This window comes from Malania oleifera, chromosome 6 (assembly GCF_029873635.1).
Source record: "Malania oleifera isolate guangnan ecotype guangnan chromosome 6, ASM2987363v1, whole genome shotgun sequence".
In the NCBI taxonomy this organism is placed as follows: Eukaryota; Viridiplantae; Streptophyta; class Magnoliopsida; order Santalales; family Ximeniaceae; genus Malania; species Malania oleifera.
This window is the reverse complement of record NC_080422.1, coordinates 77,148,272-77,201,571: the sequence shown is the minus strand read 5'-3', so window position 1 is coordinate 77,201,571 and position 53,300 is coordinate 77,148,272. Positions and strand designations below refer to the sequence as shown.

General features: G+C 36.4%; 2 protein-coding genes across 4 annotated transcripts; both read left to right on the top strand.

The window, feature by feature from the left end:
- The first annotated feature begins 14,134 nt into the window (after positions 1-14,134).
- On the top strand, positions 14,135-49,800 carry LOC131157812 (uncharacterized). Of its 3 annotated transcripts, none has more exons than XM_058112211.1 (5): positions 14,135-14,475; positions 45,708-45,860; positions 46,018-46,193; positions 46,618-46,718; positions 47,575-47,945. In XM_058112211.1, exons 1-4 carry the CDS (start codon positions 14,341-14,343, stop codon positions 46,715-46,717), a joined length of 564 nt encoding a protein of 187 aa, XP_057968194.1. In that variant the 5' UTR covers positions 14,135-14,340; the 3' UTR covers position 46,718; positions 47,575-47,945. The 3 variants fall into 3 exon arrangements, with proteins under 3 accessions (XP_057968194.1, XP_057968193.1, XP_057968192.1); XM_058112210.1 differs by having other exon boundaries at positions 47,572-47,945; XM_058112209.1 differs by having other exon boundaries at positions 14,166-14,475; positions 47,548-49,800.
- LOC131157811 (uncharacterized) lies at positions 48,936-49,800 on the top strand. Its single transcript, XM_058112208.1, has one exon. It carries the CDS (start codon positions 48,936-48,938, stop codon positions 49,560-49,562), a length of 627 nt encoding a protein of 208 aa, XP_057968191.1. The 3' UTR covers positions 49,563-49,800.
- Positions 49,801-53,300: the final 3,500 nt, after the last annotated feature.

Below are 53,300 nucleotides of genomic sequence, written 5' to 3'. Positions count from 1 at the left end.
AAAGAATTTTAGATTCTAATTCTTTCATTGAGGCTTCATTCTTGTTTTTCAAAGAAGTATATCGCCTATTGATTTTAACAAGAAACTTATGAATCCTAATATATTCTTTTTGAAGTTCCTCGTAAGTTGGCAAGCTTCACTACCATATTCATCACATGATTCACTACTATAATTATCACAAGATTTATTGCAAAAATCAGTACATGAATCATTTAAAGAAGTAGAAGAAGAGGTATGTACCTCTTCGTTAGTTAACGCAATAAAACAACATTTTTATCCTTCTTGATCTTTTGAGCTCGAATCATTCAGAATAGTGGCCTTCTCTTTCTTGGTTTCTCCATACCTCTTATCAAGTGTTTCCCAGATTTCCTTAGCATTTTGACATGTCATGATTTCTTTAAAACCATTAGTATCTAAAGCATAATATAATATGTTCATGGCACTAGAATTTATTTGCATTAAATTTATATCATGCTCATTCATTTCATTTTCAAGTTTGGGAAACTCTACATTATGAATAATTTTCATTGGGATATAGTTCCCTTGATCGATCACTTTCTAAACCCTCCAATCAACAGTTTCAATAAAAATGATCATTTTTTTGTTTCCAAATGGTGTAATCTACACCACTAAACAATGGAGGCCTTTAGAAAGATCAACCCTCACAAAACGGAGATACACCAATGTGAGCCATACAATCTTTATACAAAAACGATTAAGCTTATTGCAACCGGGCTCTGATACCAATTTTGAGAATTGGTGTAATCCCAAGAGGGGGGGTGAATTGGATTTTTAAAAACTTTGGCTAATTATTTTGCCGATTCACAAATAATATCTCAATCAAAATTAAAGGTGTGTATGTAAATTAATGACAACAATATATGAAAAATCATATACATGCCGAAATATAAAGAGTGTAGGGTAAGAGAGAATGACATCAAGATTTTTACAAGGTTCACTTATCCCTGCCTACATCCTCACCTTGAGCAAACCACCCAAGGATTTCCACTATACGACTCCTTTAACCAGGTAGAGCCACCACTTACACCACTCCTTATAGGCAAAGCCACCTCTCTAAGCAATATCCCCTCACTCGGTATGGTACACACCATAATCCTTCCTTATAGGCAGAGAAGCCTCTCCGATCAATATACCCTTGCTTGATACAGTTCACATCGTAATCCCTCCTTCTAGGCGGAGATACCTCTGCAAGTGATATACCCTCACTTGACACGATTCACAACCTGAACCGCAAATACAAATGATTTGAAAATAAATTTGCATACAAGAGATGCTTCTTCAAAGCTGATTTGTACAATGAAAAACTTTCTAACATGCACTCTCAAATGATTTTAAATATAAAGCTCAGTAAAGTATATGTATTCCTATCAAAAATGTTTTGCAAGAATTATGAGAGTATGGAAGATGATTTTCTCAAGATTGACCTTTGAAATATTAAGAGTAAGAAGCTTTTCAAGCAAGTATATATGAATGAATATATGCTCAAAGCTTTCTTGTATAACTCACAAGATTTTTCCCAAAAGAGTTTTCAAAAAGAAAGTAGGAGAAATATGAATTTGATCTTTGAAATATTACTGGAGTAAGAAGGTTTTAAGCAATATATATGAATGTGGATATAAGCTCAAGCCTTTCAAGAAACCCTTAAAAGATTTTCTCCAAAAAGTATTTTCAAAAGAAGAATAGGAGAAGTATGATCTTTGATCTTCAAAAAGAGTATAAAATATAAGTAAAAATCAAAGAATATTCAAGTATAATTTCAATATAGATCTCTAACCTTCTCTAAGTGAAATAGCTTGGTATTTTTATGGCCATTATATGACCGTTGGGTATTATAATAATAATATATTTTAAATTTTATGACTAGTTGGAGCTCAAAGTAGCCTAACCCTGAGAGGTTCAGTCGGCTGACCCAAGGTCCGGTCGACCAGCCAAAGGGTGATTTCCCTTTTAGCGCGATTTTGTCGGCTAGGCATATGATTCGGTTTGCCGGATCATCCTTGCTTGCACACCGGTTGACCGAACTTATGATCCGGTCAACTGGCCCTTTTTTAAATATGAGTTTTGGCTAGTTATTTGATTTAAAACATTCCAAACCTTTTGTGTAAGTTTAACATTTTGAATAAAAAGGTTTTTCATGAGAATTAGAGTTCCTAAGGTCAATCTAAGGTTAGTGTAGAGTTTCAATTCAAATCAAATGAAAGGCAGGCACAATTGAAACCTAATAACAATACAATTGAAAAGAAACATAAGTCTTCAAGCTTTGCTCTTGTGATGTCCATGGAATACGCCACATGATGTATTTGATTAGGTACTTTCAAGGCTTCAATTTTGCATCAGTCATCTGTGCATTCTGAAACTTAACCTATTCAAATACTTAGCGCACAAATGAGATGTTGTGATTTGTTATTATCAAAATGGGATAGGACTCAAAAAGTTAACAGCAACCTCAACCAGTTCTTTTTATATAGATTGTTGACTAGTCATTAAGGTGCAATTTACCAGCCAGATCAAAGGCCCTTCATCAACTCTTTATTTAGACTTTGAATTTTGAGTCAATGATTGGTATAAACACTCATTAGAGTGTATAGTCAAGTATGTTGATTGATTATTTGATGATGGTTTAACAACTTTGTCCTTTAAAAGAAAACCAAAAATGTCATTTTTCAAGTATTTTTCCAAAAAAGACAAAAAAAAAATTGAAATAAATGTCCATGGTGCAACTTTTAGACATTTTTCAATGTGATTTTGATTCTATTTTCTAGTGATTTCAAAGCAGGTTTGTAGTTCTTCCACAAAAAAAACCAAAATTTCAAGTTATATTTAGAAAACATACCAATTTTTAAAGTAATCACTTATGATGTGGTTTGAGGATACAAAGGTTCTTATTTTCTAAAAATTAACATATTTCAAGACTTTGCTTCTGTGGGATGTTTTAAGATAAATCATGTTTTTCACCAAAAATATTGATTTTTTATTCAAGATTTCAAATTGTTTTCAAAAACTTCAAAACGTTTTTGTCGACTAGGATTCAGTCTGGGATGCTAATGAGAAGGAAATTGGGTCCCTATATGAGAAGGAAAGAGTTTCAATGAAAAATGGTAAGTCATATGATACGGAGTCGCCACCTTATTTTTTTTCTAATGTAGGGAAATTAAAGGAAAACCCTAAAAAAAATATCTGGAAAATTAGATTTTTGAGTTTGGGAGTACATTTGTGCATAGGGAAGGTGATTGGCCAACCACCTCAATCATGATTAACTTTTCAGCACCCATATTGGCACCCATTTGAGGATTGGTAACAGCACTTATGTGTGTGTGTGTGTCTCCAAAAAAGTTGACATTTTGTGAAACCTATATGGGGGACCGAATCCTACAAAGGCTCCACAACTCATAAAAAAAAAATGATTTTAAAAAATGAAGGAAAGGAAAAATTTAAGTTGAACCTACCCTGGTAAGCTGACTACATACCTGAGGTCTAGGATCAAGCCAATGTAAGTTAGGTTTGAAGATTTTGAAAGAAATTCCCTATAGAAAGGTTAATATTTTGGAAAGAGAAACAAGAAATTTTAAAAGGTAATGGGAATTTGAGATTTTGAAGTCAAGGTGGCCATCCCTAAAACGGGTCTTTGAAAATTGGGAAATAGGCCTTGGTTTTTCAAAAAGAAAGGGGATAATCTTATTTTTTTTTAACAATTCGAGAAAACCCAATTAGGAGAATTGAGAAAAACTTTCAAAGTCGAAAGAGTATTTTAAAACAAAAACCAATCTTAGGGATACAAAATTGGGATTTATTTTCATTAATGAGTCAAAAAATGACAATAATTTTTGAAAAATGATTTCATGGAATCCATGTAGGGAAATCAATCTCATGAGGGTCCCATTACTTCCTCGAAGAAAAATTTTGGGGAATTTCATCAGACCCATGCAAGGAAATTAATCCCAAAAGGGCCCCATTACTTCCTCAATAATAGGAAATTACTTTAAAAAATAGTACCAAATTTTCCAATTTAGAAATCAAGGAGAATGAATTTGACGGATTTTGTGGTATCCATGCAGGGATATTAATCCCACAAGGGTCCCATTACTTCCTCGAAACAACACTTGAAACCAATTGCCCTAATTTTGGATTAGCCAATACAGTTAAGGAAATATGATTTAGATTTTATTTGAAAGGCAAGTCCTGATTTCAATAGGGTTGCAAATTTTTTCAAGGAAAAATAGTTCATTTTCTAACAAAACAATCTAAAGAAAGAAACAATGTAAAAGTAAATATGAGGATTAAAATGATGCATGAATTTCATGAAACGTGAGAGCATGTGAAACCACATATCGATATCGATATGAAATCCTAATATATATATATATATATAAAAGTGCAAGTCATGCATATTGATCTTACAACACGATGAAAAATTCACATAAAAGATACATTACTTTTTCAAAACACGCCCAAAAAATGATTTTTTTTTTTTAGAAAAAAGAAACTATCTTATATGCATGATACACAGCAAAAAAGGAGAAATTTTTTATAAAAATTAAAACTTAAATTTCTATACTAATGGAAAGTATACGAGAATAGATGAAGATGTAGTTGCCAAGATGTGTCGGTTCGCCAAGATAACCTAACGGAGGAGAGGAGAGTCCTCGAGCGAGGGTGCGGGGAGGGATACGACGAAGAAGTTGGTAATGAAAAGAGAGAGAGAGTGGATGAGAGAGAGGGACTTGGTGGGGGAGAGAGAGAGAGAGAGAGAGAGAGAGAGATTTCATCAAAATCTAGGAGAGTACTCCTCAATCCCATAGCCCCTAGGAGCCTTTGTAAAAGATGGAAGAAGAGAAAAGAGGGGAGAAAATATGGGAGTGGGGAGTTAGGATATTTTTTGGTTTTTTAAAAGAATTTTTAGGGATTTTGAGAGAGTGGGGGCTAGTTGGAGAGTCTAAATAGGAAGTAAGGGGTTGGGAGGCTAAAAAAGATTTTTTGCTGGAAAAAATGGCCAAAATCTAGTCAAAATGAGTTTAGGAGGTTCAAGACAGCCCCTAAGCAAAAACGACATCATATATATAAATTTTTTTAGACTTAAAAATGATGTCGTTTAAATAAAATGGCACAGAGGCGTACCTCCATATGCGCACTCCTTCCACATTTTTTTTCTTAAACAATAAAATGGCGCCATTTTCTCCCCGTGCCTTGCGCATGCTCATACGCATGCATGTGATCAGCCATGCATGTGCACATGCAACCACGCACCTGACCCCTTTTTTTATCAAAAAGTATTATTTTTTTTCTTTTTTTCTTCTTATTTTTTTTGAAAAATAAAATAAAAATACAAAATTACTAAGAAAACCCTAAAATAAATAATAAAAATAAATAAACAAATAAATAAAATCAAAAAAGAGAGATTTTCTCTATTTTCATGCTGAAAACCCAAAATTTGTTGAGGTCATTCCTAATCCTTTCGAACTACTTCGGATCACCTGGGTTGGTCAAAATTGGTCAACGAGGAGCGAAAACACCAAAAATGAGCCAAGTCATTTTCTCGATTTTCATGCCAAAAATCTAAAATTTGTCCAAGTCGCTTCTAACCCTTTTGAACTACTCTACATCACCCAAGATAGTCAAAATTGGTCAATAAGGAGCGGAAGCACCCGAAACAAATTTGATATTTTCTCGATTTTTGTGTTGATAATCTAAAATTTGCTTAGATCATTTCTAACCCTTGCACACTACTTTGAAACACTTGGGACGGTGAAAATTTGTCAATAAGGAGTGGAAGCACCCAAAACGGGCCGGGTCATTTCCTTAGTTTTTGTACTGAAAATCTAAAATTTTCCCAAATCACTCCTAACCCTTTTGGACTGCTTCAGATCACCCGAGACGATCAAAATGATCAACGAGGAGTGGAAGCACCCAAAATGAACCTGATCATTTTCTCAGTTTTTGTTATGAAAACAAAAAATTTGTCCAAGTTGCTCCTAACCCTTTCGAAGTGCTTTGGATCACCCTAAATGGTCAAAATTGGTCAACAACGAGCGAAAGTGCACAAAATGGGCTGAGACATTTTCTCAGATTTTTTCCAAAAATCCAAAATTTGTCTTGGTCGCTTTTAACCCTCAGAGTGCTCAAGATCACCTGGAACTAATTAAATTGCTCAACAAGGAACATAAGTGCCTGAAACGAGTGGGCCATTTTCTCAATTTTGGTATCAAAAACTCAAAATTTTCTTAGGTTGCTCCTAACCCTTTTAGACTGCTCTGAATCACCTGAGATAGTCAAAATTGGATTAAAGAGGAGCGCAAACGACCACAATGGACCGGGCAATTAGGATCAATCTTTGGTAAGGGATATAGTCGCTCAGTTTTGACGGTAAAAAAAAAATGACTATGAACAGTTTTTAATTAGAAGTTGAAAATGTTTTAGGGAACTACAATTGGCTTGATCCCATTTTCTAGGGTATGTAGGCAGTTTATTCTCACATAGATGCAACCACAATTTAAAAAAAAAATTAAAAAATAAAAAACAAGACAGGGTTATTTTCTTTTGTGTTATGTTTTTTTTTTTTTTGCATTTTAGTGTTTTGTGTGATGATTTGAGAAGGCATCAAGAAGTGGAGTCTCCATGGACCTTTCACTTCTACATAGACACCGTAAAAGCCTTTTCAAAGTGTGGGTATAATTCAATGTTTTTTGAAATTAAAAATAAAATGGAGTAGGTAGCTTGTTGTAGGCTTTCGATTGTCCTTCAAGGGACAGTTAATTGGCTTTGCTCGAAAGTAAGGCAAGTTGATCGATCTCTAAAGGTGGTTTATTAGTCCATGCCCACTTCCATTTTCCACAAAATTTTTGCAAAATTTGATTTCAGTAAATGAATTTGGGAGACACACACACACAAGGTAAGAGTAGTGACCAATCTTGGAATGGGTGCTTTAGGATGCTAATCCTTTACTTATATTTGAAAAGAATTAAAGGATTACCTTCTCCATGCACAATTGAAATCCCGAACCTACAACTCTTTGAAAATTATTTTTCTTTATTTTGATTTTTCAAAAGTTAAAATAAAGTGGCAACTTTATTTTCAAATTATAAAAAGTGAGCTAGATAACGATTGATTGGTTACCTACACTTCAATTATTTTTTATAGTTATGGTGCAATCCTAAGAGGGGGGTGAATTGAATTTTAAAAATTTCTAGGTTAAGTATGTTCTATTTTTATAACCACAATCAGTATTACACAACCTACAATCTTTCTAATCAATCACAAATCCAACATAAATTTATGAGCGTACAAATATATTAAACAAGTATGACAATTTCAGTATTTTCTCAACCAATCACAAATCAGTATTCAAGCATATGTGCAGTAAACTCAACAAGTAATTATAAACATGAAAAATATGGAAATGTAAATAGTGTAGAGAAAGAATAACACCGGGTTTTTAATGAGGTTTGGCAAATCCCACATACGTCCTCGCCTTGGGCAAACCCCCCCCCCCCCCCTCCAAGGATTTCACTATCCGTCTCTTAACAGGGCAAAGCTCCCTTTACATCCGCTTCTTCATAGGGCGAAGCTACCCTTTACAAACTCCTTCAAGTAGGGTGGAGCCCCCCTCTCTAGACGATACCCCACGTCTGGTTCGCTACTTCTAGGTGCAACTGCCTCTCCTGACGATACCTCACATCTAGCTTGGTTCACAACCCGAACCGTAAATACAATGATTTGTAAAATGATTTTTGTACAAAGAAAATGCTTATTCAATAAGCAAAGATGTACAAATGAAAATCTATATGCACTCTCAAATGATTTTATATTTCAAGCTCAATAAAGTATGGGTAATGCTCTCAAAAAATATTTTTCAAGTAAATGTGAGAGTTTGGAAAATGATTTTCCTAAAAGATTGACCTTTGTAAAATCAAATACAATAAGGCATTCAAGTAAAATATATGAAAGTGTATATGTGCTCAAGCCTTTCTCAAGTAGCTTTTCAAGCAAGTATATATCAATTAAATATATGCTCAAAGCTCTTGAATAACCCAAAGAATTTCTCCAAAATGATTTTTCAAAATAAAGAGTATGGGAGAAATTGATCTTTGAAAAATATCACAAGAATAAAAGGAAAGGTCCTCAAGCAATATATGTGCAAGTAGATATAAGCTCAAGCCTTACTTGATAAAATCACAAAGTTTTCTCCAAAAAATATTTTCAAAAAGAAAGAGTAGGAGAAATAGAGATTTGATCTTCAAAGAGGAGTATAAATAGACTTGGCAAAACAGGTCCAAACCCATCGGGTCACTCGTGACCCGCCCAATTAAAACGAGTCTGGGTTTGTGAAAGTCAACCTATTTATAAACGGGTCAACCCTTGACCCGCCTGTTTATAAATGGGTCAAACTGTGACCCGCCTATTTATAAACGGGTCAACCCGTGACCCGTCTGTTTATAAACGGGTCAACCTGGGTTCGAGTCAAGTCACCCACCAGGTGACCCATTTTTTTGAATCCTATTCATATATATAAACCCTAAAACCCATTAGGCCATTATCCCCTGTTCTCCCTTAGCTCACGGCCCTCACTGACCCATTAAGGCATTAACCCACTGACCTAGGTCCCCAATTCCCATCTCCCGACTCCCATGATCCCATTCCCATCTCCCAACTCGGTGACTCCCTATTCTCAGGGACTTTCACCTGCGTAAAAATTATGTACTTGTGCATTTTTTATGTGTGTATAATATGATATGTCAGTGACGTTATCAGTGATACGTTTTCTCAGTTGTTATTGATATTATATGAGAAACAATTTATTTTGATATATAAATATTAGAACTCAGTTGTCACACACTGTTATAATTTATTCCACCCTTACTGAGAAGTGTCTCACCCTAGTGGATTAACAACTTTTTAGGTTCTTCTGGAGATCGAGCTTGAAGGCCTAGGCTGGGATTATTTTTGGTGGTTTCTTTTTGGGGTATTGTGAGATACTAGTATATATATACAGATATATTTGTATTGGGCTATGTTTTAAATACTGGTTGTGGATACGGATATCTGGATGTTGTAGTGTTCATTTTTGGGTTGTTATATAAAACTCTGGTATTTATTTGAGGTTATTTATTTATGTTTTGCTGTGTGTATGTTAATTATGGTATCAGATACAGGTGATTGGAACATGTGGCACCCGAGCCCCACTTGGGGGGTTCGGGGCGTCACATTGTGGTATCAGAGCATTAGGTTATAGATTCTGCAGACTTTAGGATTGATTAATACTAGAGTATAGGTACGAATAAGGATAAGGATAGGAATAGGTAGATTAGGATATTGATAGAAGATTTTGAGTTTTGTTTCGTAACTTAGAGGGAAAAATTCTTTGATGGACTTCTGTGAGTTTCTGAATGCGGCTAGTTTCAGAAAATTATGATAAATCCATTGATGGTAATGTTTCTGAGCAGAGAGACTAGGACTTAGAATTAGAGCTTGAGGTTAAGTTGATTTGGGGATAAACTGGTTGTTTGATGTTTTAATTGAGGGTTTAAATGTTAAACTAATTCGTTGTTCTATAATTGATTAGTGAATTTCGAGGACGAAATTCTTTTAAAGAGGGGAGAATGTAACAACCCAAAAAAAAATTAATTAAAAAAATTATTATTAATTAATTAATTTATTATTATTAAGAAAATTAATTAAATTAAGAAATTTGAGAATTGTGAGTATATATATATAAAGTTATTATATAAAAAGTGTTAAGTAAAGGATAAAGGAAAGAAAAAAAAAAACTAAGTGGCTAAGTTTTCTGGAGCAAATAGAGAAGGAAAGGAAAAAAAAAGGATTCACGCAGAACAGGAAAGAAAGGGAAAGAAAGAAAGGAAAAAAAAAAAAACCCTCTCAGCTCACACTCTCCATTCCTCCTCTCTCTACGATTTCGTGGCGGATTCTCGCCCAATTGAAAATTCGAAAATACCACCGAACTCCATTCTTCGCCACCGACATTTCTACCGAAGTGGATTTTTCGTAGGAGTAACGTAGACATATCTCCTGAGGTAGGACAAATTCTCATTCTTGCATTAATTTTTCTTAAATTTTAAGCCAAATTAACGATCGAACACCACCACAAGAATCTAGTGATGATTCTCTACAAATCTAGCGGAGCGAATTTCTCGTGGGATCGTTGTAGACATAGCCCCAAAACTAGGATAAATGGGTTATTTAAAAATTAATTGTTATTTAATTATTGTAAATTAGGAAAGGTTAAAATAATATTTTATTGAGGTTGATTTGATTGAATCGGGGTTCGGGTGAACGTCGCGGGTATAATTTTGGGAACCCTGTAGGCGTGGTTCAGGAAATCAGGTAAGGGAGACTAAAATTATATCAGTATTTTATTAAGGTGAACTGATTATTTACGAGTATATGAAATTTATTATTTATTTATATGATTTTTTTTAGAACAGCTTGAGTACTGGAAAATGATGATTTTGTTTAAAATTTATATTTGGGATAATTGCATATAATATTAAATTCGTGTGACATGGGAACAGTTTTTCCTAATGAATGAAATATGAATTACTGTAGTATTTGGATTTGCATGTGAAAATGTATTGATCTGTTGGACTACTGTGTGGGAATGTATTGATATGTTAGATACCTGTGTGGTAATGCATTGATGCGTTTGTGTGAACTAACTGGTGTGGTTATTCGTATGCATCTCAATATAACGTTGGCATGAGGAGGTTGTTATATTGCTTAGATATAAATCATGATATGACGTTGGTAGGTCGATGAGCTTGTCATGTTGTCATTTATATGGAGTAGGACATTGACAGGTCGAGGAGCTTGTTCTACTGATGTACGACGGGTAGGTCATGGGGATTGGATACTGGTGAATAGTGGTGCCTGTGTGGGCCACGTGTTGCGGAAGATGGAGTGGTGCCTGAGTGGGCCACGTTTTATCCTTTGTGGATAATGGCGCCTATGTGGGCCATGTTATGTATCCTGTGTGGATGGTGGTGCCTGTGTGGACCATGTTATGTACCCTGTGTGGGTAGTGGTGTCTGTGTGGGCCACATGTAGATAAAAAGTATGTAGGTGCCTGTGTGGGGCACGTACTGATATGTACACAGTTGCTCTGTGTGGGCCACGTACTGAGGTCATTGGAAGATGAAGTATGAGATGCATGATTCCTATGTGGATGTGTGTGTGCGCACGTGAATTTAATTAAAACATAATAATAATGGTATAACATATTGTGAATGCATGTGTATGCATGCGGCGAGGTAAACATACCACCGGGGCCTTGCTGAGAAAGACGAGTGTTCTACTAGGTAGTTTTTTGGTATCGGTGCAAAGGGATGCTACTTGTATGGGTGGGTAGACATCCCGATCCTTGGAAACCTTCGCCTTTAAAATAATAAAGATGTGTATACTGGCGGCGAGGTAATTCTTCACCCAAGGGCTTACTGAGTAAGGTAAGTGCCCTAATAGGTAATTTTTAGTACCAGAGCAGAGGGAAATTACTTGTATGGGCAGGTAATCTTCCCTATTCTTAGGGACTTTCGCCTGCATAAAAATTATGTACTTGTGCATTTGGGATGTGTGTATGATATCATATGTCAGTGACATTATCAGTGATACATTTTCTCAGTTGTTATTGATATTATATGAGAAACAGTTTATTTTGATATATAAGTATTAGAACTCAGTTGTCACACATTGTTATAATTTATTCCACCCTTACTAAGAAGTGTCTCACCCTAGTGGATTAACAATTTTTCAGGTTCTTCTGGAGATCGAGCTTGAAGGCCTAGGCTGGGATTATTTTTGGTGGTTTCTTTTTGGGGTATTGTGAGATATTGGTATATATATACAGATATATTTGTACTGGGTTATGTTTTGGATACTAGTTGTGGATATAGATATCTAGATGTTGTAGTATTCGTTTTTTGGTTATTATATAGAACTCTGGTATTTATTTGAGGTTATTTATTTATGTTCTGCTGCGTGCTGTTAATTATGGTATCAGATAGGTGATTGGAACACGTGGCACCCGTGCCCCACTTGGGGGTTCGGGGCGTCACATAATGGTACAACATTAATAAAGAAGAAAAGAGAAAAACTAAAAATGAAAAAACAAATTATTTGTAATTTGGCTCAAGAAGAGACACAAGTAGTTACATGGATGAAATCAATATATAAGAGAAGACATATATTGTTTGAAAAAACTTAATTATAGATGTAAAAGGATGAATTAAGTTTAAAGATTTCCATTTTACATATATATATAATAGTGAGTATAATCATGCATGCATGTTAATTGAATATTTTTAGGAAATCTATTCAATGGCATATTAATGAATAATGAAATAGCTATAAGTGGCCTCATTAGGTGGACCTCCATCATGTATGATTGTATATTTTTTATCAGTTGTCATAATTAAATTAGGCTAAATAATATATAGTTACGACATATATACATCATTAATTGGAAAAAATTAGTCATAACTCCTTATCTTGCCAAATATACAGTAGGTGGCAGTAGATTAATCATATACATCATATTTGTGTGCGTGCATATATAACTAGATATCCTTAATTTGTCTTTTATATATTTTACAATACTTAATTAATTAATTATAAGCCGCTTTAGTTATCAAATTAAGTTCGTGGAAACATCTGTGAAATTAATTATATGTAGCATGAACTAATCATTATATTTTCTACAACGATGGTATATATATTATAGAAATGCATCAAGCAAACAATGCTAGTAGTAAATTGATAACTAGAAAGCAAAAGTTAAGATACAAAAGGATGAAGGAGAATTAAATATTTTGAAATGAAAAGGAAGATAGATGATGAGAGGATGTTGATGAACTCATTGTTGAACTTTTGAAACTAGAAACAATAACATAATATTAAGAATGTACAAAAAGAAGAAGGGATACCGGTTTCGTGTGACCTCGTGTAAATGGTGTTACAGTGTGAATAATTACGCTTCAGTGCCCAAGAAAATAAACAGATAGACAGAAAATACGATAACAATAACAAAGAGAAGAAGGTATACCAGTTCCGTTAGGGTTTCTACAAAAATAGATAAATAAACATTAATGTAAGAAGAAGAAGAAGAAGAAGAAGAAGTCATGTCTAATTAGTAAGATTCAAGAGAAGGAGCCTTAATCGTGCAGCGAAAGAGCTTCAAAACCCAATAATAACCCAAATATCTAATTGAATAATATATAATACTTAGAATTGCCCAACAAGGAACTCATTGTAGGTGTTGTCACTAGGTGAATTCATCTAAAATAAATGTTTATATAAAACATTAGCTTTAGGGGTTATTAAAGCATTATGTGCAAAACTTTTTAAAAAATGTGAATATAAAAACATTAGCTTTAGAATTATTAAAGTATTACATGCATACACACTCACTTCTAAGGATGGAAAACTTCAAGATATTAGAAAAATATACTAACTAATATTCAGATTTCTACAGGAGTCCATTAGCATCATGATTTTTTCATGAATAAATTTGATAAGCACGTGTGAGCACTAGTTTAACTAAAAAATTTTAGTTTTTAAATCTTACATGTGATTATGTATATAAGTTATTAATTTTATACCGATTAATTTTTTGATATGAGATAAATTGAATTAAAATTCACAATATTTGATGCTAGAACAAATTTTGATTAAAATGCAATTCTTGCATGACATGCAAAAAATGCTCATCCATTCACCACGTTTAAATTAAAAAACACTATACATGGTAGCGTTTTTTAATGAAAAGTTGTTGGTCTATATAACTTTTTTGCTTAATATATGCTACATAGATGAATGATTTTTTAAGATAGATCAATTTGGAAAAAAAAAATCAATTCAAATTATTTTTAAATAATTTTTAATTAAAAATATTAAAATTGGAAAAAAGACTCTTATGTTCCATTGTAGGCAATAATCTCTCCTAGTAAAAAAAAATACGCAAACTTGCATTATTCGGTTAAAAAGTAAACTCAAAAAATCATTTGGATTTTGGGCCGATAATGTTCAGAATAGTGGGCCAGTTTTGCCCTTCATCATTTTATCATTTTCCTCCGCTTTCCTTGGAAGTTCGAAGGATGACCGCAGACCTTAAGGGCATTATAGGTAAATAAATCAGCCGTACATCACGGCTGTCGCTGCAAAGTTCCCGATAATCCCAAACGCAAAAGAAGCCTACCGTGAGCGGCCTCCCTCTCCCGACCTCTGCTCCACCACCGCCGTAGCAGCAGCGCTTTGGCCAATAGTCGAATCGGTCGGATTATTCGCTGTGTTGTGTAGTTTTGATTCAGTTGGAGGGAAATGGAGGCGGTTTCGAACGGTGGCGAAGAACCCAAGTCCTGGGACGAATTGTACAACGTCGATTTGATGCCGTCGGAGCTGTTCCTCAAGTTCCGGAAGGAAGTCGAGGGGATTCGTGTCGGTCTCAATTTAGAGGTTCGTTTTCTGTACTCCTGAGTTCACGAACTGTCACTCTATAGGTCTGTTTTGTCAAAAAAAGTTTCAAGAGTTTTACTGCAATTATGCCCGAAGGCTAGGAGAGCTATAGTCTTCACAAAGGAGATAGTCCTAAAGGGCGTTTGCGCAAAGACAGAGGAATTCTTTTGCGCCCATGCAGCAACACGGTGAACAAGGTCTATGTCTTCTCTGTGTACATACAAAAAGTTGTTGAGAATTCGATGAATCAGAAAAGTGAAAGCTGGAAGAACTTGATGATTCAGAAGAGAAAACTGAAAACAGAGAATGCAAATTTTGAGAACTTGTATATTCTGAAATGAATAAGAATGAAAATCTTCAAGTAAAAATACAGGAAGATCTTGTAATACTTATACTACATTGAAACAACAACAGCTAACAGAACTATAACAGGAAGAACAGAAATAACAGCAGCTAAGTCTCTGGCTTCTTCTCTGCCTTGATCTTTTCTTCCTTGGATTTCAATTCCATGCTGTCAATATGAGAAGCTACACTCCAACACCCCCCCTCAAGATGAGCATGTATGTTTATAATGTTCATCTTGCGCAAATTGTGATGGAAAGGCAGTGAACCGAGAGGTTTTGTAAAGATATCTGCGAGTTGTAATCTTGAGGGAATATAAAAAATCTTTATAACATTTTGCTGTAGTTTTTCCCTAACAAGATGACAATCGATTTGAATATGTTTAGTCCTCTCATGTTGTACAGGATTGGTTGCAATGGACAAAGTTGATTTACTGTCAGTGTAGAGCATTGTTGGTTGAGGATGAGCAACACTAAGATCTTGAAGAGCATAAAGTAACCATTGCACCTCACATGTTGTGGCTACAAGAGCTCTATATTCTGCTTCTCCAGATGATCAGCTAACTGTGGCTTGCTTCTTCGATTTCCATGAGATTAATGAGTCTCGTATAAAAATTGCATAACCTGTAACACTTCTCCTGGTGTCTAAGCAACCTGCCCAGTCACTATCAAAAAAAGCTTTCAACTTTAAATTTGAAGATGAAGAAAAAAATAACCCTTGGCCTGGTGTTTCTTTCAAGTATCTAAGCACACGAATGACAACTTGGTAATGAGATACTGCTAGTGTAGCAAGAAACTGGCTAAGAACTTGAACATAATAGGCCAGGTCAGGTCTTGTAATTGTCAAATATAGTAGTCTGCCAATTAATCTTCTGTAACCTGAGATATCCTCATAAAGATTGGGATCATTTGCACTAAGTTTAAGATTAGATTCCATTGGAAATGCAGCTGGCTTGGAACCTATGAGACCTGTATCTTGGAGTATGTCCAAAGCATACTTTCTTTGGTAAAGAGAAATTCCAGACTTTGATCTGGCTACTTCCAATCCTAGGAAATACTTCAGCTGGCCCAAGTCCTTGATTGTAAATTTATCAGGCAGAAATATCTTTAGTTGCTGAATCTCAGTTAGACTATCACCAGCGATGATAACATCATTTACATATGCTAGTAATGCTATGAAAGAATTTGCAGTTTTCTTAATGAAAAGTGAGCAATTGGAATTTCCTTGGATAAAGCCATAATCAAGAAGAGCTTGAGAAAGTTTTGCAATCCATTGCCGAGAGGCCTGCTTCAGGCCATAGAGACTCTTTAGTAGTTTACAAACTATGTTGGGCTGTTTAACATCTAAACTAGGGGGCACTTCCATGTAAACCTCTTCAGGTAATTCACCATGTAAAAAAGCATTATTAACATCTAATTGGTGAATACGCCAACCCCTAATAGCAGCAATAGCTAACAATAATCGAATTGAAGTAATCTTTGCCACTGATTTCACTCGAAAAACCCATTTACAACCAATGATTGTTTATGTTTAGGGAGAGTAACAAGTTCCCAGGTTTTGTTTAACTCTAAAGCATTGAGTTCATTTCTCATTGCAACTTGCCATTCATGAAGTTTTGCAGCCTGTTTGTATGTTTTTGTATCTTTGGTGACAGAAATTGAAGCTAAAAAGGCTTTGTGTGGTGCTGAAAGTCTATTGACAAAAATAAAAGATGAAATAGAATAGAGAGTCTTGTGTTAGATGAACAACCGATGGGAGGAGATGAGTTGTTTGCATAAGGAAACAATGAGACATTGCCACAATAATAATCCTGCAGAAATTTTGGTGGTGTTTAATTCTGGATGATTTTCTGATATGTGAATCAGGGAGAATAGAAACTGCCAAGTCAGGTTGATGGTCTCTGGCAAAATGAGAGGAATCTGATGCATTAGAATTCAATGAGGAATTATTTTGACCAGAAGGGATAGGATCATTTATAAGAGAGGAATCATGTTGGAATTCTGAACGAGGAAACAAAAAAGTAGGTATGTCAGAATTAATTGGAAGGAGTTTGAAAGGAAAGTTGGTTTCATGAAACACAACATTTCTGGAAATGATAATTCTGTTTGTGTTTAGGTCCATGAGTTTATAACCTTTAACATTAAAAGGATATCCCAAAAATAGACATTTAGTTGCTCTTGGATCGAACTTATGTTTGTGATTAGTAATTGTAGATGCAAAGCATAAACATCCAAAGACCTTTAAATGAGAAAGATTTGGTGATTTGTGAAATAACATTTCAGAAGGAGTTTTGTTTTGAAGAAGAGGGGTTGGAATTCGATTAATTATATGTGTTGCAGTCAATACACAATCACTCCAAAAGATTGAAGGTAAGTTTGCTTGAAACATCAAAGCTCTAGCTGTGTTTAACAAGTGTTGATGTTTCCTTTCAATGACTCCATTTTGTTGTGGGGTTTCTACACACTTCTTTGATGTAAAATTCCACTTTCACTATAACATTTTGTAAGGATAAATTCTGAGCCATTATCTGTTCTTATGGTTTTGACCGAAGTGTTAAACTGAGTTGTAACCATTTTACAAAAATCTGGCAGCAAAGAAGAAACCTCAGATTTGTTTTTAAGCAAATACACCCTAGTACATCTTGTAAAATCATCTACTATAGTTAGAAAAATTTAAAACCAGAATATGAGATAGTAGCAAATGACCCCATATATCACAATGAATCAAATCTAACTCTTTATTAGAAGTATGCTGTGATACAGGAAAAGAAAGCTTTTTTTGGTTTGCTAGTGGACAGATTTCACAGACATTTGTACAATCAAATAATTGAATTGTCTATTTGTCGAAGAAAAGGCATTCTAGAATTCGAGATATGACCTAATCTGTAGTGCCAAAGATTTGACTGGTTTTGAGTGGCGGCTGATGCAAAGAATGGTGTAGAATTAAACTGATATAGCTGACAGGAATTAGCTTTCGAGGAAGCTTGAGAAAGGTGATAAAGTCCTTGTTTCTCAAATGCAGTCCCAATCATCTTCTTCATTGATTGGTCCTGTAAAAAGCAATAAGAACCAAAAAAAGATGTGCAAATATTAGATTCTTTGGTTAGTTTAGAAACAGATAAAAGATTGAATGAAAAGCTAGGAACACACAAGACATTATTTAAAGAAATTGAGCTGGAAAGGTTTACAGGGTCAGTATATACTGCTGGAACAGTGTGTCCTTTAGGGAGACTAATGGAATTTGTAATTAATTTAGGGTAGAAGAATAGAATAGAGGTGAACAGATCATATGATCTGTTGCACCAGTATCTAAGATCCAAGAAAATTCAGTATTTTACTTGGTAGAGGCAGAATTACAGTGATTGAAAGGATTACCATAAAACTGAGGGGTAGTGACTATATTTACTGATGCTGTGGATGTACCAGTGGGCTGAATAGATGAATTTGAATTTGCAAGTGCTAAGAGCTTATTAAATTCTTCAGCAGTTAAACTAATCCTTTGGTTCTCATTACTACTCTGATTGGAGACCTCTTCAGTTAAAATGACTGCATGTGCAAAGGGAGGAGTTCTTTTTCCCTTAGGTCCAGTCCATCCAGGGGGATAACCATGCAATTGAACGCATTTATCAATTGTACGACCATTGTAGCCACAGTAAGTATAGTGTAATAAAGATTTCTTTGATTTGTCTTTGGAGAACTTGGATTGAGCGATCTGATTAGGCTGAGTATATTGCTTGGCTAACAAAGCATGTGTTTCAGTATTTGTAAAATTAGTCAATTGTCTCTGACTTTCTTCTTGAAGCAGCAAAGAGAATACTTTAGCCGTGCTAGGCAATGGAACAGCAAGTAACAACTGACTTCTTACTGAAGCATAAAAATCATTTAGGCCTACAAGAAACTTCAATACATAATATGATTGCTGTCAAAGTATCAAGAAGTTGAACAAATCATAGGTACAAGAAGCCATCTTGCCACATGTACAGGTTGGGATTGTCCTATAACTGATATACTCATCCCAAAGGGTCTTGAAAGCACTAAAATACTCTGTAATCAAAGAAGAACCCTGATTTATACAACTTAGAGATTTTTCAAGATGAAAAACTCTTGGGCCATCACTTCTCAATTATCTTGTCTTTAGCTCATGCCAAAGATCGACAGCATATGTAACATAAAGCAGGCTATTTCTAATATCTTTAGAAATAGAATTTATGAGCCAAGAAAGTACCAAATTATTGGCACAGAGCCAAGCAGTATGAATAACACATTGATTAGTAGGATGAGCAGTAATTGAGCCATCAATGAATGCTACCTTGTTCTTGATAGTTAGAGCAATGGTAATTGAACGACTCTAGGCAATGTAGTTGTCACCTACAAAGATTTCTGAGACCAATAGAGAACCTGGATTATCACTAAGATGAAGATGATATGGGCTAGAAGATTCATCTAAAGGATTTACAGGAGAATCAGCTAATAGACGAGAAGAATTTGAAGAATTGATAGGATTTGCTTCTGTCATTTTTCCAAGAAGATACAAGAAATGTACGATTCTCAAGAAAACTCCCGAGCATAATTTTCAATGTAGATTGCAAGATATGTAAGAAAAAAATATATGTGCGGAAGCAAGTATGATATTCAATTTGATACCATGTTGAGAATTCGATGAATCAGAAAAGAGAAAGCTGGAAGAACTTGATGATTTTGAAGAGAAAGCTGAAAACAGAGAATGCAAATTGAGAAAACCTGTATATTTTGAAATGAATGAGAATGAAAATCTTCAAGTAAAAATATAGGAAGATCTTGTAATACTTATACTACATTGAAACAATAACAGCTAATAGAAATATAACAGGAGTAACAGAAATAACAACAGCTAAGTCTGTAGCTTCTTCTCTGCCTTGATCTTTTCTTCCTTGGATTTCAATTCCATGCTGCCAATATGAGAAGCTATACTTCAACAAAAGTTGCAGACATGAAATTTGGAAACAAGGGCTGTGATGTCTTAAATCCGCATGTGGCATCCATGGTTTTAAATCGTGGTAGCGGGTAGCATAATGTAACGATAATGGGTGTAACGGGAAGCGGGAGTAGCGGATGTTACATAACGGGAAGTGGGTGTAACGGCCGTGAATTTTTTTGAAGCACGCTCAACCTTGTGCATATTAGTGTACTTGCATGTTTTAAGCTTTTAGCCCTTCTTAGAAAGAGTTTTAGTGTATTTTGGATCCTTTAGTTCGTGTAACTAAGTTATTTGGTAAGGGCAACAAGTTTACTTTTGTTTTAAACCACCATTGATAGAAAAATTACGTGTGTGCGTGTATTTATACTTCTCATTGTTCTTATCTGAAAAACTAAGGTGTAGTCCCAAGAGCGGGGGTGAATTGGGTTTATAAAATTTTTCTTTTAATTCCTTTTATAAATTCCCTACTTATTTTATATTTAGCAATCACTCAAGAATAATTAAATATTCAATGCTTGTATAGGCCAATTACAAATCACTCTCAATTAATGAATTGATTCAATATCAACACCAAGTAATAATTCTTAATGAAAATCAACCAATCGATTTACCAAACACAAGTTAATGTATGAACTGCAGCACTATCACGATTTGGTAATTAAATAGAAAATTTTGAGTATAAATGCTTGCAAAAATTAAACCCTGTATTAATGAAATTTGATCTTTCAAAACGATAAGCAATGTAACATCCAACACTCTTTCCAAATTTCAGATTTCAAATAAACCTTCAATTAATAAGTTTTGGGTGTCAACCAATCAACGTACTCCCTTATGGTTTCTACAATTTATAATGATCAACCAACGTACTTCCTTTCGGTTTCCGCAAGTCCCAAAAACAAATTAATCCCTAGTTTATTTAAAGTCCAATCAACGTAGTATTTATGATTAAGAAATTTAAATCAACCACGTAATTAATAAGTATGCCAGAAATTAAAAAGTAAGGGAAAGAGAGTAAGACCGAGTTTTTTATGAGGTTTGACTTATACCCATCCTACGTCCTCGCCTTAGGCAACAACCTAAGGATTCCACTTAACACGTTCCTTAATGGGCGGAATAGACCATTACAATCCCTGCTTAAATAGGGTGGAGCTCCCTCTCCAAGTGATACCCCACGCTTGGTTACAATGATCCAATAGCCTTGGATCGTCAAGAAATACGAAACAAGAAGAAGAGTTTGTGTACAAGAATCACTCTCAGATAGAGCAAGTTAGTATGAGTGTAAGCACAAAATATACTTCAACGTAAATCTCAATATAATGAAATTGAAGGTCAATGTAAATCTATCACTGGTATAATCTTTGAAAGATTCAAACTTAAAGCTCAATTTCGGTGTGAGAGGTTTAGCAAAAACTTTGTTGAAAGATCAGCAAGATGTGAGCAAGAGAGCCTTTGAGAATTGAGAGCACTTGAGAGTGTGTTGATTGCTGAAAATATTTCTTTGTGATTAAAATCTTTGTATTGGGGGCTATATATAGAGTTTAAAAAGTTAATTTGTTGTTCCCCAAGTTTACTTGGAGTGTTGCTCAAGTTTGCAAAAAGTTTGGAGCCCAAGAAACCAATTTTTGAAACTTTCCCGTCAGCAATTTTTAGAAATCTCTCGAGTGGCAGTCGCCTGTCATGCATGGTCAGGCGCCTGTCTTAGTTAAATTTGAAAGTCAGAACACTAGCAGTCGCCTGTCAAAACACTGGCAATCGCCTCAGTTGACAAGGCAGGCGCCTGTCTGGCTATCCTGAGACGCCCGTTTCCTTTCTGTGTTGCCAGTTCTTAAAAAACATAAAAAGGGTCAGTCACCTAGGGGTTTTGGTCAGGTGCTTGAGGCTTTCAAAACACTTATTTTTTAAGATTTTGATTTTGAAAACTCTTTTCTTTTGAAATCTTCATAATTTATAATTTTGAAAATTATATTTTGAGGTTTTTAAAAATAGTTTCTAGGATTTTAATTTTTTCCTAAAAGAGCTTCAATCCTTTTTATATTGATTTTTACTTGAAGTACTTACATAAGACTTCCTTAAGACTCTAAATTCTTCAACTTTTGGAGTCTTCATGTATGTCTTTGCTTTGAGTCATTTCTTTGAGTTTCAACATACTTTGAGCTTCCATGATATTTGTCAAACTTTAAGCTTTCATAGTCTTTTTTGTCAATCTTTGAGCTTTGTCACCCTTTGAGTTACGCTTTGAACCACTTGTTTGATTTTGAGCTTTCTAATATTTGATTCCTGAAACATTTCAACTTTGAAATATATTAAATTTCCTTGATTTGTTATCATCAAAATAAGAGTCGTAAGCCTTGTTAGGCCAACATTATCTGTGATAAATTCTTATGTGTACTAAATTAATTAATAAAACAAAATACATTATACACTCCATTAATCTATTAGACACAACACATACGAATAATACAAATATAAAATAACTAGAAAAGAAAGAAGGTTGAAGTTGAAAAATATAGAACATAAATATCACATTACTAATATTATCAAAATAAAATATTTTCCTAACAAGTTAGTATTTTCAAATTGTTAATTAATGCATCTATTGCGAGTATTTAAAGAAATAGTAAATTTTGTATCGTTGTCATCCTCGTTATAATCTTTTCCCTCTCTTGCCACTAGGTATTTTGAGAATGACATATGAAAGAGAGGGAAAATGTGAGAAGAAAAAGTAAAAAATAAAATAATTTTTTGGTGTAACAGTCCTGTAGCGGTTACATAAAGGCCATAGCGGCCTTTACATAACGGTTGCGGTCCATAACGACCGCTATGGCCGTGATTTTTCTTCCCACTAATTTCGCGGTGTGTAACGGTATCGGTAACCGAAAAAACCATTACATAACAGCATTATGTAACGGTCGCGGCCTTCATTTAAAACCATGGTTATTTCTTTCCACTCCAAGGATTTTGCTAGTTTGAGGCTTTCTAGAATTGCCCGAGCTTCAGCTCGCCGAGGGGGGGGGGGGGTTTACTCATATTTTCCTCCATGTTTCTATGCAAGAAAAGGCATCACATTTTCTTAGAAATAATATTAGCCACTAATACTTTTTAAGTTGTTGGAAGGTGTCACGAGCTAAGCTTTTGCTCATGATATTATGCTTTCCTGTGATTGGTTGTCTTGTGTATAAGGAATGGATAACCATCGTGTAAATATTTGTGTAGGTTTTTTTTCTTTAAGTAGGATAATTCCTTATTGAAAATAGTGAGTTTGACTCCTTTGGTCACTGTGATATTTCAAACTGACAAAGTGAGAATAGCATAGAAAGATTTTGGTGGTGGGGGTGGGGGGGTGGATGTTTATCAATCATTGTAAAAGTCACTAACTTTTGTAAATATGTTTAGCCTACTTGCATCCTTCACTGAACATGTTGCCTTCAAAGGTGTGAATAATGAATTGTATTGTTTTATAGTTTACTGCATGAATTTAATTTGCTTTCATGTTTATCTATTACTTTCACTTCATTTGCATTCAATGGTTGCGAATTTGTTTATGTAATGAAATAACGGGTGTGCTCTTGGCTAACTAGTGCTACATGACCCTTGACAAGGTGTGAAGAGTTCATCCTATGAGACTTGGGGGAAGCTTGGTTAATTGCTATGTGATACAGTTGCCTTTTATTATGAGATTGTGTGAAGAATCGATGGGAGAACCATGATGCGTACAAATATTGAGAGAATTGGTACACTAGATACGTAGTTTGAATAGCAAAGAATGCGGTCGTAGAGATGGTTTGACTTGTGAATTGATGTATTGGAGGGATCCCAAAAATAGTAGGGTTCCATTGAAGAATTGTTTGAAAAATTTTGTGGTACAATAGAAGCACTATAAATCCAAATGGGCGAGCTTGCTACCAAGATTAGCTGGTTCATGTTATTAGAAATTCCAATTGTATAGGGGTAGGGTATGGAAGAACAAGGAGGCCAAAACCTAGAGCGTATGAGGGTGCTTGTGATGCTATGAAGTTGGAGAACTTATTTGATACAGAGCAATGATTTAGTGCGGTGAGCATTGACTTGGAGGAGGTGAAAGTGTCAACTTGAGTGGAGATGCTAAGTTATGGTGGCGTACCAAGTATGATGAGAGTGTAATTGATAGTTGGGAAGATTTGAAAGGAGAGTTGAAGGCTCAATTCTTTCCTTAAAATGTTGAGTACAATGCTCTACGCAAATTGCAAGATCTTAAGCACATTGGTAAAATAAGGGAGTATGTGAATCAATTCTCCTTGGATATCTAGGACATGCTAGAGAAAAGATAAGTTGTTCTATTTCTTTCAAGGATTGAAATTGTGGGAAAGGGTTGAACTTCATTGATAAAGAGTTCAAGACTTGCCTACTACGTAGGCTACCATAAAAATGATTAACTGATTACACTAGAGAAAGTTTCACAATGTCCAAAGATAGTGGTATGTTAGGTGGGAACAACGGAAAGTCTTTTAGGAGGATAGACCCAAATATGGGGAAGTCTACACCAAGGCATCAACTTCAAAGGAAGCTTCATACTTTAGTCTTTCAATACATTTGGTGGTAAGGGTAAGTTGGCATGCTTTTATGTCGAGGTTGTTACAAAGTTGTTGATTGCCCTTATACGTCATCGCTCAATGCTTTGCAGACTTCCATTGCAGAGAGGGCACAAGGAGCGGATGAGGATAAGGAGGAAAGTAGGAAATCCCGAGGAAGGGTACAATGCAATTGTTTAACATGTCAGAGAGGTTGGTGAAAGAACCCAAAGTTACCCAAGGCAAAGTGTTAATATTTGTGGATCTGTGGGTCAATAGGAAGAGCACCCACACTATGGTGTATCTTGGGGTGACTAACTTTGTCTCACAAGGCAAATCACAAAGACTCAACATGGAAGTAGTTAACTTTGCAACTCAACCCACTTTTGGAGTAGTTGAGCTAGTGATTGTGAAGTTTGGATAGTGGGTGGGATATGCAAATTTCATAGTCATTTCAATGGATATTTCACTTGGGAGATCACCTTGCATGGTGCAAGTTGTTGCATAGAAAGGGGATGACAAAAATTCCTTTTAGCCATGCAACTCAAGAAGGGATTAAGGAGGGGTGAGGCTACATATCTTAGCTTGTTGGTGATGGATGAAGAAGTAGGATAAGAGCAGGTGCTTATTGCCATTAAATATGTGTTGGAGAAGTACAAAATTGTGATGTTGGATAAGCTGTTTCACAACTTGCTTCCGTGATGAGGTGTAGAGCATGGGATTGAGTTGTTACTAGAGGCGAAGCCCGATCTTGAAGGGCTAAATCGGATGGCGACACCAAAGTTAACATAGTTGAAGAAACAACTTGATGATTTATTAGAAGCAGGTTATATACATCCTTCCAAAGCACCATTCGGAGTTGGTGGATTATAACACACTCAATAAAGTGGCTATGCTCAACAAGTATCCCATTCCACTATAGCTAAGTATTTCCAAATAGTTCACCAAACTTGACTTGCGGTGCTACTATTAGGTAGGATAGCAAATGATGATGAGCTGAAGACCACTTGCATGATACACAGTATATGGCTTATAAATTCTTCGTGTTGCCTTTCGGGTTGATGAATGCGCCAACATATTTTTGTAGACCAATGAATCATGTGTTTCATGACTACCTCAAAAAGTTTGTCATGATGTCTTGGATGACATTGTTGTCTATAGTATCACTCTAAAGGAACATGAGGAGTACTTGTAAAAGGTGTTCAACAGGCCGAAGGAGAACAATCTTTATGTAAAGAAAGATGTTCGATTACCACTTTACCTAAAAACTTAAGCTGTTAGGTTGTGGGGTAACAATGTATGTCAAGCCTTAAAACTCCCCCACACGTGTAGGCTGAGAGCACATGGAGAGATAAATGCATGATAAATAATAGCCATGATAGGGAACACAACAAATTTTTATATACCACAATAAACACGGGCAACAAGACTAGAACCTAGGATCTCCTAGTAATCAAATCTAATACCATGTTAGATTACCACTTTACTTAAGAGCTTAAGTTGTTAGGTTGTGGACCAACAATGTATATGAAGCCTAAACAAAAGAGAAATGTTCTTTCGTTCGGAGGAGCATCAAGTTCCTGGTCATATGGTTGAACAAGGTTGTATCTAGATGGATATAAAAAAGGAGAGTGCTATTCAAGATTGGAAAATCGTGATGATGCTAAAGGAGCTGCGTTCCTTTCTTAGGGATGTTGACTACCACACAAATTCGTGGAGGGGTACGTAGGGAGGATTGGCTCCTTAGTTGAATTATTAACGAAATATCATAGGTGAATTAGATGGAGGAGTGCTAGGGAGCCTTTGACAACCTGAAGGAACCATGATATGGGATTCGATACTTGCTGTTTCAAACATCATGAAATCCTTCGAGGTACAACTGCATTAGATTATGTCGGAGTCTTGTTACTAAGTGGCATCTTGTTGTGTATGAGAGTTGTAAGCTTATTGAAGTTGAGTGGCACACAACTCAAGAGAAGGAGATGCTAGCAATAAGTCATTGTCTATGCATGAGGTGGTTTTATCTCCTTGGCCCTAAATTCATGGTGAATAATCGGTTGTTAGTCATTTCTTTATGTAGGCTAAACTACCCCCAAATAGGCCCGTTAACAAGACTTCTTGAAGAAGTTTGATTTCTCTTTTATCGAGCACAAGGCAGGTGGATGAATCAAGTTGCAGATATGCTAAGTAGGAAGGTTGAACTTGCGCCTTACAATTGGCAACACACTTGATGGTAAGTAAGGTAACCATGACAATGGAGGAGCTTATTAAGGAGAACATTGTTGAAGATCCAGTTGCCAAAACCTCAAAAATTTGGTGGGAGAAGGCAAAGTGTCAGTTTTGGTTAGAGGATGGGTTGTTGTTGACACATGGCAATTGGCTCTTTGTGCCTCGAGCTAGTGACCTAAGGAAGACACTATTGTGAGAATATCATGATACAATGTGGGAAGGCCACCCAGGATGGATAGGACTATTGTTGAAGCATAGGTATTATTGGCCACATGTGTAATGAGGTGGTTGAGTATACTCGGACACGTTTCACTTGCCATCAGTACATGGTTAAGCAGAAAAAATTTAAGGTTGTTTGAGTCTTTTCAAGTACCAATGAGATTGTGGGAGAGTGTCTTGGTTGATTTCATCACCGACCTACATAGAGTTGGGGACATAGGGTCTATGCTCGTGGTTATAAATATGGTTTTGAAATGCGATACTTTCATACCAGCATCGAAGTACTATTTGGCATAGGAGACAACACACTTGCTTTTCAAACATGCTATGAAGTATGGGGGTGTTCCTTAAGATATCGGCAGTGACCGAGGCACAATATTCACAGGTAACTTTTGGAGAAAACATTTTAGAATCCTTTGTTCACAGCTAACAACTGTAGGAAGATAGAGATGGAGAGATTCAACAGGCTACTAAAGAAATACCTATGCCATTTCGTTGCTGCCAGCCAAAAGAATTGGATGCTGCTACTCGACATGGCTCAGTTTTGTTTCAGTTCCCAAAAGGGGTTAACAACCAACAAGATTCCTTTTGATCTTGTAATAGGTTAGCAATTGCTATTACCTCACATAGTGAACCAATTATACAAAGGTAAGAGTCTGAGAGCGTACATGAAGCAGAAAAGATTGAAGGTTGTTTGAGCCTCTTCTAGTACCAATGAAACTATGGGAGAGTGTCTCAATTGATTTGTAATGACCTGCTCCTTTTTCACATATATTTTTTTTTTATAAATAAATTATCATCACATCATACATTCCAGCTCAACAGGTCACAATCCACCTGAGCCCGTGGGCACCAGGGATATAACAAACATACAACAGAAGCCTACGCAGTAGAAAGTATAAAATCATATACATCTCATCATAACGTGCATAACACATACCAGAGTCACTACAATTACTATCTCACAGTATATACATCTCAAAAATGAAATCTGGGGACAATCCTCACAAAATCTAACTGTCCCTACCAAAAACTTATCCTTCTAAAGAGGGCAAACAACTGATCTAGATTAGCGGGGCTTTTTCCGCTCTTTTATCAGGGGCTCCTGAAAAATGTATAAGATTTAGGGGTGAGATACCTCTCAGTAAGGGAAATAAATTAATACCAGTGTGTGGCAACATGAGTATTCTGTGTTCTACATATACCATACATAACATATTCAATACTGTTTATCAAATCTGGGAAAACATATGCATAACAAAACATGGCAGAACATATTGCATTTTCATAAACATTTCTCATCTCATATCATAATAATAATAACATAAAAACAATCCTGGTAGGTTAGTTGGCTGTTGTCATGTATTACCTCCACATGACTGGGTTGTGTGACCTGAAAGCGGGACCTGACAATGGTTGGCCGACCACTGCCAAGTCAAACAGTAGTCTGTAGGTCCGATGGGTCTACCTAGACTGATCCGTACACCAAGGGCGATAACAGCACACTTTTTGAAAATAACCACATCGACCATCCAATCTCGCACCACTCCGTACAGCAGCGTTAACACAGATATCATGATCACGAGGACCATAGACATATAGCAACGGTACCATGCAAGTGTTAGCCTAGACTAAGCCAACCAGGTTCTGATATCATATACATATACTAAAATCGTGATACATGGATATCTCATATCAATAATTATCAAATCAATCATATCATTTTTCACATATATATATTTCATGAAAATCATCGGCCCGTACGCCGGAATTACACATTTTATCATAGCTCGGCCCGTACGCCGGCAAATTACATAGCACAGCCCGTACGCTGGCAAATCACATAGCTTGGCCCGTACGCCGGCAAATCACGTAGCACAGCCTGTACGCTGGCAAATCTCATCCACATAGCACGGCCCAAATGCCGGCAAACATATCCACATAGCACGGCCCGTACGACGGCAAATCACACACACACACACACACATATATATATATCTCGGCCCGTACGCCGGTTTTCCATCATAGAAATCCATATTGTCTCCATTCCCAGAAAATAGTATTTCACAACATTTTTATACTCATGCCACACTAAACAAATTTTCCACGTATTCAACATATTATCATTTAAACAGTATTTTCCAAATATAAATCATATATATAAATATATTTATTTTTCCTGAAACCAGATGCTACATATATATATATACTTGCATTTTCTCAAAACAAAACTAGCTTAGTTTATCTCCTTACTTGATTCCTGAAAAGCCCCAAAGAAAATCTTCCCTGTACCCACAAGGTTCTCAACCCAATACCCTGAAAATGAAAACTCGCAGAATTAAAGTTTAGTATTTTCGTACGTACAACATTTTCTATAACTACCACTAAGTCAAATTCGACTTAAAAAGTCTTACCTCAACTCAGGGATGATTCCCAACATTCCCGATCAACACCCCTGGAACTGAAAATTTCAAGTATTAAAGTTTAGTATTTTTATGCGTATATCACTTTCTTCAACTGTCAAAAATCCAAATATTGAATATAAAGCCTTACCTTGGATTTGGGATGAAATCCAACTTCGTTTCCCTGATGATCCGCTCTGGCAGACTTGTAGAGAACTTCGCCACGAGCGTCGTGGTGGCTTCGGTTTGTCGATCCGGCGTAAAACTAGCCCGAAATCGAAGAGAGAGAGAGTCGTAGGAGAGAGAGAGAAGAGAGAGAGAGAGAGAGCACTTCCAAAAAATCTAAGCAAGCTTCTTGAAGAAGTTATATTTTATATATGGTAATCATTAATTAAAGTAAAGTTTCTTGAAGAAGCTTTCACACTTTATATATATATATATATATACCTTTAACCTATATATTAAATGCATATCATAATAACTTACTTATATATATATATATATACACACACACACACACACACATATATATATATATATATATATATTTTCCTTATCATATATATATATATATATATTTTCCTTATCATACTATTCATTTTACTTGTTAATTTAATTAATTAATTTTATTTTATTATTTTATTATTATTATTATTATATTTTTAATTTTATTTTTCCCGGTTACTACATGATTTCATCACCAACCTACACAAAGTTGGGGACATAGGGTTTATGCTTGTGGTTATAGGCAAGTGTTTTTGAAATACCGTGCTTTCTTGCTAGTATCAAAACACTATTTGGAAGAGGAGACAACACACTTGTTTTCAAACATGTTGTGAAGTATTGGGGTGTTCCTTGATATATCGTTAGTGATCGAGGCATAATATTCACAAGAAACTTTTCGAGAAAATTTTTCAGAATCCTCAGTTCATAGCTATTGCCCACAGATAGATAGAGATGGAGAGATTCAATGTGCTACAATAGGAGTATCTACACCATTTATCATTGCCAACCAAAAGAATTGGGTGCAACTACTTGATGTGGCACAACCATGTTTCAGTGCCCAAAAGAGGTTAACAACCAACAAGATTCCTTTTGATCTTGTAATAGGCCAATAGCTATTGGATCATTCGTACAAAGGAAAGAGTCTGAGAGAGTGCATCTTCACCAAAGAATGGAGGTAGAATGTGGAGATCACCTAAGTTTACTATAGAAAGCTTCCAAGTGGTGAAGAAACGGGAAAATCAAGGGAGACGACTGTTGCACTTCAATGTGGGTGACTTGGTGCTTGTTAAGCTCCATCCAGAATAAATCAAGTCACTAGCTGGGAGACTATTTTGCAAATACGGAGGACTAGTCCCTATCTTAGCCAAAGTTGGGAAGGCCTTTTGCAAGGTCAATCCTTTGGCTTGGAGGAAGGTGCATCATGTGTTGAGTCATTGATTGTAGACATTTAAAATCCAAGCAGAGAAGTGATTCAATTAGAGTACCATTGAAGACATTGCAAGGAAGAAGTGGACCAAGTTCTTAGTGAGTGGAAGGTCCTTGAAGATGAATAAATTAGGTTGGATGTTAACGAAAGGCATGGAACAGTTTGTGGAAAAAGTTGAAGAATATTTAGCATGAAAGTCTGCTAGGACATCAACCATATGTATGGTGTAGAATGTCACGAGCCAAGCTTGTTCATGGCATTATGCTTGCATGTGATTGCTTGTCTTGTGTACATGAGATGGGTAACCATCATGTAAATACTAGTTTAGGTTTTTATTCTTTGAGCAGGATAAGGTCTTAGTGAAAACAGTGATTATAACCCCTTGGTCACTTTGATGTTTCAAACTGACCTCAAATAACATAAAAAGCTTTTTAAGTGAGGGTGGGTGTTCATTAATCATTGTTAAACTTACTAACTTTTGTAAATATGTCTAGCCTACTAGCCTACCTTGCTAAACACACGTTGCCTACAGAGATGTGAATAATGAATTGTATTGCTTTACAGTTTACTGTGTGACTTTCATTTTCTTTCATTTTTGCTTATTGCTTCAACTTTATTTGCATTTGATGGTTGTGAATTTGTTCATGTGGTGAAACTACAACTTACATTCGGTTGACTCGCGGGTCATCCCATAACATTATCTCCATTGCCTATTTGAATCATTTAATCCTGTCTGAACTCATTATTATTCTAAAATATGCTTTTCGATCCCCGTGATGTACAATTAGGTCATTTAGCTTTGCCAATAGAGCAAATAAATAGTAAATGGGTTTACAGACTCTTGCACTTAAGCTATGAGGCTTGAGCATTTAGATTTGTTTGGACAATAGGGCTCTGTTAAATAGGCTGCGCTCTTTGATTCCCAGCCTACCAGAATGTAATGGTTCACAAAATCTTTTCCATTTGTTGAAATGGCCTTATAATTTCCATTTCTTCCTCTACACCATAAATCCGTAGAGATTTTGTAAATGTTGTTGTAGATAGAGATTGGCAATTTGAAACAATTCATAGGATAAACAGGGATGCTTGCGTTAACAAATTTCAACAAAGTTGTTCTTGTTGCTTGTGACATGATAGTTAAGTGCCAAGACTGTACATTGGAATTCACTTTAACAACCAAATCCTTGAAGGGCTTCTTTCTTGGCTTTAGGGAAGTAGGGGTCAATGCCTAGAGATTTCCTTATCTTACCAATTTTATGAATGTTAAGTCTTTTCCTCAAGATTTTTCCCAGAATCCACTTTATCAATCAAATACTTTGAAGGCTTCTTTCTTGGGTCTAGGAAATAGGAGTCAATGGCAAGTATTTCCCAATCTAACCAATTTTGTGATGTTAAATCTTTTTCCCAGAGTTCTTGGTATATTGACTCTAAATATTGACATGTTGATTTGTTGAAATTGACCTGAAGACAAATAGACCTCTTCATGAGTTTGAAGGTTTCCTTGATTTTTTGAGAAGTTGTCAAAACCAGCTTTGTGGGAAAGAAGACTATCATCTGCAAAGAAGAGATGATTGATCTCAGGTACGTTTCTTCTAATTTGAATACCCATAATCTTGGCTAGCATTCCTCATGGTGGTAGAGAAAGCTTGAAAATAAAGGAGGGGGGGGGGGGGGGGGGGGGGGGGGGGGGGAGAGGATTGCCTTGTCTCACTCCTTTTTTTAGTATAAATTCTTTTAATTTATCCCAATTGATTAGAATTGAGAACTTCATTGGTGAAATGCATTGATTAATCAAGGAAATCCATTTTTTAGGGAAATCAATTTTTTTAAGAATTTTGATGATTCCTTCCCATTCTGTTGTTATAAGCTCCACTTATATCGAGCTTCATTGCATCCAATTTACTTCTACCATTTTTTAATGATAATTTTAAGGAAATGGATCAATTCAAGTGCCAAAAGAATGTTGTCAGAGATTAATCTCCCTTTCATTAAAATAAACTGCCTTGTGTTTTAGAAATAATGTCATCAACTACTCAGCTAAGCCTATTCCCAATTGTGTTTGACGCAATTTTGTAAATCACATTGCAGAGACTGATAGGTATTAGACCATTCAAGCGTGCAGGGGATTTTGTTTCATAGCAATCATTGTGATAGGGTTTTATGGGAGTTCTTCAGCATGTATCCCATGTTCAATAAGTTAAGAATAGCTTCAAAATCTTCATCACAAATAAGATGTCAGAATTAATGAACGAAATTACCTAAGAATTCATTTGGTCCAGGGGCTTTGAGGCTTCCAATTTGAAAAGGTGCAGCCTTGATTTCCTATTTCATGAAATCCTCCATTAGTTTAAATTTAGGGACATAAGACACTCACCTCTCCTGAGGTTTGGAAAAAAAGACAGAGACCTCCCTTGAGGTTTCAAAAATGCCATAGGCCTCCCCTGAAGTTTAAAAAATGTCACAAACCTCCCCTAAGATTTGCCAAAAAGGCACTTACCTCCCCTAAAAAAACTTGTCTTTTTGCAAAATACAAGGGGAGGTTTGTGTCTTTCTGAAAAACCTTAACAAAGGTCCCTGGAATTCTTGAAACATCAGGGAAAGTCCCTGGAATTTTTGAAACCTTAGGGGAGGTCATTGTCTTTTTGAAAACCAAATAGAAGGCTTAAACTTAGAATTGTCAAATGTAGAAAAGACTAAAAATATGATATTTATTTGTAAAATTAGAGTTAACGAAGTTAAGTTTACACTAAAAAAGATGAAAAATGGGAAAGCTATGGGACCAGATAACATCTCAATTGAAATTTGGAAATGCTTAGGTGATAATGGAATTATATGGTTAACTAATTTATTTAATACAATTGTAAAAACTAAGAAAATGCCAGATGAATAGAGGAAAAACACTTTAATACCTATATACAAAAATAAAGGAGATATTCAAAATTGTAATAACTATCGTGGAATTAAACTTATGAGTCATACGATGAAACTATGGGAAAGGGTAGTTGAACAAAGATTAAGGTTAGAAATGAAGGTCTCAGAAAATCAATTTGGTTTTATGCCTGGGAGATCTATTGTAGAAGCTATTTATCTTTTAAGAAGATTAATGGAAAAGTTTAGGGAAAAGAAGAGGGACTTGCATGTGATATTTATTGACCTTAAGAAAGCATATGATAGGATACCTAGGGAAGTCCTATGGTGGGTTTTATAAAAAAAAGGGTGTATGTAGTAGGTATACCGATGCCATTAAGGATATGTACGATGGAGTAATGACTAGTGTAAGGACTATAGATGGAGAAACTAGAGAATTTCCAATCACCATAGGTGTACATCAAGGATTTGCTTTGAGTCCTTATCTTTTTGCTTTAGTGATGGACCAATTGACTAAGAGTATCAAAAGGAGGTTCCATGGTGTATGTTGTTTGTAGATGATATTGTATTAATTGACGAAATTAGGGACAGAGTAGAGGCTGAGTTAGAATTATGGAGAGAAGCTTTGGAATCTAGAGGCGTTAGGATAAGTAGAAATAAGATAGAATATATGAAATGTAATTTTAGTAATGATAGGAGGAATATTGGAGACAGGTAAACTTGATGATGAAGAAATAAATAGCACGTGTAGATTTCGATACCTTGGATCTATTATGCAAGCTGAAGGAGAAATTGAAGATGATGTAATGCATAGAGTTAAAGCAGGTTGGGTAAAATGGAGAAGTGCTTCAAGTGTGCTCTGTGATCGTAGAATACCCTTAAAATTAAAAGGGAAGTTTTATAGGAAACCTATAAGTCCAACTATGCTATATGGATCGGAATGTTGGGTGACGAAGAAACATAATATCCAAAAAGTAAAAGTTGTCGAGATGAGAATGCTTAGATGGATGAGTGGTATAACATTGAAAGTTAAATTAAGGAATGAACATATTCGTGGTAAGTTAAGTGTAGCTCCTATAAAAAATTAAGATAAGAGAGGGATGACTTACATGGTGTGGACACTTGCAACGTAGGCTACATCGTGCACTTGTGAGGAAGAATGACTTAGTTACTGTGGGGGGCAGTAGAAGGGGTAGGGGTAGACCTAAAATAACTTGGGAGGAGATAGTGAGTAAGGATTTAATATCCTTGAATTTATAAAAAGAAATGGTCCATGATCGCATAAATTGACGGAAAAAGATTCATATAGCCGACCCCACCTAGTGGGACTAAGGCTTGGTTTTGTTGTTGTTGTTGTTTAGGGGAGGTCATTGTCTTTTTGTCAAATCTCAGGGGAGGTCAGTGTCTTTTGCCCTTAAATTTATGTTCCTTTCTTAGTCCAGTGTCAATGAAATTGTTCAGTTAATCAATTCTGTCTAGATTCCTTGTTCTGAAATGATCATTTTAAGCTTTGAAGATGAAGTCTTCAATCTTCCTTTTCGCTGTTACCCAAGTGTCATCTCATTTAAGTTTTGAAATAAAGTTTCTCCTTGCTTTTACCAAGGCGTGGAATTATCTTGTACTCTTTCCTCCCCATAGACACCAGTCTTTCCTAGTCCTTTGCCTATTTCATTTCCTCTAGTCTATATAGCTCCTTAAGTTCCATTTTGATATTGTCTTTTGCTTCTTGAAAGATTGAGTTGCTTTTTAATTCCTTCTTTTGCAATTCATGAAGTTGGCATTTCAATTCTTCTCTTAACATGCCTGATCACCTCTTTGCTCCATCTCTGAAGATTCCCAGCAACTTCCCTAAGCTTACACCAAGTGTCATAAGCTGGAGGAACCTATTTGTCTCTTAATCTAGACTTCCTTAACCACCTCTTCTATTTCTTAATCACTTGTTCTATTCCTTCTTTTAGTTACTGATGTTGCTTAAATTTAAAAGTTTTCGATTTACAACTATTAGCCATTTTTGCTTCATGAAACCATAAGTTGGTTTTGTTGTGGCTGTCCAAACCTCAAGTCCTTAGGCTCGTCCAAAAACATTTGTAAGATCATCAGAGCTGGGCCCTCATTCGCATCAATTGAGGGATAAGTCGCACAAGGTCCTCTCCTTCCTTTTCCAGCAAAGTGGAGGTTCCTTTATTGGAGTTGCTTTACTAGCAAACCTTGTCTATCTTTTTCCCTTTGTTTTCCTCTTTGTCCTTCATCAATTAATGGTTTTTTTTTTTGGTAGCTGAGTAGGCCTTATTCTTGCCCGAGTAGTCTTTTGCAGGGTTTGAAACAACTATCCCCTGTACTCTTTGAGTCCTGGTTGCATATACACTCGATTCATTTCTTAGGTTTTTAGGGGCCAAGCAAAGTGCAGGAATTTTCAAGGTGTAATCATGCTACAGTTTCAGCAAATTTTATTTACATTTTAATATTTGAAATCAATCCACAATGTACCATGTTGATTCTTGTTGATGAAGAAATCAGCAGGTGGTGGTTCTTTTATGTTGACTTTGGCCCTCAATCTCATTTTGGGTTTCTCCAACTTCTCACCTTTGACTATCTTCCTATTAATGATGTTTCCAACTTGTTTTCCAACAACTTAAGCAACTTCAAGTTAATAGAATCCCTTTGGGAGCCCTTCAACTCTCACCCATGAAGCAATTTGTCAAAGAAAATTTCTTCTGCCTTGAACATTGACTGCATTCGTTGGTTCATCATTGAGGCTCCTTGAACTGTCCAAGGCTCTTAATTTAAGACTTTCCTCCAATAATTTTGCTTCTCAAATTTGAAGAGAATCCCCCTCCCCCCTTGTTGGCCATTGTTGAGATTTTGATTAAATGAATGACCTAACTTGAAGATAGGTCTCTCCCTCTATTTATAATACAAATAAAATACATTCTAGTGACCATAATACCTTTACTAACTCTCACTAATTAACATACTAACACATTTAATAATAATACTAAACTAAAATAACCTTTAACATTCCCTCTCAAGTTGGAGCATAAATGTATATGCTACGAACTTGTTACAAATAAATTTAACACAAGCACCCCCCAAAGCTTTAGTAAATAAATTTGGAAGTTGCATATCAAACTTCACGTAAGTGGTAGTAATGAGCTTCTGCACAAGTGTCTCTTGAACAGAATGGCAATCAACTTCAATGTGTTTCATTTGTTCATAAAAGACTGCGTTGGAGGCAATATGAAGAGCAACTTGATTATCACACATCAACTCCATAGATTGAGAGCGTGGAAAACCCAATTCTTCCAACATGTTTTTCAACCAAACAAGTTCACAAGTAGTGTGAGTCATAGCTCTATATTTTGATTCAACACTTGACTTGGTCACCATAGTTTGTTTCTTGCTCTTCTAGGGAATCAAATTGTCATCAACCAAGCTACATTACCCGATTGTGGATCTTCGGTCGGAAGGCGACCCGACCCAATCTACATCGGTATATCCTTGAATGTTAGTGTGACCATGATCTCAATATAAAAGACCTCTCCTAGGTGCACCTTTGAGCTGTCTCAAGATGCAAATTGCTGCATCTTGATGACTTGTCCTCAGAGAATCCAGAAATTGACTCAAAGCAATTGTTGCAAAAGATATGTCTGGCGGGGTGATTGTGAGATAATTTAACTTTCCAACAAATCTTTGGAATTGTCTAGGATTAGGCAACAAATCACCCATATCTAACATAACTTGCTATTAGGATCCATGGGTGTATCAACCACTATGGATCCTAACAATCTGCTCTCATCCAACAGATCAAGAGCATACTTCCTTCGTGACAAAACAATTTTGATACGAGATATAGATACTTTTATACCCAAGAAGTATTTCACAGTTACCAAATCTTTGGTTTGAAACTTAGTCTATAGAAAATGTTTAAGGCTTCGAGTACCTTTATCATCGTCATGTGTAATAACAATACCATCCACATACACATTGAGGAAGATCCTACCTGATGAAGTATGACAAAAAACATGGAGTGATCCACTGCATACCGTCAAAGACCAAACTCAAGTACTACAGTACTGAATCGACCAAACAATGCTCTGGAGAATGTTTTTAAACCATATAGTGCCTTCTTTAGCCAACACACTAAGCTTGACTCCCCCTGAGCAATAATCCGAGGTGGTTGCTCCATGTAGAACTCCTCCTCAAGATCACCATGCAAGAAGATATTCTTCACATCTAACTAATGCGAAGGCTAGTGACAAGTGGTAGCCAAGGAGATGAACAGATGTATTGATATAAGTTTGGCGACTGGAGAAAGTGTCTGAATAATCCAAACCATATACCTGAGTATACTTCTTAGCAACACGACGTGCCTTTAGACAAGTCACAGAACCATCAAGGTTGATTTTCACGGTGTATATCCAACAACCAACTAACCATAGACTTGTCAGGAGGATGAGATACAAAGTCCCAATTATCATTGTCTTGTGAAGCATTCATCTCTTCAACCATGACATTTCTCCATCCAAAGTGGGCTAAAGCTTTTGAAGCAGATTTAGGAAGGGTAGCAAATGATAGAGTAGTAACAAAACAATAATAGGAGGGCAATAAGAAGTCATAGCAAACATAGTTGGAAATGGGATGTTGTGTACATGTGTGTTTACCTTTTCGGACAGCAATGGGAGGATCAACATCGTGGGAAATATCATCATCAAATGAGGAAACTAAAGGAGTGGTAGTAGAAGCTAGAGGGGACTCTCTTCCTCGGAGCTGCCTTTGTGAATACACCTGAAAATTAGGATGATCGAGACGATGAGAAGGACTTAAACTACATGGAGACATAGGTGGTTGATTGGGGAAGGACAACAAACTAGAATTTGGAAGATTAGGTAGAGGAAAAGGCTCATTGAGATCGGAAGCACTCAGAGTGTAGTAAGGTATAGACTCAAAGAAGGTAACACCTGTAGAAACAAAGAAGTGATGCAACGTAGGACTATAACAATGATATCCTTTTTGAGTATATGAGTAGCCCATAAAGACACATTTTATAGCACAAGGATCCAGCTTATCCACCTTGGGAGTTAGTTGATGAACAAAAGACGTACACCCGAATATACGAGGAGGTAGAGAGAATAGAGGTGAATTAGGAAAGAGAATGGAGTAGGGAATTTTACCACTAAGAAAAGAGGATGACATCCTGTTGATAAGATAGCAAACAATAAGTATAGCATCATTCCAAAACACTTTAGGTACATGTATTTGATAAAGAAAGGTGCAAGTGATTTCAACGATGTCTTTTTTTCCTCTCTGCAACCTCATTTTGTTGAGGAGTGTGGGCACAGGATGATTGATGAACAATACCAAACTGAGTCATATAAGTAGTGAATTGTGAACTGAAATTCTCCTTAGCATTATCACTCCGAAGTATTCGAATTGGGAAACTAAATTGAGTCATTATATCATAACAAAAGACACAAAATATATGAAATAACTTAGAACGATCTTTTATTAAATATAGCCAAGTCATCCTTGAATAATCATCCACAAAGGTTACAAAGTATCGAAAACCCAACTTGGACACACTTCTACTAGGACCCCAAACATTAGAATGGACTAGCATAAAAGGGCTTGCAGCTTGTTTACTGACTTAGGAAGCAAAAGGGACACAATGATGCTTTCCCAACATACAAGACTCACATAAAGACTAAACACATAACTCAAATTAGGAAGTAAATGTTTCAACTTTTCCAATGAAGCACGACCAAGGTGACAATGAATTTGTAAAGGTCTGACAGCAACAGTGTAGGGTGTAGAAGGATATAACGACTCAAAGTGATAAAGTCCACAAGCTTCAAGCCCTCTGTTAATTGTCTTCTTTGTCTTAAAATGTTGAATAACCACATAATTAGTGAAGAATGTTACTGAACAATTCATAGATTTGGTAAGCTCGCTAACAGACATAATATTGAAAGGAAACGTGGGAATATACAAAATCGAAGGAAGTGAAATAGGAGAAGTGGGATTTACAGTCCCAATTCCTTTAACGATGGTGGTGGATCCGTTAACAAGAGTGACATGAGGTAAATTTGCAGGATATTGAAGAGTAGAGAAGAAATTAGGTATACCTGTGATATGATCAGTGGTAGCAGAGTCTATAACTGAAGGACTAGGATGAGAAGTACTGGATGACAGACATGCTATGGGATTACCTGTTTGGGCAAGAGATGCAATGGGAAGAGAAGCTTGTTGTGACACTTGATACTGCTTGAATTTGAAATACTCTTCCTTTGACATAGATACAGTGCGTTGCCCCCTAGCTGGCCCCAAAGGTGTGGAGTTGGTGGTGGCTATATTGGCAACACGTGAAGGTCTACCGTGGAGATCCTAGCATTGCTCAATAGTATGATTACCTTGTCCACAATGAGCGCACTTGTGAGGAGTGCCTCTACCTCGTCCATCTCTACCACCACGACCGCTTGAACCACCTTGATAACTTTTGAGGTTGTTTGGTAGAGAACTAGAATCTCCATGTGTGGCAAAGGCTGTCCTCTCAAAGCTAGATGCAAGAGTAGGAGAATGTGTGCTAAAGGAAGCACGAAGGACATGAGAATAAACATCGGGAAATGACGGCAACTCTACACTACTAAGTATCTGGGACCGGATTGCCTCAAACTCGAGCTTCAAGCCTGCTAGAACTCGAAGAACTATCATCTATTCCTTTTGCTTCTGCATCTCACGAATTTTGGTGGTTATAGGTTGCACCACGTTAAGGACCTCATGAATACGTTTCATCTCTCCAAAATAATTTGCAATGCTCTTGTCTTCCTGTTGTAACTGAAAGTACTCATGGGATAAATCATACATACATGTAATGTTACTAGAGGATAGAAGATTGGCATAATCCCATATCTCCTTGCATGTATTTAGATGCATGCACATCCGTGCAATTCGGGGCTCTATCGAATTCCACAAAAGGGAAAAAATCAAGGCATCTTCCTAAACCCATGCTTCTTTTCTCTTTTCATTGGAAGGATCATATTGGAGCAAGTGATTAGATTTTCCTAATCCTGATAAATAACCCAAACAACCTTAGACCATTGAACTTAATTCTTTCCATCCAACATTTCAGTTTTTATCTGTGGCAGCGATGAAGGAAACATGTTTTTGGGATTCATAGACTCCATACTAACACTCACTAACCAGCGGCCACACCAATGTCAAACAAGAAGAACAATCAAAACTAATCGGGACAACCACAATTGATGTGAAGCACCAAAACAACCACGGATGAGGTGAACCACCTACAAACTAATATAGCACTGCCACAGCTTCACAAATCAACTTATGAACACTGCCACTGGTCTAAGAAACTAACAAAAAGCATTTACAAACATCGAAAAATGTTGGATCTTTGAGCAAAAAAACATGCCCAACAACTTGATAATATTGTCTAGGGAAGGAATTAGGACATGGTGGAGGAAAAACGCAGAAAAAAGGTGGCTGAAATCTCTCTCATGTGCCAGTGCATGGGGTTAGAACTGCCGGCAGTCAGCCGGCATCTGGGGAGGCTTTCCGTCAATGAGAGTTGGTAGGGTTAGGTTTCAGGGGATTTTGTTTCTGGCTATATGGTTGGTTTTGTGAAATAATGAAGGGTTCTGGTGACTGCTGAGTGTGATTGAGTGTAGTTTGGATCACGCTTTGATATCATGTTGAAATACTGATTAAATGAACGACCTAACTTGAAGATAGGTCTCTACTTCTATTTATAATGCAAATCAAATACACTCTAATGACCGTAATACTTACTAGCTCTCAATATTTAACATACTAACACACTTAATAATAATACTAAAAGACTATAAATAACCTTTAACAGCCACCATATATATCTCACCTTCCAAATTCCAGATTTGTTGTAAAATTTTCTATGCCCACTTGAATGGGACTCTCTATTCATCAATAAATTTACAATAGCAGTAAACTGCCAATCTTTGGATAACTTCCAATTCAAAGTTGTTGTTCATCAGCACGAGTACCCTACTTCTATGAGGTAGAAGTAGAACTATCTTGTTCTTTGTTTCATTTGACAACTTCTCGATCATCTTTTTGTCAATTTCATTCTCTTCTTTTTACCAATCCAGCTGATTTTTGATATCCTCTTACTGTACTACCTTGATCCTCCTCTAAGGCCATCATTAAACACTTAAATCTCAAAATAGAGATGGTGAAATTGAATTACCATCTTGAAAGATATCTACCTTCTGAATCAGGATAAATGGTGAGCGGTTAATGTAGGTAATAAATGGTTATTGAAGAACTTAAAAACCTAAAGCAATTATGTTTGGATGGATGTGTAAACCAGGTAAAATATACTTAATTATGAAGCTCAAGACTTTACTACTAGTGAAGATGGCATGTACTTGTGGCATCTTTTCAAATCACAAATCAATGTTAAAATGAAGTTCCAACCAACTCTTCTCGTTTCCTTACAACAACAAAGCCTCAAGTCCCAGTAGTTGGGGTTGGCTACATGAATCCTTTTCCACCGATTCACATGGACAAGGGCATTTTTCTCTGCCAGCGTTAGAGCTATTAGATCCTTCCTCACTATCTCATTCTTTGTTATTTTAGGTCTACCCCTACCCCTTCTATGACCATTACCATTAACTGGCTCACTCTTGCACTATTTGGTCTACTTTTCAAATGCCCAAACCATCTAAGCTGTTCTCCCTTATCTTGTCTTTGACTTGCCTAACTGATTGTGAATATGTTCATTCCTTTATTCTTTAATGTTATACAATTCACCCACTTTAACATTCACATTTTGTAAACTCTTCTCCTTCCCTTACAACGTAAATGGAAGAGTAAAACCAGTACTGTGGTAACTTATCAAGGCACAAATCAATATTGAGATGAAATTTTAACCATATCCTTCAATTCCCCTTAGATCTCATGAAAAGAAGAGCAAAACTACAGTTCTTGAGTTCTCTCCTTGCTCAGAGTATCTGTAGGCCCTCAATTCAGCATTTGCTTGGTCTATATTGGTCTTGAACACTTTAATTTTTAATTTTGAAACCCTAGTAGAGATGATTTTAACATTTCTAATGACCTTAACTGCAAAGACTTGTAATGCCATAGTCGAAGCTATCTTTGGTTTTTGTGAATTGTGAGAGTTAAATGCACAGTTGGTGACTGAATTATAAAGATATTTTATGTTGATTAATGTTTTTTTTTTTCTTTCTTTTTAGTATGTGATCACTACATTGACTTTGAATATATTTGAGGGACTATCCAGTATCCACAGGGTATGACGATGAGGATGAGAACTTTCTATCCTCCTACAAGTTTGAGGACAATATTTTCTGCTTAACTTTGGAGGAACAAGGAAGAGGGTTAATGTGGAAGAGGTTTTGGAGACTGATGAAAATATTGAAATGTTGGCAAAATTGAGACGGGGTCAAATGTGGAGGGGAGACTTCATGGCTTTTCTATCTCACAAGCTTTGTACTAATCCTATAAAGAGTGGTAAAGTTATGGGTATTGCTTAGACTTCGGAAGGGCATAGCCAGAATTCTCTAGTGCCTGGTTGCAAAGTTTTGATTTTTTAATTTCTTCAGACAACCCTATAGTTCCTGATTCTCTATCTCTTATTTTGACCCATAATCTGAGAAACAATCAACTAGGGATTCAGAAGAAAAATTTGCTGCTTCTGCACCTGTTTTTTATCCATCCAATTTTAGTGATACTTAATACCAATTTTGAGTAACCTTTATCCTTTGTGGCTATTTCTTTTGTTGGGTGGGGGTGGGTTTAATGTTGAGCCCAAATTGTAGATCTTCTTGGAGATAAGAGGGACAACCAGGGTTTTCAAAACTTATTTGATGAGTTAGGTCTCAAACTGGAGAGTCCTAGTGGGGAGATTGTTCGATTAGATAAGGACTCCATATGGATATAAAGAGGGCTAAGAAATTGAGGAAGGAGGGTAGGAGTTTGGCCGCTATTAGTGCAATCAAGTGAAGTTTCTTTCTTTGAATGTGTGGGGGTTGGGGAGGGGGGGTAATGATTATAGGAGGTTGGTGAAAGAAGTAGTGAATAAGTTTAGTCCTAATGTTTTGCTTCTTCGAGAATCAAAATTGAGAGAATTCGATTTGTATTTTTATAAAGTTACTGGGACTTTTGATTCAAAGCTTTAGTATTTTTCCCTTCTTCCAGAGAGGTAGGGGGTCAAGCAATTTTGCAGGACACTAGATGCTGTTATTAGAGATTGTATTATGGTTCTCTGTGTTGTTAGATGTGAGGGGGTTCAGGGGATGATGGAGTACGTTTATGGGCTTACTCAGCCTCCTTTTGATACTTGAGAGTATTTCTTTAATGAGTTAATTCAAATATTTTTTTTTTGGATGTTTGGGGGAGGGGGGCTGCGTTGACCACTAGGATATGGAAGCATTATTTATTTATTTTTATTTTTCGAAATTCAAGATTGTGGTCTTAGGGGTGTGCCTTTGAGATTTTCATTTTTCCCTGAACCTTCATGAAAGAGAGGTTGATGAACTATTTTGGTGGGAGTTTTGGATTCTTTTATTCCTTTATTGAGGTGTGATTTACATGTTCAGTTAGGGGATAATTCTGGATTCTTTTCCCCTTTCTTTCTTCACTTATTGAAACCTTCAACTTCATGTCCTTTTTCTTTGAATAATATTATTTGGATGACTAAGATTCCTTTTAAGATCAAGGCTTGTACTAGGACTTCGACTCTGAATGGGATTAAAATGAATTGACTCATTTTAGGTGAGGATACCTTTAGGTGAGGATACCATATTATTTTCTTGATGTGATTAGAGTCTAATGAAACCCCAATGCACATCTTTTTCAACATTGCTGGGTGACTAGAGTAGACGGCTTTGTTCAACATCTTTCTGCTTTGGTGAAGCGTGGGAAACACCACAAGCAGTACTTTGACTTCTTGTTGGTGCAATTTGGTGTTTTGTGAGAACTAGAAGAGGCAAGTTTTGTGAAAATTGCGTTCATGCTATTCTTTGGACTTTGTGGCTTGAGAGGAATGTGAAGATTTTTAATGACAAGACTTGTTATAGTATGAAGTTGTTTTCGTATCTTCCCTTTAGGCACTTGCTTTGGTGGTGTTTAGGCATCTTTTATGTGATTTGTAAAGGGATTGAAGGGCTGTCCTTCTGTGACTGCTTTAAGATTCTTATATGAGGACATCTTGTCTCCAAATCTCGAATTTATCTCCATTTCTCACTTATGAGTTTCTTTTATTGTAAAATTATTTATAGTTCCTTCTGAATTTACTTACTGTGAGTTTTTATTTTTATTTATCATGAGAAAATTTGCTTGGAGTGAACTCTGATTTGAATTTGTGTTGTGCTTTCTTTTATTTATTTTTGGTTTTTTTTTTTTTGGGGGGGGGGGGGGGGGGGTCGTTGGGGTTAGAAATGTGTTTGGTGGGAACTGTTCTTTGAATGCATATTGCTTATTTTCATAAATACTGTATTATACCAGAATTTTTTTTAGAACTCATCGAACATAAGAAGATGGAATTTGCTTTCTTATTTTAGAGGGGGTTTTCGTAGCGTGAGGGATTCCCCAAGCTAGTGGGAATCCAAAAGTTTGGGGCATTTCTGTGTGTGTGTGTGTGAGAGAGAGAGAGAGAGAGCCACATCCATGCTGGAGAGGCAAATGGGTGTGGCGCCAGGGTGAGAGAAGAAAAAAGGAACACCTTGTCACAAATGTGGCAGACACTTGAGCAATCTAGGAAAGAACTATGGATGGCACTCCCCTTAATGAAACCTGATTTGAGCGCACGAAGACAAGACTCTAGAACATCCCAGGACCTGGATTAGTAGAGAGACCCCACTATATGTCTCCATGACCGATACTGGTTAACACTTGATGCCAGTGTGACCTCCTGCAGCTGCAGGGATGCAAGCATGAAATTGTTAGCAATCCATTCATAATTGAATTCTGGGTGCACTTTGATGCCAGTGTGACCTCCTGCAGCCGCAGGGAGGCAAACATGAAATAGTTAGCAATTAATTCATAATTGTGTGCCTGCAAGTTAAGTGTGGGTCAATTTTACAATATAGGGTAAAGTAGTAATTTCATGCATCTACCCATATCCTTTCTAGTTTTGATGGTATTTGTTATTGAGATTCGCAAATCAGTTGTACAGATGCATATCAATTGTTTTCTGGCTTGTTAATGTATATCATTCTTCTTCAGTTCTATAATGCTCCAATCAATGAGTACCAGGCAAAGTTGGTGTTAAAGCCTCTATCCCCTGATCGGAGATGGAAGTTTATATATGAACCCACACGTCATGATGTCCGGCTTCTTTCAAAAAAGATCCCCATCACCAAATTTTTGAATCTTCAGGTTTAGTGCTTTTGATTTGATATTTGCCCCTGGGTATCTAAATAAATCAGATAGCGTTGTGTGGAGAAAGAGAGGCAAAGTCAATGCCCTGGAGTTATTGTAAGCAAATATGTACAATATTTTCAGCACTAATGGTTAAATTTTTTTGTAAATCCAGGTTGGTGTAGGCCATAGTTTTCAGTTGCATGCAACTGGTTGGAAATGGAAGCTCACCACGTGTTTTGGCGGAGATGGCATATCACGTGTTCGGAATAAAACATCAATTGGCCTGTTCCCAGGCATGGACCTGCGGTTTGGATGGAGGGCAGATTATGTATTTCCAGAAATTACTGGGCAAGTCATTTGATCTTGTTTGTTATTAGCTACTAAGAAAATTGCTTGAGATTTAGTGTTAAATTTTATATCTAATCTGATAGTTTCTAAAGAGAAAAATTAAGGATAGTTGAATAAAGTAAGAGTAGGCACACATTCAAGGGGTATCAGGGAAAAAAAGGCATGATCTCAGGAAATTGATAGAAATTCCCTCTTGATAAAATAAAACAGAATGGAAAGATTAGCTAATCGAAGTAGTTGGGCTGGGGTTGTTAAGGTTTACTGAGTTGGATTCAGTTTGCCCTTCTTTTTCTGGGACAGTTGAGTTACTCAACTCTTGCTTAATAAAATTTTTAAGTATAATTATATTATTGTGTGTGTGGGTGTGCACGCGTGTTTTTTTTATTTGGTGCATAACTCATGATTGCAACCTTGAATATAACAGGGCTGTTGGCAGTGGCGAACCCTTGTTCAACATGAACTCGGGGCGATTGCAAGCGTCACTAGATAGGGTGGAGTTCGTTTTGAGCCATAAACATGAATGAGGTATGCCTATCTGTTAGTTATTAGCATGATGTTTAGGTGTGTGCCTATCCGTTGGTGTGTTTGAGAATTATTTCAAGTGAATTTATTCAAACGATCTTGGTCCAATATTTTGATGCTTCAAGTCTATTTGTGCTAGTTTGTCCTCGTACAATATGGAGTAGGCGCAACAAAATGTAGAGTGGCTTATAACTACCCATTAAATGCTTATTTTTAGATTTGAGGTGTATTAGAGTCGAGTTGAGTGAGATGCTCAAAGTCACATTGACAAACTCAAGTTGAACTCTGTTGATCTTATAATTGACCAATTTGTGCTCAAGTTGATTAATCTCAATTTGGTTATAAAATAAAGTTGAATATTATATACAGAAATGTAAAATATATAAAATTGAATATATGGTTCAAGTATAACATTTCACTTACAATTTAATAATAAAAAAAGAAGTTAGATTAGGCTTTTCAATATGATTGCAGAACTTGAATTCAATTCATGAAGCTACTCAAGTAGCTTGAGCTCAACTCAAACTCAAATATAGTCGATCTAAGTCAAGTTATAGAGCAAGTCGATCTTGAGTATTTCATGAGTCGTATTGATCTGATCACATTACTATTTAAGACTCTTGTTTAGAATTTAAAGAATATTTGTCCTTGCATATGTTATTGTAATTTGGTGGGCGAGGCTGCATTGCTTGTGGCCATGTGGCAGAGCTCCATGGATATTGAAATTGAATCATTTCATTGTGTTTGTTTTTAAAACTTAATAAATTTTTTGTGAACTTGATGGATATTGAAATAGAATCATTTCGTTATGTTTGTATCAATGGCTTTTCAGGCTGACTCGATATGTTATGATCAGTAGCAGGAAACAACAAAGCATGGAGGGACTGGTTTTAGCATGTTGCGTGGAAGGAAATGGAGTTGCAGTGATCGTTACTGGGTTTTTCTGTTTTGGCTCTAGTGCAACTTTCCTTCGAGATGGAATCAACGGTTAGTGCGGAGGATGTACACAAGCGGTAGCTTCATTAATCAACAGTTGGTTCTTTGCTATAACTGATTGTTTCCGGTACATATGACCAGATCCATGTCCTCCCTTAGTTCAGATAGAGAAGAGAGAGAGATGGATACATGCAAGTGAGTGGCTTTGTCAATATGGAAATTTTTATTTTCAGAGAAGTGTGAGAAAGAAGCTAAAATATATAATGAATCAATGAATGGAAATTTGGTTTTACATTTATTATTTTTAATTTTTTTTTTATTATACTAGAATGAATTTTATTCATAATGGTATATGGTATTGAGATAAAATATAATAAAAATGAATTTTTGTTTATTTTTCATATGGAAATCAATTAAAATGGGTGACATCGGTGTTATTAGTATCTGGGTTATTTCGCACAAGTTCTGTACCCACCTAGAAATTCAAAAATTCCTTTGGTCACATGATGTAGGACTTTAACTTTACTCACGATGGTTGAGGATTTGGGTCCCATGATGTGTACAAACATTATTACGTCTTTGCACATCTAGGTGACGAAGGTGAGATTTAATTTTATTTTGGCGGCAGGGGTGGAAGAGTGTTTTTGTTTAATTAAGTAATTGATGGGGAAATTTATTTTTAACCCATCTCAAACGAGCAAGCACCGTGAATGATTGTTGAGAATTTGCCCTATTTTGAAAGGGATATGCTTCTTTAGATGGTTAATGTCTATGGGAGTGGTCGTGATTGAATCATTTTGAGCTGAAATGGTTATTCAATGTTCGGATTTTTATGTATAAAGAATAAGTTAATCAATGAAAAGATCTCTTTATTGCATGACATTAATTAAAGATGCTTAACCGAACTTAAGGTAATCAACCCATCAAAATTTTTATATTTTAAATCTCAGCATGATTAGGAAATTACATAATGCTTTTTCTGTACATGAATTAATTAATTGGTGACACTGAGATTAATTTGAACTGATATTAACTCCAATACATATTTAAAAGATACAAAAGCCCAACTCATTTCAAACATGGGGGGAGGGAAGATGCCAAGACCGAACTCCAAAAGGATGCTAGCTAGCCGTTGCAGCTTCCAACGGCCAGAAGCCCATCTGGGTTAATTTAAATTCAAAGCCTCCCCACAGCTCTCTCGTCTCAAATCTCTCTCGTCTCAACTCTCTCTCTCTCTCTCTCTCTCTCTCTCTCTCTCTCTCTCTCTCTCTCTCTCTCTCTCAAATGGCTTCCTCAAAGCTCAGAAACTCTTGTTCCTTCATCAACATTCTCCTCTCATTTCTAAACTTCATTCTTTTCCTCCTCTCCTCAGCCTCTCTTGCTCCAACCATTCTCCTCAAAATGCCCCCAACCTCGCTGGGCTTTGCATTCCTTACTGTCTCCGCCACTTCCGTCCTCTCCTCTCTTGTGGGTCTCTGCTCCCACCTCGGCCACTTCTGCTTTGTAACCCACGTCTCGCTCCTCCTTGCCTCTTCTCTCGGGCAGTTGCTGACGGTCGTGGCGCTGTTGTCCAGAGAAACTTCAGCCCTTTCGATGCTGAAGTCCCCCCGGGATCCGAGGGAGGCTAAGCTGCTGGTGAGGCTGGAGTGTGGGATTTTTATGGCAATGCTTATGGTGCAGGTGGGGGCGCTGGTTTTGACATGTGCTGTGCACAGTTGCTGGGTGAGGGAGTATGAGGGGTTGGAGGCGGAGAAAGAGAAAAGTGAGAGGCAGAGGAGTAGGAGAATGGCCAGAGTTCAGGAGGAGTCCATGGCAAATGCAGGAAAGGTTGCAGAGGTTAAAGCCAAGGAGTTTGATGAGAAGATGAAGAGCAAGTATGGGCAGTGGGTTAAAACTGATTTTGAAGGCTAATTACAAGCCCCCCCCCCCCCCCTCTCTCTCTCTCTCTCTCTCTCTCTCTCTTGTGTGTGTTCTGCTTGTTTGTACTATAAGTTTTGTGGTCACCGAGGCGGTGGCCAGAGGATGTGTAATATAGAAGCTCTAGGTGGGATTTGGTGTTTTAATTTTGATGTGTAATGCTGCAATGCCTTCTGTGTCTGTGAACTTGTGTGGAGGTTTAATTAATTAACTAATTAATTATTTACTTTAATTATCTATTGCAATATGCCCCGTACCAATTAGTTATCAGACAAATTTAATGGCACGTATCCCCCACTTATCATTCAATAAATAAATAAATATTTTAGATCAAAGCAAACACTTATGGTGGAGCTGTCAAGAGATAAGTGTTAAGGGACCATCAGATCGGTTACTTAACAACAAATTTGGGAATATGCAATGCCCTTCCGCCAGAGCTTCTAAGGCCTGTAACCAGGTTTCAAATTTATCATTGTTGAAGTAATGGTATGCTAGATTTCAACATTATTACAGGAAGGTAATATATTGACAGATTTTATAGTGAATCTCTGGCATAAATATGGTTGAAATGATCAGTTTTAAGTCCTTTTCAAATGAATTTCTTAGGATTTTGATTTATAAAGTTTTAATGGATTTTTTTTTTTCTATTGTTGGTTGTTTATTTATTTATTTTTTTGGTCTTGGTTTTAAAGGGATCAGGTACACAAAAAAAAAGAAGGTAGAAATGAAAAGTAGTGAGTAAATTAAAAAAAAAAAAAAACATGGCAAAACAAAACAAATAAAACAAAAAAACAAAAATCCAAAAATCAAAATATAAAGCATTCTAAAACTAAACATTTGATTTGTAGCGTGGGCTCCGAGGCAAGGGATTCTAAATAAATTAGGTCACGAGATACCATTGTGCTATATTTTTTTCGAGGTTTCAAAATTTTATAAATCTCTCTATTGAGATTTGATAAAAGAATCTATTTTTCATTTTTCACTTTCTAAAGTTTTAAGCAGATTTGTGTCTTTTTTGAAAGCTCAGAACGACCTTAGGCTGACCATAGTGGGGACCCAACAATAGCACCAAAAATCTTTTTCTAAAAGGGTAAAATTAAACAAGGATGTTTGAAATAGCTTTAGAGTCGGAATCGGGGCAAAAACAAAGCCGGTCGACCGATGTTAGATTTTGAGTCTCGGTTGATCGAACCCTTATGTACTAAATGACTTGGTCGACCAAACTTGTCATGTGAGGCATGTGTTATGAAGCCTCAATTGACCGAACCCACTCTGCACAAATTGGCTTGGTCGACCGAACCGGTCAGAAAGTCAAAAGTTTGACTAAGCCTCGGTCGACCAACTAATTTGCATTATAAACGCTTCCATCGACCGAATAGGTCAAAAGTCAACATGTTGACTTTGCTCTGTTGCCCATGCCAAAAGTTTAACCCCTCCAAAACCTAAAGTCATTTTCTCACCAATAATATAGATTTTCTCACCCATGTCAGAGGTTCACCTTTCAAAAACCTAAAGTGATTTTCTCGCCAATTGTACAATGGTTCATTATCCATGCTAGAGGTTTACCTATCAAAAGACCTTTAGTGGTTCTTTCACCAATGACATAATTCTAGACACCCCATTTTGTTCAAGTCATTATATGGAAAAAATATCTTTTTCAATTGTTGTACTTTTATTTTGCCAAAACTTCAAAATTTGGGTCTTAGGCATTCATTTACTATTCCTACTCTCTATTGTTTTCTTATGTGCTATCTAAGGTCTTTTTAGTGTCTTAGGGGTCTTACATGGGTGCCCTCTGTCTTTTAGTGTTCATACTCTCTATCATTTTCTCGAGATCTATGTAATGTCTTTCCTAGTGTCTTAGGGGTCTTAGCGTCTTAGGGGTCTTAGATGGGAGCCCTCTAAGTGTGTGGTCTCTCTAATCTCATCTTCTCCTCTCATCACTAAAGGAAAAGAAAAGGAAAAAAAAAAAACTTCAATAAGTAGCTTTTTACATTCATGAATACATCTATCATAAAAGCCACAAAAATAACAAAATACATAAAATTCATGGAATATTTATGTCCTCATCCCCAGGCCACCACCACCTACATATAAGAGAGAGAGAGAGAGAGAGAGAGAGAGAGAGAGAGAGAGAGAGAGAGAGAGAGAGAGAGAGAGAATCATTAGAGATTAGTTAATATTTGGCTCATAATTAAAGCTCAATTTTGGGCTTGTGTTCAAATGGAGGCCCAATATGGGCTTATGCTTTGATTAAAGCCCAATTTTGGCTTGTGTTCTGATGGAGGCCCAATATGGGCCTATGCCTTGATAAAAGCCCAGTTTGGGGCTTATGTGCTAATTGGAGGTCCGTTTGGGCTCATTTTGAGTTTATTTAGCCTTTAAAACCCACATAAGCCCAACCCACTAATTTTTTTTTTCCTATACACTACCCATCATACATAGATTTGATCCCACATACATTTGTTGCAGCCCATCTTTGTTTGGGTCAAAGCAAAAAGAATAAAAGAACAAAAGATAAAAAAGACACTGTTCCCAACAAGTGGGCCACTTGGCAGACTCTTAATAGCCCAAAAATGATTCAACTAAAACCGAAAAAGGGCAAATTCTTTTCCCTAATAAACTAGACACATGGAAACCTTTCATTTGCCCAGCACAAAATCAAAAAGAATTTAAAATTGCAAATTAGGTGGAAATTAGAGTGATAGAGCTGCTGCTCCACAAACAGGAGCACTGTTCATGGGAGAGGATAAGGGTTGAAATTCAGTAGAAATTTAGGCACAAAAAGACGAAAAAGTAGAAATTCAGTCCAAGTATTGGTGAAAGAAGCAAAAAATATTCAGTTGAGAGTAATAGAGCTCTGTCCCCATGTGCATGGTGTGGTAAAAAGAAGCGGGTAATCAAATAGAATCATCAAGATTCAATTCCTAGTAGATGCACTCGGTTAGTCCAGCGGTCAGTTCACCAACCTGATATGTATAAGCGAATTGACCGAAAGTCTAACTGACCACATCCAAATTTAGAGGCGGAGGGGTCGGGCGGCGCGGGGAGGGGGGGCGGGTGGGGGGTGGGTGGGTGTTCCTCTGCCCATGGGTTGGTGCGGTACCGGGGATCTGAAGGGCTGGAGGCCCATGTAAATTAAAAAAGGAAAAAAAAAAAAAAAATAGAGCTCTACAATGGGGAAATGGTAGGAGATTTCTGCTAGGTCGTAGTGAGAAAATTAGTAAAGATAAATAGTGCAGAGGGAGAAATGGTGCTATGCCTGGAGAGAGATTAGAAAGAAAAATGTTGTTGTGTTGTGGGAGACCCTAGAAGAGCTTTGAAGGGCAGAATGTTACACTGCCGAATCGGAGAGTGCATCGAGAGTCGACGAAAGAAGGCTCATTAAGAATTAGGAAGCAAGTAATTTGTAGTGCTACCTTAAGCTCACCCACTAATTCAAAACAACAGGTATGGATCCCTCAAATCCCTAATGTAACAAATGTGCATACTCATGTTATGTGTTTTGTAAAATTGGGATGCTACTGAACTTATGCAAAATCATTGTTCAATAAAATTAGTTAAGGTCCTGCAGATGCTAGAGTGAGTATTTTAACACTATACTGAAAATCATTTTGACAAAATCAATTTGAAAATGATAGATTGAAAATCGAGAACGTCTGAATACGAAATGGAGAATGATTGTACAGAGTTAGTCGGCGCACAACATTGGGAACCCTCTGCAAAATCAGT

Excerpts from the sequence above, each read along its gene's own strand:
- LOC131157811 (XM_058112208.1), top strand. The coding sequence starts at position 48,936 with ATGGCTTCCTCAAAGCTCAGAAACTCTTGTTCCTTCATCAACATTCTC.
- LOC131157812 (XM_058112209.1), top strand. The coding sequence starts at position 14,341 with ATGGAGGCGGTTTCGAACGGTGGCGAAGAACCCAAGTCCTGGGACGAA. Across the intron at positions 14,476-45,707 it reads GTGTCGGTCTCAATTTAGAG|TTCTATAATGCTCCAATCAA; the intron begins GTTCGTTTTCTG and ends ATTCTTCTTCAG. Across the intron at positions 45,861-46,017 it reads CCAAATTTTTGAATCTTCAG|GTTGGTGTAGGCCATAGTTT; the intron begins GTTTAGTGCTTT and ends TTGTAAATCCAG.